General features: G+C 44.8%; 1 protein-coding gene across 3 annotated transcripts; it reads left to right on the top strand.

Annotated features, from left to right (window-relative positions):
* Positions 1-1,562: 1,562 nt before the first annotated feature.
* FOSL2 (FOS like 2, AP-1 transcription factor subunit) lies at positions 1,563-26,861 on the top strand. Of its 3 annotated transcripts, none has more exons than XM_033144612.1 (4): positions 1,563-1,689; positions 16,361-16,615; positions 21,960-22,067; positions 23,235-26,861. In XM_033144612.1, exons 2-4 carry the CDS (start codon positions 16,376-16,378, stop codon positions 23,742-23,744), a joined length of 858 nt encoding a protein of 285 aa, XP_033000503.1. In that variant the 5' UTR covers positions 1,563-1,689; positions 16,361-16,375; the 3' UTR covers positions 23,745-26,861. The 3 variants fall into 3 exon arrangements, with proteins under 3 accessions (XP_033000503.1, XP_033000501.1, XP_033000502.1); XM_033144610.1 differs by lacking the exon at positions 1,563-1,689 and adding an exon at positions 3,715-4,035; XM_033144611.1 differs by lacking the exon at positions 1,563-1,689 and adding an exon at positions 4,272-4,647.
* The last annotated feature ends 45,228 nt before the right edge of the window (positions 26,862-72,089 follow it).

Here is a 72,089-nt window from a genome sequence, read left to right on the forward strand (position 1 = left end):
AAAGAGCTGTAGAGTTGGAAGGGAACCCCGAGGGTCATCTAGTCCAACCCCCTGCAATGCAGGAATCTTAACTAAATCATGCATGACAGCTGACCAACCTCTGCTTAAAAGACCTCCAAGGAAGGAGAGTCCACCACCTTCCAAAGGAGTCCGTCCCACTATCAAACAGCTTTTACTGTCAGAATGTTACTCCTGATGTTTAGTTGGAATCTCCTTTCTTGCATCTTGAAGCCCTTGGTTCGAGTCCTACCCTCCAGAGCAGGAGAAAACAAGCTTGCTCCATCCACCATGTGACAGCCCTTCAGATATTAGGTGGCTATCAAATATCCTCTCAGTCTCTGCTTTCCCAAGCTAAACATACCCAACTCCTTCAACTGTTCCTCATAAGGTTAGCTTTCCAGACTTGAGTGCAATAGCACACTTTGCAACTGTAATTCCAGTAACTGGTATTCAGGAGAGTATTGACCCCCACAATGACGGCAAAATATAGCTACCCTGGCTAGTAGCCATTGATAGCCTTATGTCCCATAAATTTATCACAACACCCCCCCCCCTTTTTTAAGGACCACAATATTTTAATTTGTGTGTGTTTGCTGACAATGACCTACATACACTTCTGGAAGCAACTTTATATTATGATAGGCATTATTATTATTATTATTATTATTATTAAAATTGTAATTTCGACATTCATCTGGTCCTTGGCATCCTGCAAGCCCTAAAGCCTGAGGCTTTCTTTCTCAAGCGTTTCCTTCTAACTCTCCTGAAATGCTGGCCTTTGTTCGAGAAGGCTCTTTACCAAAGCAAATAATAATAATAATAATAATAATAATAATAATAATAATTAAAAAGCCAATTTCCAAACACACAAAACAAACAAACGCAGCGGGAACAGTTCGCGCCTCACTTCCTGGGGAGCCCTTGTTTCCCCCGCCCCCTCAAAAAATGGGGGGGGGGAGTAAAGGTTGGGGCAGACGTAATCTTCGGTGGGAAATTCCAGCGCCCATCCCCTCTTCCCCGCGCCTCCCGTCCAGGATTTGCCCCCGCTGCATTTCCCGCCCGCAGCCTCCCCTGCTTGCTCGCCCTTCCTCGCCGCGAACGCAAAGCCTTGCACGGTTGCATCAGCAGCGACCGTCCCAAATTCCATAGTAAAACTCCTTGATCTCTGGGGGTTAGCCAGCAGCCACGTAACTTTACTGGAAGACACCCGAGCCGAGCAGGCAACGCCGCCCGGCCGTGCGTGCGTGCAAAGCAGCAGCGGCAGCAGCAGCACAACTCAGCCGCGAAGCGCTCCTCCCACCGGGGAGGCATTCCTGGAAGGGGCGGGCCTGACGGAAGGGAAAGGGAACAGCGTGCGTCTCCCTCTCTCTCTCCCCAGCCAGGGGTGGCAGCGGCCTAGCAGCCGGTATGGGGACGCGACCAATTCCCCGTGTCGGCTCTTAGCAGGGGTCCCAGGAATACGGGAGGATTCCGAGCTGTTTACCCTTCTCAAACGGTTTACCCCGCTCTGGACATTTCTGGCGGCGGCTGCAGTTCCGCAGCTCCCCCCCCCCACTTTGGCAAAGCGCAGCGATCAGGCGTGGATCGTGTGAGCTCGCCTTCGCGAGCGCCTACGACACGTTTATCGTTCGGTCTGCGTTTCTTTTAAGTTTCTTTGGGCCCGATCCTGTGTGTGCTTACTACTCAGAGGTAAGCCCTCCAGAGTTCACCGGGGCTGCTTCTCAGGCAAGTGAACAGGGCTCTTGCAACCGAACGTACCGTATTTTTACCTGGAAGCGAGGCCCGCTGAGTCCGATGGGGCTTCTGTACAAGTCTAAACACGTCGATCCTGAAATAAGCTCCTCCCCGCCCGCGTTTCCACGGGACTTCATAGAGTTGCGCGATCTCATGTTATCCAAGTCCAGCATTTCCTTGTCGGTCTGTTGGCAAGTGAAGCTTGCAAATAAATAACCTCGGGATTATTTAGGTTTACCACGGGCAGTTCAGGGAAACGGGGCGCGTTCAGCAGGTTCAGGAAAATGCCTGGATGGCTATGGGGATCTTTCCTTTCTACAGGAGGCAGCGCTGCAATTATAATAGTTGAATGGAATTAGAAGCTCGCGACCCGGCAAAGCGGGGGAATGCATTATGAGATCGACAGAAGAGTAGGCTATTACTGCAAATTGCATTTGGGGCAAAGAATAACAAGAATAAGCGGGCAACAGGAGTACCAAGCGGGCGGGGCGGGGCAAATCGACTCGGTATGAAGCTTCCGTCAAGTTGCGCGGCACCAGCGATTCTTTTTATCTCCGCCGCGGCTTCTACTACTCCCCGACACGCTAAACCTGACATGCCACCCAAGATCGGTAGCACGTACTTGGGAGTGAGCAAACGCCCTTTTGCAAACAATGCGTCTTGATGCAAATCTTCCCCACCCTTTCCCTTGCTTTGGGTCGCGGTGCTAACCGGTCCATGTATTCTGCCACAATAGCGCAAGCCGCCTACACTCCAGTTTTGCACAAGCAGCATTTAAGAAAATCCGCCGGCGCCGTGAATAAAGTGTCGGCTTCTGTTCATCGTTCTGCGCCCCCCCCCCGTACCATCAGCTGCCCCAGTAGTAGTAGTATTATTATTACTACTATTAGCGTTTCGATCCTGTTCCCCTTTAAGCGGAGTTCGGTCTGTTGCAGACAACCAGGGAATCCCTCTCCGAGCGCGTCACTCTAACCAAGGAAACCCGCGCTCGCGTAGTACAACGCAAATGACCATCTTTGGCAACGGCGACCTGCGACAATGGAACAGACTAAGCCTACGCGCTGGGAGGGGACGGGGGACGTGACACGACGAGGCCGCGGCCGGGAAATCGAGCCCACCAGGCGAACTGGCCGGGCTGCGCCTCCGCAGGGACGGAAAACGGTGCGAGGAGAGCAGGGAGCCGCCTGGGCTGGGTTTGGCTCGGCGGGGCTGAAAGGACAGCGCGCTCTGGCCCTATTCTCCCTCCTCCGCCAAGTGGGAGGCTCCGCGTAGCGAGGCGGGGCGGGGCCAGAAGCCTGCGAGTTTGACGTTTGCGAATCCACATGGTACAGATCTTCAGAGGCAGGGAGATGGAATAATAAGACTGTGGATTTGAACTAATGCCATTGCACTGACTCATTCAGGGAGAGCAAAGGAGCTCCGAGAACAAGGATACTAGAAAGAGAGATATAGAGGAGAGGGAGGGGGGGGGAAAGGAGTGGGGGAGAAAGATCGCTTTTATGGCCGAGAAGGGCAGCATCAAGGGTTAAGGGATCAATAATTCGGGGGAGTATTTTTAAGCAGCAACAACTAACGATCAGGAGCCTCCGATCCCGGGCTGAGTCATCCATCCAGTCCAGTTGGAGCAGGAAGCTGGCACTTTTCTGAAGGGCTTAATTATACAGGAGGTTTAGATACTCCTGATTTAAAAACTACAGGGCGACCGAGGCTTTGAAAGCAGTAGGGTGATCTTCACAGGAAGTTGGAAGGAAGGCAAACGAGATACACCAAGCTTTCTCTTCTGTAGAAATAAAAGTCGCATTTGGAAAACTATTTTTTTATAAGTATATTGTTTTGATTCTCGCGTGAGAGGCAATGATTTGCCTCTAGAGCGCGTGCCTTTTTTTCCCTTATGCACTGTATGCGGAGGTGTTTTTTTTTGGATTTATTTTTTAATTCCCACAGTGCCGTCGCAAGAAACAAAAAAACCCCCCCAAAACCAGGAAAGGACTTATTTTTCATTGCTTAAAATAGAGAAAAGGGAGGGGGGGAGCAACACCCTGCCAGATCCACTTGAGTGCATTTTGAAAATCCTAAGGCAGTAAATAAAAGATCGGAAGCGAACAAGACAGGGAGGGACTGAGGGAGGAACAAAACAAACAAACAAACAGCGTGCACAGGTGTTTTTTTTAAGATTTCAAAGTTTATTTCTCACCTCGGACAATGTACCAGGATTTTCCAGGAAACTTTGATACCTCCTCCCGGGGCAGCAGCGGTTCTCCAGGCCACCCGGAAACTTACAACAGCATCACAGCTCAACAGGTAGGGGCGAAGGGGGCACTTTTTGTCCACGGAGTGGTCCCTCTCTATGCTTTTCCCTCTTAAATCTCGAAATGCCTCCGAGGGCATTTTACCTGGAAGAGGAGTTCAGGTGATCTCAGCAGGTTTCCTTTCGCTCTGCGTATACGGAGATGTGATTTCGCGCAATCCAGGTCCCTGATACTAGTTGTTCTTCTCCCCCCCCCCCCCCCGGTGTCCTATCCCCCTTCTCCCTGCGCTTTCCGGCGAGCGAGCGAGGGCCGCCGCCACCTCCCCGGCTCCTGGCTCCTTAACCAAACAGCAAAGTTCACTAACCACACCCCAGTCCACCTCCTGCGAGCGCGCTTCGACCTCTCCCTCAGTCGCAGATCAGGGCGAAGAAGGAGAGGCGGCGGCGCGTCGCCTTTGGCCTCCAGTCCAACAGCAGCCGAGGCACCTTAAAAGGAGGCGGAAGCGGCTGCTTGGCGGCGGCGCTGCTGCTGCTGTTGCGAGAGTTTGGGCGGGCGAGCGCAAAGCCGCGCCGGAGCTGGAAGTTTCGAGCTCGCCAGGGCCCCGGAGCCGAGAGGCAGTCTGGGCTGCGACGCGGAGCCGCCGAGGCGGCGATCGGGGCTACAAGTAAGCGCGGGTTTCTCTCGGGGGAAGAGATCGTAGCTGCTTCTGCAACCCGGGGATGCCTTTGCTTGAACTGTGCGCTTGGAAGGAAGAAACACCCCGGCGCGCGCGCAATCATTGCTGGACTGAATTGGGGACCGGTCCATACGTGCGGGGGAAACGGGGATGGGAGTGGGAGGACGGAACCCACGGCCGCTCTTAAGATCCCGGTGAGGGTCTTCTCTCTGAGTACTGGCTCTACCCTCTGGGTGTGCTTCTCCTTGGCCCAAAGGGGAGATGGCCTTTTGCCTAGTGGCAGTTCGGGGTAGCGCGCAGAGGTATCTGCCCGGGGTGTGTTTCCGAGCACGTCGGGAAGAGAGGTAATGGGGGGCGCAGGGCAACGGTGTGAGGAGTCGGAGTGCCCCAGACGTGCGCGTCTTCGCCAACAGTGCTCTACGTGCGCATTGGCAGGAGAGCAGCGGGGTGGGGTGGCCGCAATGTTTGGTCTCAGTAGGAAATTGGGGGGGGGGGGTGAATACACGCGGACAAAGGGGGAACCGTGAGTAGTTGCCGGAAGTGTGGGCCCGACGTATGCAGGCTGCAATCCTAGACCTCTTTACCTGGGAGGACACTCCTTTGAAGTCAATGGGGCTGACTTGGGCTTTGCTGTGCGTTTTTCATGTGGACTGAAACTCCTGGTGGAGTGTAAACAGTCTTAAAAGGGACACGTTGGTCTCAACATCGGTTGTGGCTCGTGTGGAAGAAAATCACATTGTCTGGGCATGCTGGGGAAATAAGTCGAGACACCCAACCAACCCCAGAATAAAAAAAGTTATGCTGCAATCCTCAAAACAACCTTCCTTTTCACATTGCTGGAAAGCTTGAAGAAGTGATCAGCTTGTGAACAGCAGTTTCTGCCTAGTTCAGGTTGACTTTGTTTGGTTTTACTTCTGCCCCAAGACCTCAAGATAAGTGGCACAATTCACTTTGTAACGACCTTTTCAAAGGTGGTGGCTTTGGATTCCGGGAAGCCTTGTCAGGGATACTGTATTTATCTGTAGCCTGCCCATTGGTTGATGCGGTTCAGATCCAGTAGGCTTGGGAAAATAGAAAAGCTTTTGGCTATTGGGGGTCTGTGTGTGTGTGTGTGTGTGTGTCCTGATCACTTGTTGAATATCACCTGAACACATGGAGTGCCTTGCCCATGACAGCTGAATGAACTAAATGGTTTGTAATGGATTTTTTGAGGAAGGCCAGAAGTGAGAACCCCAGTGGAGAAGGGGTACTACGCCTTAGTAATTGCTCTTTCTTTGGCTTTGGTTATACAAGCAGGGTGCTGGGATTATGTAAAGTGAGAGAAAGAGTGGCACGTCCAATAACTTTTTGGGTGGGTTTGCTTTTAACCTGTTGCTCTTTCACTTCCTCCAGTTCCTTATCTCCTTATTCGCAACACATACACATGTATAGGGATAGCAAATGGAACATTAAAGGAATCTCTCCAATGTTCCTTAGTCACAGTCCCGGATTTACATATTTATATGCATTCGTGAGAGACAAATGTATTGGAAAGCCAGCTGTTTGGACCCCACACCCTGAAATGGAGTTTTAATCATATTTTGCAGGCTTGGTGGCAGATAAGGGCATTAAATTAAGAGACATGTCTTCCGAAGATTGGGCTGCTTGAGAAATGCAAAGAAACAGGTCTAGCCACCAAGCCGGATTTAAATCCACTTTGATTCAGTCAAATGGGTTTGTGAATTAAGCTACAGTGTTTTTGAAAGACCCTCTATAGAAAACAAGAAAACAAATCTGTGTATTTTTCATTTTATCTCCCTTTCCTGGGAAGGGGTCTAGAACAGGGGTCAGCAACCTTTTTCAGCTGTGGGCTGGTCCACCGTCCCTCAGACCATGTGGTGGGCCGGACTGTATTTTGGGGGAAAATGAACGAATTCCTATGCCCCACAAATAACCCAGAGATGCCTTTTAAATAAAAGCACACATTCTACACATGTAAAAACACCAGGCAGGCCCCACAAATAACCCAGTGATGCATTTTAAATAAAAGGACACATTCTACTCATGTAAAAACACGCTGATTCCTGGACCGTCCGCGGGCCGGATTTAGAAGGTGATTGGGCTGCATCCGGCCCCCAGGCCTGGTCTAGAAAGATGTGGAAAATTGCTGAAGCTGGGATAGGCTATACAAATTAGATATATTTGTCTAAATGTGCTTTTATTTATTCATTTTTGTTTGCCAAATGAGGGGTAGTTTTTAATTATTTAAGCCGATTTCCCAGAAGGCATTGAAAAATGTGTGGGGCAGCAAGCAGGATTTTTGAGGAAGGTTCTGTTGGTCCACACCAAAAGGAACATGGTATTATCCCGCCACTCCCTCATGGTTCCTCAGTTCCTTCAGAAAGATTTGACCCTTCTCCCCCTTTCACAAATAACTCTTCAGTTTTCTGAGATGAGTAAATGAAACACTAAGCATGTTTTTCACCTTGACTAAAAGCATAGAGTTCTACTTTATTCTCATTGTGACTTCTTTCTCTCTCTCTTTTAATAGTAGCAACTTTTTAAAGAGCAAGATCTCTGGAGGCAAATACATTTTTCCTGGGTTCTGCCAGTGTCCTAAGCTGGCAAGGCTGCTGGATTACTTCCCCCCTCTGTTTTTCGAGGTCCTCTTCTCTCTCTCTCTCTCTCTCCCCACTCTCCCAATAATCTTCAGGATTACACATGTCAGCATGTTAAAACAAACAAACAAATCTTTTCAGGATTATGAAGAGGCATCAAGATTCTAGAGTAGAAAATACATAAACTACAGTTCTTACTACGCTAGTGTAGTCTCCACAAAATCAGTAGACCTTCTTCGAAGAAACAAGTTCAGGACAAAGATGCAGTTATCTACTGGATAACTTGAGTCCAGTAGAGTTTTCATTCACATAATACTTTACACACAATTCGATGGATTTCTGGATTGCAGCTGTGATAACACAGCTGCATAGATTTCTGGAAATCAGGTTGTATACTGGTAATACTGCTGTATTAGCAAAGGCCAATTTGTTGTTTCATTGTAAATACAGCTGTATGTTTTCTACAGTCTCAACTATAGAAGTGGCTTTCATGACCTTGGTAAGTTTGCCAGTTTGCTGAAATAGCTACACTTCTATTGGATTTGAAACTATCATATTAGAAATATACTCAAAATGGTGAAACTGCTATACATGGGTTAGAAGACTGTCCTTGACTGAGCACAACTTAACTATAGGTTAGTTTTGAGCACGCCACAATTAAAAGGATTGTGTTTGCAGTGAATAATAAAATGTTATGCCATGTAAATCGTGCTGTGTTGTCCAGAAATTGTGACTGCCATTAGTTTACAGCTGCCATGTAAAACCAGTGGAAACTGTGAGGTAAATGCTACTTTATAGAGACATAATCATTTACTGTTTGGAAGTAAAACAACAACAACAACAACCCCACCCTTCTTTTCTCTCTCCAGCTTTTGTTCTAGCTTGAATTTCCTTTTCCTTGTCTCAAATTAAATGCCATTTCATGAGCTGTGCCAGACTACAATTAATTCAGTGCTATGCTGCTGTCGAAGTGCTGGAACCAACTCCTGATACATACACAGTAGCCTTCTAATGCAGGCATTTCCATTCAATGTTTTTAATAGCGTCTGTTCGGGAAGGAGATGGAATGCATTTTCGTGTTGGCTCCATCTTCAAGCAAGCTAGGGAGTGATATTGTTGCTTTCCTTTGGTATTCAGACATTCCTTTGCTGCCTGAATGGACCTCACTGGTATTTACTGTGGAATGGTTTTTGACCTTCAGAATGCAAGTTCTTACAGGGTCCGCGCAATTTTGGCTACATTTTTGGGATAGCTCTTTTGGTACAGCGTCTAGCCTGAAATGATGCTGGAACTTGAAGAATGAGAAATATTTCCTGTTGAAACTGAAATCTGTAAAATCCAGAAGGATCGTTGCGCTCTCTCTATTTCCCTGTGGGTGCCCCTCCCTCTTTTCTCTCGATCGGTATTTTCTTAGGTCTTTTCGAAGATGTCTTATGTGCTATCCTAGGCTAAACCTACAGCTTCTCTGAGAGGTGTTGCACAATCTCATCAGTTACACAAACGTACGCTATTTCGTAACATGTTTACATTGGCTGGCCTTGCCTCTCTCCCCCCCCCCCCCCAGAATGCTTTTCTTACCACTTCTGTAATGTGTGTGAAACCTACTGGCAAAGTGAGGCGTAAGGCTTTTTTTCACATCAGCTAACTGTCGACCTTCTTTGTTTTTGGTTATGTGTGCTTTAAACTGTCCTATATAAAAGTTTGCAAGTGGTGCCAGTCGGTGACATTCCACACACATCAAAGCCCTTATTTATTTATTTACTTACGAGAAATGACACACTCTGTGTCCAGGTCGAAGCCAAAGATGCCTCTTGGGTGCCCTCTGTAGGCTGTTCCACATAGAAAGGTTTCCAGAGATGATACACAATGGAAAGAAATAATTTGCTGACTTACAGTAAATGTGGGGAATCTTGTTTGGGAAAATGGATAGAGTGAGTTTTCTTTTTAAGGCTTATCTGTATTTTGCTGCCCAAAAGATTGCTTTAATGAGACTGCTGATGAATGTGTGTTCATATTCTCAGTCTGCCACTTCCCAAGATTAATATTCCAAACTCTCCTTAAGTGTTTACCTCTCTCTGTGAAGCTGCATGTTGTTGTAAATTCTGCTCTTCAGAATCTGATGCTTCTTGCCTCGCTTCTAAGATGAAGATGACACTGGCCAATTGCTTGATCAGTTCAACTGGCTGTGTGCTTATGGTTTTATGTGCACTTAGAACACATTTCACTCTTTGTCCCGCTATCCTTTCATGGTTGTCAAGCCTAAAATATCTGATCAGGCAATTCATCAGCTTCTTTTGGTTTTTATTCATGTGCTCCATTGTGTTTCCCCACCCATATTCTGTTAGCTGTGGCTGTAGGTAGTACAGGAAAGAGCTGTTGCTTCAGTTCCCTTTGTGCGTCCGTCCTCACAACCACTCACACTGCCTACCTTCCTTCAGCTGCAGGGCCAGCAGCCTTACGTGCTGCTTAATTTTAGCTTTAAATTTAATCATCAACAGCAACAACAACTGAGGGGTCTTTGAATTCAAGCTTGGGTGGAAGTTACACCCTCCATGTCTGCTAGTGTTTGAGAGAACTCCTTGGTGAAGGAAGGTCACTAGGCATGTGCTCCAAGACATTCCTGCTTCCCATGCTTTGCCCTGTTCCAGACTGAACTCTCCATAACAATCAATAAAGAAAGAAAGACAAATAATTATGTCAGAATAGATTTCTGCATGGTTTCTGTCAGTGATCACACTGTTCAGCATCTGGAAGATTTCTACACCTTCCCTGCAATTAAGAGCAAATGGAAGTGTCACTTTCCAACCTAATAATAATGAATAATAATAAGTATTTATTTATACCTCACTTTTCCCCTGATGGGAACTATCCTCTTCTTCCTTACAAGATAAACACAATCAGGGCGAGGGGTGGGGTGTTATACTGGGATTGATGAGATTACTTGTTTTGCAAGATTAAGGCAAGGGGAATCGGAAGGGATTGGGCTATGTTAAGTTTTGTTGCTGGGGATAGCTCTGTTGGTTAGAATGTGGTGCTGATAGTGCCAAGGCTGCAGGTTCGATTCCCATATGAGACAGCTGCATATTCCTGCATTGCCGGGGGGGGGGGGGTTGGACTAGATGATCCTCAGGGTCCCTTCCAACTCTCTGATTCCAACTTTTTCTAGCCACTGTGACAAGTTCCTTGTAGAGCAAGAGCGAAGAACCTGTTGCGCTTCAGATGTTGCTCAACTAAAACTTCCATCGTTCCTTACAATTGGCCATGTTGCCTGGGGCTGGTGGGAATTGGAGCCCAAGAACCATGTGGAGGGCCACAGGCTGTATTAGATTAGATACCATTATAATATTTTGCTACAAATTAGTTATTTCTGTTTCGATTTGGAAAATGATGGGTAACATGGGATGTATTATGTGGGTTCGTTCTATTTCTGTTGGTGACAGAATGATCTTTTTAGTAAATAAATAAAAGCTTTCTAAAAGAGAGGCAGTTGTGATGCAATGAGGAGAGTGATTTGATTTTGAAGGCTCTGATTCATCCCGTGGTTAATAGGCTGGCCTTCAGATAACTAACCTCACAGTGTTGTCGTGATGGTAAATAAGGGCATGATGAAGCATTCTGTGTGCCGAAATGCTGCGCCAATTAATAACAAAATTTGTGAAACGAGGAACCATGAGAGTTTATCACTCCACGTAGATAGCCCTTATTTCCACACATTGCATTCTTGCAGAACACAGTAGACATTATTTGCTTTGGGTGCCATGGCTCCTTGGTGACCTTCATTTTTGCAGTCTTGGATCAGACTGCTTTAGATTGATTGTACTCCTCTGAGTGAAAAATATTTTGGAGATTGGCTGCTTGAGGTTTGGTCAAATTTCATGCATAAGGTTTTACTTTAACATGTTATCCATGCATCGAGGCAGCTTTACATATGACATTTTCCCTACAGAGGTACAGGAGAAAACAGGAACATCCAAGAATGCTGTCATAAAGATTGCATACATTTTTTTAAATCACTGTGATTGTGTGTGAAGGATTTATGTGCCGTAAAACAGATAAACACACAGGTGTAAGCTCTCTTCTTCCTACACACTTATAGGTAAAATGTCATGTACGTTAAAGGTAAATGTAGATGAAGCAGACTGGGGTACAATAAGCAGTCTTGAAAAAGGACCCGCCATGGAGGAGTGGGTAGAAGGTAACTCAGGATCTACTTCTAGATCTCTTGAGTGATTTGCAGAAGATCTGCATGGGGTTGTGACACTTAATTGTTTAACCTGTAGGAGCAACAAATATGCTATCTCTCACTAAATAGGCTGCTGAAATGAAGACAAGGCGTGATTTTGTAACTCAACTGTTCTGGTATTGAAAACATAATACCTAGGCTCAGAATGTGCTCAGAGGCACCCTCTTCTTTAATTATAATGAAACGTCTTTTTGCATTCGCTCCACTTAATAGATCTTGGCGTTCTAGTAAAAAACAAAGCTGGTCCAACAAGCCTAAGTCTGCCATTCCCTTCCACAATGCAGTCAAGTCTACTCTTACTAGTAGAGCTATGGTTGTAAGGGGCTGGTATATGCATAGTAGACGTGTAAGCAAAGTAGTCACTGCCAGTTGTACCCCTGCCTTTCCGTTGATACTTGAGCTGGCCTTCAATCCAGTGGCGCATGGTACCCATTGGGACTGGTGGGTTGGAAAGCGGGGAGGCCAACGGTGAGTGGAGTCAGAGCCCATAACTGACAGAACCAACTCCCATTTTAGTATTCCCATCCTTCTCCACCCTGTTGGGTTCTACAAAGACAACAATGAGACTGAGGATGAGTCCCAGAAAGCTGGCAGCGAGCGCCCACGCCCTAGAGTGGTTGTAAGTAAGAAATCAGGCAGGTAGGGTTTGGCTTGAGGGCAGATTGAGGTTGGTGGGGCAATGCCCCATTTCCCATAATAAACCAGCCTCCGCCGCTTCCAACTTCTAGTTGTTTGGGAGAGGTTTGTTTCTGGCTCCTGATCTAGGTGACTTGGAGGCCAATGTAATTTATTATGACCTGTCAAATATGGACTCCTCCTCTAATTAGTCACTAGATAATAGGAGGGATATCGCCAGAGAGGGAACATTGCTCCCGTTTGGATCCTTTAACTGTTACTCACCTTAAAGCATGCATGCGAGGGGTAGCTACACAGCTTGAAAGGAGATGGCAACTAAACATAGGGGAAAACTTTCTGACAGTAAGAGCTGTTTGACAGTGGAATGGTCTCCCTCAGGAGGTGGTGGACTTTCCTTCCTTGGAGGTTTTTAAGCAGAGGTTGGATGGCCATCTGTCATGGATGCTTTAGCCGAGTTTCCTGCATTGCAGGGGGTTGGACTAGATGGCCCTTGGGTCCCTTCCAACTCTACGATTCTTCACCTCAGTCACAATAGTGAGAAACTTGCATCCTCCCCAAAATCTGGCAAGATAGGTCTCTTTGGCAAAGACATCATGGTATGGCACTGAGCAGTCTGTCGGCATTTACCTTTTTTAAAGAGGTTCAGCTGGAAGATAACGAGCAATTTGTAAAATATCATTAACAGATTTCCCTCCCAATTTATTTTCAGGAAGGATGAGTCTGACACAAAAGCTGAGAACCAAGTGCTAGTTTTCTCACGGACACTGCCTTGCTGTGGCCAATAAATTTGAGTTCACTGGGCTTCCCATCAACCACATATGTTCTACATATCAATAATTTATATTGTTGTTGTCTCTCAACATAGCATGCCTATACTGTTGGAAGTGCAGAAATTTGAGTACAAAAACATTCTCAAAGAGGGTCAGTCTTTTGAGTATATATTAGTTGCAATAATCAGAAACACAACTTCCATGTTCAGTGGCTATGTGCTTTTGCTGGATGTGGTGGGGGGGGGACAAACAGCATGCGGATTGTTCCCACTTGTGCCTTGCTTGTGAACTATTTTCCCATGGATATCTTGCTACCTCTAATGGGCAGGTGAGAGTTGTGGTCCTGATGGACCTTGGGTCTGATCCTGCAAGGCAAGTCCTCATAATTAGTTTTTGTGGTGGTGGTTGCTCTCCTTGATGCTCTTACATTGCCCAAAGTGTGGATGATGTTCAAGGACTTCAAATGGTTCTTCGTTAATGGATCTAAAATCCCAAGTGGTGGGGACATGATAGGAGTGTAAAACTAATCCAACATTTTGTATGTTTCTTGAATGGCTCCCTTGTTAGACAAAAGCATTCCTTCTCTTAGATTTTCCCCTCCAGGGCTTGCCCATTGTTTTGTTTTGTTGCTTCCATTCCTCCACAGTTTTGGTGCCAGTAAACTATCCATATGGATTTACCTCAGTCTGGAAACAAGGTGTACAAGGCTTCTTTTTTATATATTTTATTTTGCAGGAGATCATTACCTAGTACCTTTTAAAAGCTTCTGTTTTGTTTTGTCTAGACAGAGCAAAGAGCTGCAGGGAATTTTTCTGATCTGAATCCCAAAACACATTTTATAAGGTATTATTAAAATATAGGCACGTAAATCTGCTGCAGCTGGAGGCATCTTTATATTCTACTCTTTTTTATTTTTTATTTTAAAAAAGAAACACTCCTTCCATGTGATCCCAGAATGGGTGTGTTGTACCAGCAGAAGGCACAGCTGTTTCTCAGCTCAAAACCCATGGTCATGTTGGTGAAACAAGCACCAGAAAACAGTCTCCACCTTTGTATTTAAACAGACATTTATTTATTTGCCGCGCCTCACCAACAAGTTTATAAGTTTATAAGGCAGCTTGCAACATAGAAAAACACACACCAACAATTAACCATTCAGACCACAACAAATAAATAATAGTACTATTTCATGGTTGGCTGTCTCTTTGCCTTCTAAGTAGCTGTGGCCATAGGTTTCTTGTGATGGGTCAGGGCGGGATAGTCCTTATCCCAGGCCAATGGGCCTTCTGAGGCTGGTGTAGTTCTGCAGCATCATGAGCCAACTCCTCATTCTGTCTTGCCGCATTGCATCCTGGGAATGGAAGAAAATTGACTGGGCTGTAGCCAGGCTGCCTGCTGAGAATTTGTGAGGGAGTGAATGGAAGATGCCCAAACAAGAATCTTGCCCATTTGTCTTGCCCAACCTGTGTGGGTTTTATTTCCTGATTATTCCCCCCCCTCCTTTACTTTCTTCTCATTTTATTGAATGCCGTGGTAGGTTGAGGTGGAACGCAACTGTGTAGGGTGGGGATTAAGATTTTTTAATGTTCCTCCACGTTAAAAGCCAGAAACAAATTAGTATTATTTATTCAGTTTATGAGTTGCTGGACCTGAAAGAAAGGCTCCAAGTGATGTTAGAAATGTTACAAAGGGCTACATTGGTGAGAAAAGAAACGCTTAATCTGGGTATACCTGTATATGATTACACTGTTAGTGGATTAGTTTGGTAAATGACTCAAAATGGATATGTATGCCATGCCCCCTTTGACTGCCTGATGCTCAGTGCCATCTCATTTTCAGGTTGAAATGTATTTCCTATAAATTGTCAGGTGGTTGATGTAATTTTTAAAACTCACAATTCCTAGTGGAATGAAGGAACCAAAGGCATGTTTTGTATTTCAGCTCTTGGAATAACCTTTCGATTTTTCAACTTGTAAAATGGGGGTCAAAAGTGTGAATAACTTTCTGTGTCTTGTCTTCTGTGCTGTGCAAATTGCCCTGCAAGTGATGATCCAGCTTGTTGGCCCTGCATGCACAAGGTTCTAGATTCAATCCTTTGCATCTCCAGGGGGTGTCCTCTGCCTGAAACCCTGGGGATTCAGAGTGGACAATGTGGAACTAGATCAGGGGTCCTCACAACTTTTTCAGCAGGGGACCGGTCCACTGTCCATCACGATGACTTGCCCATTTGTCTTGCCCGACCTGTGTGGGTTTATTTCCTGATTAGTGAAAGGGCTCCAGAGAGAGGCTGGCACCAACAAAGCTCAGCCCCTTTCCTCCTTTAGGCAGGGCGGGGAGAAGCCAGGAGTCGGGAGGGAGGAGGCACTGCTGCCGTGTGAGGGAGAGGGAAAGAACGTGCATGCTGGCAATCCACGTGGCGATTCCCAGACCATCCCCGGGCCAGATTTAGAAGGCAATTGGGCCTGATCCAGCCCACGGGCCTTAGTTTGCCGACCCATGAACTAGATGGACCAATGCTCTGACTTTTGAAATATAGCAGCTTTCTATGTAGAGTGAAATAGCATTGTTTTGCCACAACTCCGGACTGCTCAGGTGGGGTGGAATTGTATGAACGAACTGGCAGTAAATGTAAGGAGTTTGGAACAAGGGTGGGGAACCGGTGACCCTCCAAATGTTTTTGCACTTGTAACTTCTATCAACTTTGACAGTGATCATGCTGAGTGGAGCTGATGGGAGCTGGGATACAGAAACGTCTGGAGGGCTATAGGTTCTCCACTCCTTCTCTAGAGTTTTAGTACAGCCCACAGGCAGAGCACATGCAGCATATATTAAGGTGCTGGTTTTAATCTTCCAGCGTCTTCAGTTAAAAATAACTTGCATAGCAGAACTGAGAGAAACCTTGGCTTGAGCACCTGCAGAGCAAGCTACTGCCCGTCAGAATAGACACCTTGCCCTCCAGGTGTTGTTGCATTGCAGTTCCCATCATCCCTGGCCATTGGCTGCGCTCACTGGAGAGCCAGTGTGGTGTAGTGGTTAAGAGCAGTAGACTCATAATCTGGTGAACCGGGTTCGAGTCTCCACTCCTCCACATGCAGCTGCTGAGTGACCTTGGGCTAGTCACACTTCTCTGAAGTCTCTCAGCCCCACTCAACTCACAGAGTGTTTGTTGTGGGGGAGGAAGGGAAAGGAGAATGTTAGCTGCTTTGAGACTCCTTCGGGTAGTGAAAAGCGGGATATCAAATCCAAACTCTTCTCTTCTTCTTCAATCCCACAACATCTGGAGGAGATTCCCATCGGGTGTCCCAAGAACAGTCGGTGCTGCTGAGCTAGATGTTCACGAAGTCTTGCTTGGCAAAAGAGTATCTCCTGCTACTGTGCTGGTGTGCTACGCCTGCCACCTTGCTTAATGTTCCACTATTTCTGGTTCTACTGATTTTTCTCTCCCCTTCTTCTAGAAATTCCGGGTAGATATGCCAGGATCGAGCAACGCTTTTATTCCTACCCTGAACGCCATCACCACCAGCCAAGACTTGCAGTGGATGGTGCAGCCCACTGTGATCACCTCCATGCCAAGTGCCTACTCTCGCTCGCATCCCTACAGCCATGGCCTGCCAAATCTGTCCTCGGTTACCGGACACACAGCTCTTCAGAGACCGGGTGTCATTAAAACCATTGGGACCACGGTGGGCAGGAGGAGGAGAGATGAGCAGGTAGGTACACTGGTTGAAATGACTCTGTGCGATCCGCTAGCTGCATGTGCTTGGAAGTTCTCGGAGCTGAATGCAGAGCTTCCAAGGCAAATAACTTCATGTTCCAAGGGTTTTTGGTGACCCCATCCATGGGATACGCGAGGCTAACTTGGAGGGTGCTACATCGGGCAGATACTTCTATACAGGGAGTTCCAAAAAGCCATGGCAAGCAGCCGTCGTTACCATTAGAGCACATGCTTGCTTTATCCCTGGTCATTTCCAATGAAGGACTATTGGAACAAAGCTGGGAAATCTTGAGGACCTCTGAAAACTTGCCAGAAGTCGGGACTTCCAAGTTAAATCGTTGGGGTGACTTGATGTCTTTTCCTTAGGCTTCCATTTGTATAAAGGCTTTGGTGGCATCCCCCCCCCCCCGTGTCTGTCTTGCTGGAATGAGTAGGTTCTGATAGTTATCATTGGATAGTCTCCATTGTTTTCTGTGTTTCGTACTTGATACTTCACTTTTGATTCCAGCCCCGACCTGTACACACAGTTTATCAGAGCACAAAATGTCGTTGGGAAGATGGGCAGTATTGTTGTGTTAATAATAAGGTTCCCTGACCAGAACGTATATTTGGAAACCTAAAGCCAAGTTCTTGTGTTTGGCATACTTTAATAGGGAAAGTTACTGGAGCAGAGCTAGTTTTTAAACACCTTTCTATTTTGCTGGTCCTGGGGTGACTGAACTGAAGAACTGGGGAGGTGGTAACCCAACATGAGGTTACCGTTACACCCTAGTCTGTTCAGCCACAAACTTATTCCACCCTAAGAGCATAAGAAGTTGTTACTGGACCAAATACCTATCTAGTCTGACATCCTCATTCCCACACTGGCCAACCATGTGCCTCTGGGAAGCCCATAAGCAGGATATTAGGGCAATGGGCCTCTCTCTTGCAGTGGATCATGGTGTTCAGAGTGATTCTGGAGGTAGCACATAGCCATCATGACTAGTGTACACCGATAGACTTATTCTCCTTGAATTTGTCTGATCCCTCCTTTAAAGCTGTCTGAGCTGCTGCCTGTCACCAGATCTTGGGGCAAAGCGAATTCCATAATACATATTTAAAACAACGCTTCGTTTTTAAACGAATCAAAGAAGAGGAGACAAAGGCTGCTTCTCTTCTTCACTTATGCCCTTTTCTGCTCTCTCCAGTTTCATGCAGAACCTTCTGTTTTGAGATCAGTTTCTTCTTTAAAGCACACGCCTATCAAGAGATGATAATAAGAGTCTTTTTTTTCTGTGGAAAACAGCTTCAGGGTTAGGTGAGATTAGCTGCTGCTACCAGTTGAATGCTAAATCCTCTCCACCATCAACATCATGAGTGCCTTTGTAGTAATCTCAGGCAAGGATCTTGTCAGCTAAGCTCTTTTTGACTCCCTATTTGTTTGGCTGCATTTGCATGAAAAAGGTATTTGCGTGAGCCCAGGAGGTTTGCTTCACTTCAGTGACAGCGAATGAGGCCTTGTTATTGGAGATTCGTAGCCTGCTCTGGGTTTTGTAGGCGTCTGAGTGGGATTTGAGGCTGCTTTGCCTGATTTTGGGGGATTACTCCATCAGTGTTGTGGCCGTTTCCAGGGGAGTAGCACTTGTTGGCCTTTTGCAGCAAAGGCAACTAAAGAGTCTTGTGGAATCTTAAAAAATTAAGGGCTGTATCCCCCTGCCCCCAAGCCGCTCCTCAAATCTCTGGAACAGATTTTTGAAGGTGCCCCAGGAAACTGGAGAGAAGGGGAAGTTCTGTTTTGCAAGGGGAATGGCAGCATTGGGTACAACCCTCACAATTTTACAGTGCATGCCAGGGGTCAGCAAACTTTTTCAGCGGGGGCCATTCCACTGTCACTCATACCTTGTTGGGGGCCAGACTATGTTTTTTGGGGGGGCATGAATGCCCCACAAATAACACAGAGGTGCATTTTAAATAAAAGGACACATTCTACTCATGTAAAATTACACGCTGATTCCCAGACCGTCCACGGGCCGGATTTAGAAGGCGCCTGGGCCGGATCCGGCCCCCGGGCCTTAGTTTGTCTACCTAGTCTTTCATGAAGTAGAGTCCTCTTTGGGTTGCTGCCTCTGGTGCCCAAGCTTACAGAGGTTTCCAGGGCTACCATCATATTGATAACATGCAACAGGTTGGGTCAGTTAATGGGCCTCAGTTTCGTTTTCATATGTCCCCAATCATCAAAACATTTTATTCTGGAGTAGTCCTGCTTGAAGCGTCCTTTGCCAAACAGTGTTTTTTGACGCATGCAATCTGAGGTGCTTGTTTGAGATCACTGGTCATACATAGGCAAAGAAAGATCACCCTGATCCTATATACAGTGGTGCCTCGCAAGACGAAAATAATTCGTTCTGCGAGTGCTGTCATATAGCAAATTTTTCATCTTGCGAAGCATCAACGGGAGAATAGCGGTTTGACAGGGGGGGAAAATCGTCTTGCGAGGCAAGCCCATAGGAAAATTCGTCTTGCGAGACAGCCTTTCGCTAGCGAATGCCTTTCGTCTAGCGAGTTTTTCGTCTAGCAAGGCACCACTGTATTTGCTTTAACCTTCCAGGTTTTAATCTTTTTCAGTGCAACCCCCCCCAAAAAAAGAAACCCCACCCCACACCAGTTGAACTCAGTTCATTGCCCCCCAAACACCAGTGTCAAGATTTTTGCTTCTAATCCTATGTTCACTTCTATAGAATTGATAGGTAGGATCAGGCCCTTGCTTTGCTATATGAGCAGCTTTGTAGTTGGGAGTTTTGTCTCTTCCCATCAGAGCTATAGGTGGGAAGCTGTAGTGGTGTTGTGCTAGTTTTATTTTAAAGTTTACTTGCTTACTCATTGCATTTATACGCCCACCTTCCCTCCCAAGGAGCTCAAGGTGGTGTACATAGTTCTCCTCTCCCACGTTTTATCCTCACAACAAACCTGTGAGGTAGGCTAGGCCGAGAGATTATGATTTCCCCAATGTCACCCATGGAGCTTCAAGGCCAAGTGGGAATTTGAACCCTCCATCTCCTAGGTTCTAGTCCAACACTCTAACCACACCAGCTACCAGAGAGAACAATAAATGTTCCCTACCTTAATTGCATTCTGTTGTTCTGCCTTTAAACCAGAAGAAATTAAGATGGCGTACAGCTTAATAACTTGGCACAACCTATGAAAACACATTAAGCACCCATTAGAGTAAAAAGCAAAAACATCTTGTGGGTTCACCTTACTCCATGTGCCCACTTGACTGCTTTGATCTGCAAAACTGGTACTGTGCCACACAGCCCTCATTCCACACTTGGTAAGAAATCATTCTTTTTGTGTGGTGGCACCTAAAGTTTGGAACTCCCTGCCTATTGACATCAGGCAGGCACCTTCACTGCATTCTTCTTGGCACCTGCTTAAAACACTTTTTTGTTCAGGCCAGCCTATCCAGACACATAGATGTTTATGTGTTTTAATCTCCCTTAGTTTACTGCTGCTGATTCTAATGCTTTATATGAATGTTTTTCATTACTTGTTTTTAACTTTTTTCATTGATAATTTCAATGTTTCTTGTAAACCACTTGGAGATTTTGTTTAAATAAATACATAAGCCATATCAAAGGAACAGTAAAGCATTATAAATTATAATTGCTTTGGCCTCCACATGAGCTGCTGCCTCACAGCCGAATGTGCACTCGGAGGCCATCTTTGGTTCCTTTGTGACTTTTATCTTCTCTCTAGGGCTGGGCTGATTTGGAAAGCGTAATGTGTTAATGATGGAAAATCACAAGCGATGGGATGGGAGTGAAAAGTACTTCTTGATACCAAACAAAGCAGCCTATTTTTTGATTTGATATGGGCTTCTCCAATTTGTCCTGCCCTTGAGGACTTTGGCGCCTGACCTTCAAGTTAATAACTGTTTTTCAAGAGGGAAGAGGATATAGATTGTTTCAAGAAACAGAAGCTTGCAACATCTTCCTATGCTTTTACCTCACAAACCACCCTCGTTGTGAAACAACTTTGGGAGAGAATCGGCCGTGTGTTTGGCCTTGATTGCAGATTCACTGTCGTCTTGCCCAATCTTCCTCTTAAGTTTCTTCATGCTTTTGCTCCTCCTCAACCACCACCACCACCTTGCTCACTCTTCCTCTATGAAAAACACACACCAAGAACTCTGGCCAATATAAGTTTCAATAGTGGGAGTAGTCCCTACTCGCAAATCAATAGTAAATTATAACAAAAACTAATCCATTCAGACAGAGATTACAAACTCAAACAGAGATTACAAACTCAAACTCACAGGGATATGTACAACATAATAATCCGTTACAATACTGGAAATGAGAGTCTTTGAATAGAGACAAGTTCATGTTAGTCCATAGACAGGTTTGATGTGAAGATATTCGTTTCAATCATTGAGCAAAAGTCAGAAGTCAGTTATGGATCAGAAACCAGGACAGGGCCCTGTTTTGATGTATTCACCTTCATCAGCTAAGTTTTAAGGGGTCATATAAGTTTGAAGAAATCTTCCATAGTTCCAGTTACAGGTGGGTAGCTGTGTTGGTCTGCCATAGTCAAAACAAAATAAAAAAGTCTTTCCAGTAGCACCTTAGAGACCAACTAAGTTTGTTCTTGGTATGAGCTTTCGTGTGTATCTGAAGAAGTGTGCATGCACACGAAAGCTCATACCAAGAACAAACTAAGTTGTTCTCTAAGGTGCTACTGGAAAGAAATTTTTATTTTGTTTTGAAGAAATCATATAAGTATATCCTGTTATTTTCTACGTTTCTCAGAGATAACAACTAAGTGTGTGAAGATCGATGTGTATCTTGAGCTTTTCTGCTTCCTGAGTCAGTGTCTGGAACAGTGGTGGCTGTGGCGTGGCGAGCGCAGCCCAGACTGGCTGATCCATCTCCCATGTCTGAGCCTTGGCTCTCCCTGCCCAAGGCTGGGGCTGTGACACAAGTGGTTCTTCCTAGAGAATTTTCTTTGTAATACAGGGATAGTAAACCTAATACCCATCAGATGATGTTGCAGCAACATCAATGGTGAACTTGGTGACGTGCAGATGTTGTTGGATCCCCCCTGACCAGCTGAGTGGGGCTAATGGAAATTGTGGAATCCAACCTCATCTTTTGGGGTGGAGGTGGGCACATGTTCCCTTCCCCATATCTTATAACTAAAACATATGACTATGCCCAGTGAGTTCAATGAACATGCCGTGGAGTACACCAGACGTGGCTCCTTTCTCATTGTGGTTGATCATTTGGAAATGAGTTTTCTTCTTTTGCCACCTGTGATCTGATGGTGTGTTTTTTTCTCTCTCTTTGCTTGTTTGACCACAGTTGTCGCCTGAGGAAGAAGAGAAGAGAAGGATCAGGAGAGAGAGGAACAAACTAGCAGCTGCTAAATGCCGTAACAGGCGCCGAGAGCTGACTGAGAAACTTCAGGCAGTACGTATTCCCTCCTTAGAAGTCTCCTCCTTTTTCGAGAATGCTCACTTTCGGCCATCCAGAACGGATATGTTTTTGTAAAGTTTGCCTAATATACTGACCCTCTCCTTCAGCGGGCTTATCTTCTAGTAGAGGAATTTGGAGTGGCCTGACACAAGTTGATGTAGTGCAGGGATCACCAACATAGCCCTTGTGGCACACATGTGCTCTCAGAGGCGTGCCCCCAGGGTCTTTCTCCCCTTCTCTCCCTGATGAATTTAGGCTTGAAAGAAGTATTCTACTGTAGCCATTAAAATAGTTTGTGGGGTGTAGATGTTAGTTTGTGGTGCCCGCAACCATTCCTCCAGTTTGCAAATGAACCCCAAAAAGGTTGGCAATCCTTGATCTATGTGGCAGGTCTCCCAGTTCTTTCCTGCTGGGTTTACACATGATGACACAGCAAGCATTGAAGTGGTACCATGTTCCTCAGAGCATCAAATGCTTCTACTGTTCTCTACTGTCCTCTGTTCTGGCCCTGTCAGCTTTTAGACACCCAGGAGATGAGGGCTGTCTTCAGCATTCTTCACATGCAGAGCTGCTGGGATCAGAAATGCTGTAGTGGCTCCAGTTTGCATTGCATGCAGGATGTAGTTTCATCCACATGTTGAGTGTGAGAGGCAGCTAGCTCCTACCTTGTTCCCTAACCGATATGGTACCTATCTAAGCAGTGTGTGCATCAGTGTGGAAGACGTTCATTCACTGTTCCTGGTAGAGATCCACAGTAATGAATTACTAAGATGCAATATTTGGGGATACTGAGCCTTCTATATTTTGATTGAACATACCACTTTGCTGCAGCAACTCCCCCTTCCCCCCCCCCAAAATGTGAGGGTTAAGATACCTGAATATTGAAAACACCTGTTTCTTAAAAAGAAAGGGAGAGAGAAAGCATTAGTTAGCAGAGGTTTTCGTGCCACATTCTGAGTTGTTCAAACTTATTTTTGTTTCCAAATGTATATCCTGTCATTCAGTGGCTAGTCAGCATTCCTCAAACCAGTAACTTAGAAATATTTATATTTCCCCCCATCTATCTACTGGTGCTCACCTTGTTGTATTTTACTAGTTTGGGCTCTGTACAAGCCGCTGTTGTTGCTGCCGCTGATCATCTTGTTTCTCCTGGATCGGTAGGAAACCGAGGAGCTGGAGGAAGAGAAGTCTGTGTTGCAGAAGGAGATCGCCGAACTCGAGAAAGAGAAGGAGAAGCTGAGGTTCATGCTGATGGCTCACAGCCCGATGTGCAAGATCAGCCCTGAGGAACGCCGAACCCCGCCATCTCACAGCCTCCAGACCGTCCGGACTGGAGTGAGCAATGCTATAGTGGTGAAGCAGGAGCCCGTAGAAGAAGAGATCCCCTCCTCCTCCTCTGACCTCGAGAAAGGGCAGAGATCAGTCATTAAACCTATCAGCATCGTAGGGGGCTTTTACGGGGAAGAGCCGCTCAACACTCCCATTGTGGTGACCTCAACACCCGCCATCACCCCCGGAGCATCCAGCTTGGTCTTCACCTACCCCAGCGTGCTGGACCAGGAGTCTCCTCTCTCCCCCTCGGAGTCTTGCTCCAAAGCTCACCGGAGGAGCAGCAGCAGCGGCGACCAATCCTCGGATTCCTTGAACTCCCCGACTCTGCTGGCACTGTAACCCCTTTTCCCTTTTGCCCCCCACCACCCCACCCCACTCAGTTACTCTGGAGGGGGAAAACCCCGCCTTTGAGATCAAAAGACCAGCACAATGACTTTTTACTTTTTTTCCCCACCAAGCACAAGGGCGGCAAAAGCAAGAAGAGGAAAACTGTGTACGTAGCTCCAGAAACTTCCTGGGACGGGAAGAACCAGAACAAATGTAAAGCCATATAGGAGTGGGGTGGGGAAGCAGAAGTCGCATTACTGGGACCCAAGTGCTTAGACTACATGGTGTGTGCGTGTGTAGAGGTGGGTGGGAGAGCCAAGCTCCCCATCCAAAGCTTAGTGCGAACGGATGTGAGCTTCAGTAAATCGCTAGCCCGTTTCCCTGTCATGCTGATGAACGGACTGGCGAAACCAGGTTCTCTTCTGTGCTAAGTAGTACATTCCAGTTAGTTTGATCTCATTTGGGCCCTCACCTTTTTACTTTCTGTTGGATACCATGACATTTCGAAAACTCTAACAACAAAAAAAAGGCTTGTGGCAATTGTCATTAAACCGCTGCTGATGTTAGGATCTGCCTACGCAGGATTCATAACTGTTGTTGGGTGAGGGGGTGGGCTTTTTGGAATAGATGGTACAGAGCCGAGAGGGGAATAAAATAACAGGTCCAAACGGTTCTTTTCAACCACAACAAAAACACCCAACAACAACACTCCTAGCACCTTTGTTTTGGGGGAAGTGGGGTAGCATGGAAAGAAACAAGTGTTGGATATTCTGTTGACAAAAAAAAAAGAGTCTCCTCGAAAGAGTATGCAGATAAACACATTATTTCTTGGTGCGTTGCAAAGGCCATGACTACAGCGTGCCTCCACATCAGTGGACCAGGATTGGTGCCAAGGGAACTGGGGAGGTGCCAGAGTGAGTTTCCACTAAGCCTTTTTCTCTGGCATGGGTTGTTCTGTAATTGGCGTTTTGTCAAATCAGTGGCTGGACCCTACGTTGCCTTTCCCCTTGGCTGCCTGCCACCTTGAGTGTGATGCCTCCTCTCTCCCGGCACACCTGACTCTGACGCTGGGCTGATCTCAAACAAAAGCCACCGGCTCCCAGCTCTATGAACCGTTGCAGTGCAGCAGTGCTGCTATTCTTCTCTTGTGGCTGGTCCAGGAAAGGGATTCACTGAGGGCAAAAGTGCAGGAAGCAAGTTGGGTGCTCCCTTGGATAATCCTTCTCTCTCTCTCTCTCTCTCTCTGTGTGTGTGTGTGTGTTGCACTTCGCCCGTCAGTTCCTAGCCAAAGTTTGTGTGTGTTGCAATTGGATGACTTCAGGCCTTGTAGTTCTTTGGCTCCCTTTCTGGTCCTGGAGACATTAGCAGAAAAATAGTTTTCGTGCCTGGGTATGGTCCTCTGCCGCACTCTTGTCGCTGCACGTTCAGGTGGATATATGGCTGTTTGAAAACCTGTGCTCACTACTGAATGGGCAGCGGGCTTTGCTTTTTCTTGCATCTTCTGTGGTGCCCAGACAAAATCCTCTTGCACTTAAAACAGCGCAGCTGCTTGGGTTTGCCGAGATGAATTGGAGAGATGTTTGCTGGGTTTTCCCCTTGTTAGGTTAAGGCTTTATTTTGTATAGAGAACATCCCTTTTAGCCCAAGCTAACTAGGGTTCCAGTCGTGAGCATATTTATGTTTGCAGGTTTCCACTATCATTTTTGTTTTCATTTGACCTCAGGATTTATTAGGCAAGATGGCAGGTGGATACATGATTTCACTGTGCTCTTTGGAGACCAGCTTCCTCATCTGGGGGAATCTCTTCAAGCCATGTTAACTCCTTTGGTGAGCTTCGCTGCCTTCCTTGAGACTCTGCCTTAAAAGCTGGGGAATTTGCTTAAGTCTTTTGAGTGTTTCCAGTGAAGTCAGTGACTCAACTCCCATTGACTGGTTGTTGTTGTTGTTTTTAATGCATCTGGATATCAGCCATAGTGTTAGGTCAGCTGCTTGCATGTCATTGTGAAAGGCCAGAGGTTCTCAAACTGTGGTTCACAGGCTGCTGGCAGCCCACAAGCTCCATTCATGTTGCCCATCGAAAACACTGACCAGCAAGAATACATGACTTCACAGAACGTTGCTCAGAAAAACAGGTACATCCATCCAATTAGTAAAGCAAGACTGTGCTTTATTAAAATGCAAGGTATGTATTACTTTGCTTTGTAGAACAAAATAAGTTTATTAAGTGGTCTGGTGAGACCACCAGCAATTTTCAAGTCCATCTCCCTCAAAAAGTTTGAGAACCACTGTCCTAGGCTATTTGTGTGATTGGAGCTTCAGGCTAGTCAGAATAAACCAAAGCCATACTTAATAACAACTGCAATGAGAAGAAGCCAAATTCTGTAACCTGAATCAAGCATGCACATATTTGAGTATAATTTTGAAATTCACATTATTTATATTTCCTGTACTGGCCATGGGGAGGAGAAAAGAGCTATGCAAAGCGCTGAAAAAACTACCTCTGTCCACTGGCGGTTGCGCTTACAGCCCTTCTGTCCTCTTAAAGGTTTACCAGGCATTACCTACATATTTCCAAACTTCTCTTTGCAGAAAGGAAAGGTACAGTTTTGGGTTTTGGATGACAGCACAAACTGCATATCCATTTCGTGGATACGGCCTTTAATACTAAGCTGCACTTCCACCGCACAGTTGCTTAAACTCAGAGTAAATGAGCGTCGTGGTAGTAACTCTTCATATTTAAAAGCAAAACTATACTGGAAAGGCATTTTGTTCAAGATACTAAAATCCAGGCATTTTTCTTCTGACATTTCCCTTTTTAGACAGCGCCACTGGAAGAGACTCAGGCTTGTATTCAGGGCAAATGCTGTTCAGAGTAGACCTCTTGGAAATGAATGAACCTGGGCTAGCCAGGCCAATTAACGACAGTGAGCCTACTTTGAGGACTAGCGTTCTTGGTTCTAAGCATCATTTAAAAGAAAATATTCTAAGCATAACAGGGAGAGCAGAAAACGCCATCATCTGACTGTAGCATTTTTTTAAATAAAAAAATTAGCACAATATACCTTTCACTAAAATCACTGATGCAGTCTCTGAAATACTGCTTGTCTCAGCAGGCCAAGAACATTTTTTTTTTTTTAATCACAATGTTTCTAGCCCATTTAACTGCACTGGGTCAGATTGACCCAGGCTTCATGTCCATCTTAGAAATTCTTGGAAAAGAAAAGGTTTGAATGCGACGGAGGCATCTTCTCTGCCAGGCTTGTAACTATTAGCAGAAAAGAAAGAGCGTTCTCTGAAATTCCCAGTACTATCCAAGTGCACATGAAGGTGCCTTGGGCACATATGCAGGCTTATATGTGAGGCTGCCATTTGCCAGTTGGTTTCAGTGGTGGTGGTGCCGCAGCAGTTTGATAGATAACTCTGGGCAAAGGGCACAAAGCCTGTTAACAGAGAACCTGGAGATGACTAGAGAAAATACAAGGGTTTGGCAGGGCTTTTTGCTCCAGCTTGTTTTGTAAGTTGTAAAAAATAGGAGAGGCAGGACTTAGAACTTGTTGGTTTTGTGGCAAATAAGAAAGCTGGTAGGCAAGGTCATTTTTCTAAGTTTGCCTTGGGAAAGATCTGGGTTTATAGCTGGAAGCAATTAGAAAAGAGGTCTCTGAACTGCTTCCTGTTGTTGACCTCAGATCTGTCCTCAGGCAGCTTTAGTGTGTGGCCGTGTACATGCCATATACATTTAGAGCACATGACTCCTCCCCTCCAAAGACTCCTGGGAACTGTATTTTGTTAAGGGCACTGGAAATTGTAGCTGTTTGAGGCACAAAATACCATTGCCTGGCTTCTTTGGGAGAAGTATGGTGCTTTAAATGTATGGTGTGTACCCAGCCTAAGTGTTGCTTGTCTTATACCTATATGTTTATATATATATATACATCTCACATCACTTGAATAAGGTTCCCTGGTGAGCTGTGGCTCACCTTCAACTTTTCTGCTGGCCAGAAACGTGACTTGCCACCATTCTCCTCCACAAAGGAAATTACTAGGGTCATTTTGTGGCAGATGTTCCTTTGCATCTGAGTCTTACAGTTGATTCAGGCATGTTTGCTGTGTGAATCCTGTTTTAGCTCCAGATTCTGCTTTTCATCTTCACTTGTAAATTTGTACATCTGAAGGAGTTGTATCACACTTATTTCCTAAAGCTGCCCAGATGGAACTCCAGTTTAATCCTTGCAAGGCATGAGCAGTGGCTTTTTGGCCTCTTGGACGCTTCTTCTTGATTAATGCTTCCACTTCTTCTTGGTCCTACAGGATGATAGAGACAGATCTGGGTTTTAGTCTTGGCATGTCAGCCCCCAGATGACACCCCAGTGGGATTAATTTAGTCAGGAGCACTACAGAACTACATCCAGATGGATGGCATCTCAACTATGTCTTGGCATAATGGATTACACCCCAGCTGTAGACAATATGAAGCCCCATGTCCCAGTGATGGCTTTACTGGGGAAAAGGGTCTTGAGATGTTTTGTAGGTGAAGCCTGGAACAGATAGCCCTCTGATCTAGGAAACATTTCCCTACATGTTTTTTTGCATGCATCTTCATTATTACAGATGTCTTTACTCGTTAATTTGCCAAACTTTTGGGAAAACCTAGCACCTTTGTTCAAAAGGAAAATATATTTGTGCCCCAACACTAACTCTCTTTAAATTCCTGCTTCCTATCCATTCCAGCTTCTAATGTTTGAATTTTTCCTTTCCATTCAGTTTAGAGTGCAGTCCAGCAAGAATTATGGCTTTGGAGCTCTGTTCCATTTCAAAGTGTTTTGTCTTAGCCTGGGTGATGTAGATATAGGATGACCACAGTCTTTTAAGGGATTGTGCTCTTAAGTCAGCGATATGCTTGTGATAGAACAGAACCTGGCGCCATCATGTTGGTGTCAATAGATTTCCTCCACCACCTTTTTTTTAAAAAAATTAATTGATCTATTAAGTTCATTTGAACCTAGCAATGTGCTGCTTTTATATTCTGCTTGGCCTTAATCCTAAAAGCACTCATTGCTTTCACATTTATTTATTGGCAGGCAAACGCTTTTTGTGTCTGCTCCAGCAAATCTGCCCACCATTTAATTTAACATCCCTCAAACGTGTGTTCCTGTTTTTTAATGCCAAAATGAAATTCTGCAACATTTTTTTTAACACACACACACTCCCAGAAGTCATTAGAATGGGTCAAATATTTTAAGAGAGGGCACAAATGATCCCATGTTTGTTTTGTTATTTATATTTATATAAAAAATGTTTACATCTTTTTCTCTGCCTCAGATCTGTATTTTAAAAACACCTTTATCTCCCTTCCCTTGCTGACTTTTAAAAATGCTGTTTTGTTTTTTTTCTTTTATAAAGTAGATGACTTGGACTTACGATCCTGGGTTTATGGATTCCCCCTAATTCAGTGTGTTATTTTCTCTTGAGTTGGCTCTGCCCTGCTTTGTGCTGTGTCTTCTAAATTTACATGCAGGATTTTTGTCATTTTCAAAAATGGTGGTACCCAAGCATCTTACTTTCCTAGCTTGCTGTAGCTTTCATTTGCATGAATTCTTTCTTAAGTAAGCCATAGGTATCGAGTGGTGTGCATCAAAACACAGGCAAATCTTTGTTGCGTTTGTCTTTTAAGGGCAAAGGCTATAGTTCAGTGGAAGAGCGCTGCCACAACGATTGCAGAAATGAAGCCCTTAGATTATTCTTAGGGCATGTTAGCTCACTGATTTGTGAACTAACAAATTTGGACTTTTCTCATTAAGTACAAATCCTGTTGAGGTGATCGTATATATGATCACATAACTTAAGTAACAACTCCAGTTGCCTGCTTTTTAGTGCACATCGCTGCTTGTGTACTCTGCTTACTCGGTTGGGAAGAAAATCACATCAACCGAAGGGAAAGCTGCAAGAAGATCAAACCCCATGGGTTCTGGGACCTTTGCAAAATCAAAAGCCAGAAGAATAGAAGAAAGCAAATGCATTTGTGCCTCTCTGCAAGCGGGGCGAGAGAAATGGGAGCCACTAAATTGAGCAGGGCGGGAATCCTTTTTATTATTATTATTATTGTTTTGTATAAAGAAAACTTCTTTCTAAAGAAGCATAATCAATCCTCTGCAAATAGTAATAGGTGAGGCCAGACGAACTATTTCTAGGTACAAGAGATGAAACTTTTTTTTCTGTCCTATGAAACAACTCTCCTCCCTTTCCCATTTCGTACAATTAAAAGGTTGGTCCACTTTCTTGTTTGTGGCTATTTGTTGTGGGGAGGGGGGATATGAAATTATGTGTAGAAAATAGACAACAGGTTTGTATTTGCTCAGTGAGCGGATAAAGTGTTGTGTCTGTGTATATATAGATTCTACTGTGTAGTCCACAAAGTAACATTGGTAAGAGAAGAGTGTATCTTTATTCACAAGGTAGTTTAATAGCGTAAAATGGAAGAATGCTTTAAGATTCCTGAAGATAAAAGGGCCTGGATCTCTCTCTGTTTACATGACTCTGATCCTAAATGCACTCGCGTTAGATGTTTGTATCTATACTGATGATGACACTGGTAGAGGAAACGGTTCTCGGTGATCTTATTTGTGCAAATTCACAGAGATCAGTAAATTTTTGGGTGTGCCATTATATTTCTCTTCCACACAGAAAAGTAAGTTTTTTCCCTCCTTTGCTTAATTCGTGGAGTGGAATTTAAAATTACTGAATTGGAATCCCTTTTCTCTGATCTTGTGCATAGATCTTCCCATGGCAGAGAAGCTTGGCTGAACGGTCATCTTCTCGTTCCTTTCCTTGCTATATACAGGCCTACAATATTTGCACTAAAAAAAAAGATGTCAAAAATAATTATATGAAAGCTGGTTGGAAAAAGCTTGCTGCTACGAAAGAACGTATGAAAATAATGGCCATGCTTTTCAGTAGTACCATTTTGTAAAGTAAAAAAAAAAAATCAATCTAGAATGAAACGAATGAAGGTTTTATATATCTTGTCTTAAATATTACCGTTTTTACTTTCTCTCGCCCTTCCTTTCCCCCACCCCATCTTGATACCATTCCATGCCTGTCATTGCTCCTTTTTGTGATGATTGAATGTGTTCACTACCCCCCAACCTGCAAGTTCAAACACTTGTAAATTACGCTTTCATGGCACTGCGGACACCTTTTTTGTATAGTGAGAGCTAACTGGAGTTCTTCTCTCTCTTTGGTTGAAGTCATTAAAAGATATCCTTTGAAGTCATTAAAAGATTCTCTTTGTGATGACTTAATTAAAAGCTTGCATTCTCCTTCTGTGTAAACAAGCACTGATAACGCTGGCACCTCCAAGACGGTTGGTATATTTTTCTGGGAGGGATTCGAGCACATTCTGGGAAATTTAGGTTTGTGCCCAATTTAATCCACTTTAACTTAGCGCTCTTTAATTCTACTGTACTTTAAAACGCTCTTTAAAAAAAACTGAAGCAAACTTTTTTATCGGTCAGGAAAGGGATGGGGAAATGTATTAATGACTTTGAAATGAACAGATGGTTAACAAGAAGACGTGTAAACACCCTGCAAACAAATCAGGATGAATGCTCATGGTTTTTTTAAAAAAAAATAATGTCCCCGCTCTAAAAACAAGAACAGCAACAACACAGAACAAATGCTCCATAAGGAACGGACACAGTCTAACCCAGGGGCAGCAACCTTTTTCAGCCGTGGGCTGGTCCACTGTCCCTCAGACCATGTGTGCTGGACTATATTTTTTTGGGGGGGGGGAATGAACAAATGCCTATGCCCCACAAATAACCCAGAGATGCATTTTAAATAAAAGGACACATTCTACTCATGTAAAAACACGCTGATTCCTGGACCGTCCGCGGGCCGGATTTAGAAGGAGATTGGGCCGCATCCATCCCTGGGCCTTAGGTTGCCTACCCCTGGTCTAACCGCTACATAAGCTTTGCACAAGCAAATCATGCAGGTGTGGCAGGTCAGAAAGCATCTTCCATCTGATGAGATTCTGCTTGGAATGGCTTCTGAGAAGTGGGGATAAGTGGGGAATAGGGGAGAGGCTGAATAAAGGAACTTCCATAAAAGGGAATCCCTTCACCAAGAGTTGTTCTCAAAACTTTAAAAATGGGGGAAAGAGAGGGGGGATGTGTTATAAGAGAGCAGGAATGCATAATAATGTTCAGCTCCAGAAGGAAAGCACTTGCACTATGATTAAAGTGGTGTTCTAAATATGGTTGCACTGATGATTATGATGATAACATGAGTGCACTCTTATTATCCTCCAGTCTGTTTGCATAGTTGACATTCTTTCCTGGATAGACAACCCTGTGTGCTTAATGACTGCATGGCAGGGAGACACATCAGCACGTGCAGCTTTTCTTGCCGCTTGTTGTCTTATCTCTTTTAAAGGAACTGGAGTCTGTTTGCCAGCAAACGAGTGCTTTTAGGGCACCCCTGTTCTGTTTCTTTTTAATGCAAAATCTTGTCAGAAAGGTTTGAGAACATGAAGCGTTCCCTGAAAGGCTTGGATAGCTGAGAATTAAAATGGGAGAAGCAAGAACACTAGGCACTGGGCATGCTTTTAACTGCTGGGGGTGAGTTTCAGAAATCAATAGGTGAAGCTTTTTGCAGTGTAGAGGAAAAAACTGGTCACGGCCAAGGAAAGGAAAGTGGCAAACTGGAGGTGCTGCTGCATCATACATAAGTACCTAAACACATCTCCTGTGGCTTCCAGTCCCGACCTATGGATTCGCTGTCTCCCACAGCTACCACCCTGTGCTTTTGTGACAACATACTGTATTCCCATAAAGAATATGCATTTCCGCAAACCAATTTGCATAGTCTCTTATGCATGCAGCCTTCCTATTTGCCAAAGTGCAGCCTGTTGTGGGTGGCAGGGTCCATATTGCACAGAATGAACTTTCACCAGCGCATCTGGCATGACATGGGACCAATGACATCTATGTATCAGTTACACTAGAGCTGAGAAGTGGGGAGGTATTAGGGTTCCTCTTGCACTCACAGACTACATTTCTTAAAAGAGATGAGATGCATCACAGCACACGAGGCACTTAATTCTTTTAAGAAAATAATTTTGAAAACCCAGGGAATGGAAACGGCTGCCTTAAAATGGTGTCCACCCACCATACACCTGCTGGATTATGGCAAGTTAATGGTCTGTTCTGGCATGGTTCCCACTGAAGCAAAAGCAGTAGTAGTACATTTCTTGCCTAGTCTGTAAACCAGGCACAGACAACCGAGGGTGGTGTTGGTGTTTCAGGGCGGCTCTCCAGTCCTCTGTCTGGCTCTCAGCCCTCTCCGTAGCCCCACCCCCTCTTCTTAAGCCACACCTCTCAGAAGCCCTTCACACCCTGAGGCTTTTTGCCTGGCTGAAATGGTGTCTTTTACTCTTGATAATGCCTACTGCTTGTTGATGGAGAACGCAAAGGCAAGTGTGTAGAAGCAAGCCAACTATGCCAAGGTAAAATGTACAGTATATGATCCATTGCTCAGCCTACTTTTGCCTCTGGCTCCAGCGCACTCTGGCATGTTCCCTGAAAATAATGTGGCCCTTGCCCCCACCACTGCTGTAAAGAACATAGCTTGATGGGTGCAGGGTAATGACAAATAACAAAGAATGATTTGGGTGTCCAAGAAGCTGCCTTATCCTATGGTTATCGCCTCTGAATGGCAGCAGCTCTCTTCCAGAAGCTTGTGGAAGATCCCAGATACAAAGTCTAACCTGTGACATGCCTCCACCTGTGAGGTGTGGTTGCTTGCTCCTCTGGCACATCTGTTTGGAGATGACACTGCCCCCCCCCCCAGAATAAAGGTTTAAATGCACTGTTGTTAAAACAAAGTTCCCAGGATCTTTTAGGTCTATTGAAATGGCTGTTTCCACCAGGGCCATACCTACATAAAAAGAACTTGCCTCGTTATTTCTGGGATTCAATGTACGCCTCCTGCTGCACTTAGACCCTGTTTGTACACAATGTGCTTTTGCAAGAAACACGGTTCTTCTCCGGAGACTCCACGTTCCCTGAGCAATTCCTAAGCTGGATTGTCTTTCAGCCTCAACAAGCAGCCCACAGACACTGGAATCTGTGCGCAGCTACTATAATTTAGATCTGAAGGATGAAATTATATGGCAGCGCAAACCTCATGACTGCTTCAGTCCCCTTTCCGCGGGCAGCTAAGTTAAACCACACTTTGCCTTCCCACAGGAGTTCTGTTCTTTCGTTGCCTTCCTGTCTTCCTGTTTTTAACACCCCCAGGAAGCAAAAAGCTGATGGACAAAGCTTTTCTCACAGGAATTTGGGGTGTAATGGGTAAACTACAGTTCCCAGGGTTATTTGGGAAAAGAAAACGTGCTTTGAATGTATGCAGCCATACATTCCCAGTCAGCATATTTAGGTAGGATATCTCCTTTCAAGGATCAAATAATTCTATAGGTTTGAGATCAGCATTTTACACTGTTTCCTGGGAGGAAGCCCTGCTGAAATCAGTGGGGCTTACCTTTGAGTAGACATGCATAGTGTTGCAGTATTTCTTTTACCTTTCAGTATGGGGAGGGTTGTGGATTTGGAGAAAAGCAGTTGAACTGATTTCTTTTTTTTTTTTTTTTTACAAGTGTTCATAAAAGCTTTAGTTCTGTCAGGATGCATGACTTTGCAAGCTGAGTTAGAGAGAACCTGTTGTGATGAGACCGAAAAATATGTTTCTGTTGTTTTTAACAAACCACTGTTTACAAAACACTGTGCAATCTTTCAGGATACACAGAGTTCTTCCTCAGGGTAGATAGTAAAAAAAACAACCCACCAAATGCTTTAGACCAAGGTATTATGTTGAACCTTGTGTGAAGCAGCATTTTTGAGTCCTAGCAGGTCAGTGAAGGAAACCCATACAGATTTACAGCCTAATCTATACACGTTTACTCTGAAATAAGTTCCACTGTGCTCAATGGGTTCATAACATACTATGTATATGCTAACAGTTAGGGCCTCGGGTTATACTGAAGCATGCTGGACTGAACAAGCAATGCAGTTCCCATGGACAATATAAAAACCAGGAAATGGATAGCTACTAATAGCTTCATCTCCACAATGTTTCAGAGCTCCTAGACAGCACAGATTCACTAAATGACTATGAGATAGGGATGACTTTACAGCCTTCCCTTAATTTGTTTCATCCTCATTTAAAACCAGCCAAGTTGGTGGCCATTTCTGCATCTGGTGATGCAATCCCACATTTCCAATCAACATTTCGTGCAAAATTAAGAAACCAGAACCTATCAAGAAACTTTCTCAGGCCCTGGAGACAAACCTATGTACCCTGTGGTAGGGAGAGATGGGGAAAAAATGGCGGCTTCTGTACAGTATTCCGTCTCAAACAGCAGCAAAGAAATGAAAATAGATTTTGAGGGGAAGGGAAAGATTAACTGCTCGGGCGGCAGGGTGGAATCTTGCAGTACGTAGTGAGGATCAGAAATAGGCAACGATGAACCATGAAGACAAAGGGATGCAGGACACACACATGGTCATATTTTTTATTTATCACATCTATATACATTCATCTGAAGGTCACAGGGTGGTTTACAATAAGTAAGCCATATTGTAAAATTGTAAAAAACCAACAACAACCATACTGTAAAATTATGTAACATAATAGCATAAAGGCACTTTCCAGACACATTTTTATTTATTAAATATATTAGTTTACTGTTTTTTTAAAACAAACTGGTTTTCAACCTGCCCCTCCCCTTCCCCCCCCAAAAAACCATTGGTTTTTATGGCTCTATCAATACACTACAGACTTGTTTTGGTTTTATTTTTCCTAAATTAATTGCCATGGCTTCCCTAAAAGACTCCTGGGAATTGCAGGTGCTGAGAATTCCCAGATAAAGATCCGTTGCCTGCCCCCCCCCCCCGGGCCGTTCCTGTTCAGGGTGCAACTTACAGAGCTCTCTGTGAAGGGGAAATAAACCCGCTGAGCCCATGAGGATGCATATGGCCAACGGCTCGTTCCTTTCTGCTCCTTTCAACAACTGTATGGCTTACCCTACCATTTGATTGCAACCGAACTGCATGTTTGAAGTGCGGTTCTGAAAAGTGATTGTCGGAAAATAGCGCTCGTTACCAAATACCAAATCCTAGAATGCAGAACTGAAAGCAAAGGGTGTGGCTGTGCCCTGCTAGTTGCAGACGGAGAGAGAGAGAGAGAGAAAGAAAGAAAGAAAGAGAAGAAACTGCAGCCTTTTCTAAAGACGCTGTCTCTGAACTGTGCTTTTCAGGGTTGGAAATAGGGCATCGAATCCATGGAAAGGCGCCATGTCCATTTGGCCTAATTTCCTGTTTTGGAAGGTACCTGAGCCTCCTCCCTCCAAAATGGAGATGCAGAAAGGCTGTAATTGCCACCTTCCCTCCCACACAATCCTGTCATACCATGTCAGTCAGAGAAGATTAATGTTCCTATGTAATGTAACCTGGCCGCCTCTTTGTTCAGCCATGTGTATTTTACTTTTTATTCTCGGCTGACATTCAACACTCACGTTGGCCTTTAAAGAAAAGCTGCTCCTAAAATAAGTTACCTGAAGAGAGTTGCCACTCAGGGCTGGCGCCAGACTTTAGGGTTCTCTCAGCACAGAGCTGCTGAGGCCCACCCCACAAACACGTACGCACACAATGGGGGCGGCATGTTTTTTTCTTCAAGAACTACTGCTTCGGTGGCGGCGGCGCCCCATCCCACAAACCCTCCTCACCCTACCCCCTTCCCCCCTCTTTTCCTCCCAGCCCAATACTGCATGCAACACTAATGTCTCACAACAAATGAAACTGCTCTGTAGAAAACGCAACTTGAAAAAAAGAGACAATGCACGTATTTTTGTAGAAGAAGAAGAGTTTGGATTTGATATCCCGCTTTTCACTACCCCAGGGAGTCTCAAAGCGGCTAACATTCTCCTTTCCCTTCCTCCCCCACAACAAACACTCTGTGAGGTGAGTGGGGCTGAGAGACTTCAAAGAAGTGTGACTAGCCCAAGGTCACCCAGCAGCTGCATGTGGAGGAGTGGAGACACAAACCCGGTTCCCCAGATTACGAGTCTACCGCTCTCAACCACTACACCACACTGTAAACTAATAAATCTTAAATAAAAATTATTTAAGAAGGAAAGATCACCACTGACCAGATTCCTCACCAGGCCCCTGGGCTGCCTTTCAGCAGGTGGGCAGGTGGTGGTGCCATCCCTTGAATGGGAGCCAAGCTGGGTTCCCATCTGCAGTGACCACTTGCCATTTTAACTTATCCAAAACGCAATGCCCCAGCTGATAGATGGATGAAATCTACTACTTCTTCTTCTTTTTTTTTTGCTAAGCATTTATTTATAAACAGCTTATTCTTTTTAAAATCTCCAAGAGGTAGGCCTATACAATATATATCTATCTCCCAACATTGTTAAAAAAGCATTAAACAAAAATGTAACCTTGAGCCAATAAAACAGCAATATAAAAACATATGAAAGCATATAAAACTAAAGAAAAACCCAAAAGAATTCAAGAACATAAAAGAAGAGTCCAATTTTGTGGGCCAGGAAATGTCTAGGCAAAAAGATAAGCCTTTATAAGATATATGGGCAAGGGCATTATATTCTGAGTAAATTAAAATACCTTGCAGCCATTGCAGATGGGAACTAGGCTTGGTGCTTGTTGAAAAGCAGAACCACAGATAACATGGTAAAATGGACATCTCCTGGTCCAGCCTCCAGCATAGCCAGGCCAGGCCACTGAGAGACTTTTTGGGGCTGCTGACGAAGAAGAAGAAGAAGAAGAAGAAGAAGAAGAAGAAGAAGAAGAAGAAGAAGAAGAAGAAGAGGAGTTTGGATTTGATATCCTGCTTTATCACTACCTGAAGGAGTCTCAAAGCGGCTAACATTCTCCTTTCCCTTCCTCCCCCACAACAAACACTCTGTGAGATGAGTGGAGCTGAGAGACTTCAAAGAAGTGTGACTAGCCCAAGGTCACCCAGCACCTGCATGTGGAGGAGCGGAGATGCGAACCTGGTTCACCAGATTACAAGTCTACCGCTCTTAACCACTACACCACACTGGCTCTCTGGCTGAGACTTTGGTCAATGCAGAATCTGGTCAACACCACCCTTGGTTCAAGAGGACATTGGCTACTCTTTCGCTCTTCCTCTGCAGGAGCTGAGGAACAGTAGATAATATTCCAGGCAGATATATTTCAATCAAATTAAGTGTCAAAACACAGTCCAGCTCACAGTTTTTGCACTTGTGTAAGCTGCCTCAGCCATCACTGAAAAGTCGTGGGAGTTTGGGAAACATGTCTCCAAGATTTCAGGAGCTGCCGTGAACAATAAGAACTTTTAGGCAACAGCATCATTGCCTAAAAATTGGCAGTATAGAACAAAGTCTCTGACTTGGAAAAATATTATTTCCTTAGTACTCAAAGGAGGTAGAGAATCCTGAATGATGGGTGATCGTGTTTACAATTCTTTACTTATTACATTTAAATCAGGGGCATCTAACCCCCAGTTTGGGGACTTGGCCCATGCATCTTTTCCCCCTGAAACCCCCATGACCATCCACTGATTTTGGCAGCGACACAAAACAGAGGGAGGGAAATAAAGCAGATACAGGTGAATGCAGCCTTCGAGGCAAATAAAGGCTCAAGCCTTATTTAAATTATGCTTTTTCTCCAGGGAGGTTAGGATAGCACACATAGTTCCTCCTTCTGCCATTTTAGCCTCACGCAAAACCTGTGAAATAGGCTAGGTGAGAAAGAGTGACCGGCACGAGGTCACTCAGCAAGCTTCATAGCTCAATACAGATATTTAAACCTGGCCCTCTCCACTTGCAATCTCTTTGCAATCCACTTGCCTTCTCTTTGGTGGTACCCAAAATGTAGAGTACCCCCCTCTAACTGCTATACTACACTGGCTGAACCAGAGAATTCCCTTTTATAACCTATGTTTCATTCCTCAATTTCCACTGTTGGACAGATTTACGAACACCACTAGCTGCAAACCACAAGAGGGGAGAGTGCTGTTGTACACAGGTCTTGTTTGTGGGCTTCCTGTGGGCAACCGGTTGGCCACTGTGAAAACAAGAAGCTGGACTAGATGGGCCTTTGGCCTGAGCCAGCAGGCTTGTCCTATAGTCTTACAAGGAGAGAAAACACTTGCATGGGTGCCTGTTCAGTGATATTTAGCGACACAATAGTTTAATGGCCTTAGGTTGTTCCAGTGAAGTCTACAATTTGCTGTCTAATCTGATGCATAGCCTACAACACGCATACTTGGTATTCAGGTATCCAAGGAACACTTCTGCTTTTATTGGAGGAAAGCCTTGGAGAAATTCATGCCCGGGAGACACAAAATGGGAGTGGTGGCTGTGATAACCCCAGTGACATCAGCCCTAGGTCCCTAGCTTGTTCCTCAAGGAGGTTCCCAAAGAGTCTTTGAACAAAGGACGTCATGACTATCATCTTCCTGCTTCTGCCTAAATCTCTTGTATTGCTACAAGAATTTATCCCTGCTCTGATCACCTCAGCTGTCATGAGAGGAAGCCAAAAACAGTAAATGATAATAGTGTCCCAAAATGGCCCCAGGTAACGGTGCCCCAAAGCACTATTGTATCATCACCTTTGTGTCCTGTCATAATGGGCTGCTTCAGATGTAACATTAAACCATGGCTTGTGATAACTATAGTTTAGACACCCAACCAGGACATCATGTTTCAGACACACAAATTTAAAATATTACGTGGTTTATCGTTGCCTTAGAATAAAATAAATGCAGGCAAACCATGGCTTGCTCGGTTTCCCAAAGCTGGTGCAGTGTGGTGGCCAGGAGACTGAGCTAAGAATCGGGAAGTCTCTGAATGCAGAGGCTGTTGAAAACAATGAAGGATTAACATCAGAATGTATTAAGGGAATTATTGTAATATTTTGAAATGCAGTAGAAATATGAGATGATTAGGATTCCCTCCGATCTCGAAGCATGGGAAGTCAGCTAAATAATAATAATAATTTATAATTAGGCATAACATTGGGATTTGTTTGATTATTGGATAATTCGTATAATTTGGAATATATAATTTGGTTTGATTGGAAATTTTTAAATATTTTTTTTAAAAAAATTAAGAATAGAGAAGTCCTAGGTTCACTTTGAATGCTTGAAAGCACTATAGAAAGGTCTTGTTATTTTATTGTTGCTGCTATTATTAATGTATTATTTTACATTTATCTTCTGTCTGAATCCTAGCAGCGCCAGGAGGGACAGCCCACCCCACAAATCAGGATTCTTCTACCTTATTATGCTGCATGTGTAAGACTAGGCCTCAGGCACAATCTACCAAGCAGCTTATCAGCAAAGAAAGATGCAAAAACAATAAACTTCATTGTAATTCATTTAATACATTCTGCGTCTGTCCTGACTTCCAGCTAGGAATGAAGATGAGGCTGGGGGCTTAACTCTGTCATCTGCCCCTGCCGGGAAGGCTGGGAGTGGGGCACGTCTGGGTGAAACTGTCATTTTCAGTTCCTCCTTATTCCATCCTTAAATTCAATGGTCCACATTTCCCCAGCAGTTTGTAGTTGGCTGGGTTTTTGTTTTTTTAAGTCCTCTTGAAAATTCATCATAGAATATAACTACAATTTTCTCCTAATATACACAAATTTGTACAAAGCAATTTTCCATAATATAGTGCAATTTTGTATGTCATTTGCTCCAATGCAAGCATTTTTATGCATAAACACACCCTACTCTGTGCAACTTTGTACACGTTTGTTGGCATTGCAAGATTCAGAGATGTGCAAATTTCAAAGGGTGGTTCACGTATTATTTCAAAAAGTGCAAATTAGGCGTGAATTCTCCTGAGGCAGGGGTGAGCAAAACAGTTTTCAGGAGTTTCCCCACTCTTGCCCCTTCTGGTGCTACCATAAGTTTTGTATCTCTTTCGTAGGAAAGGTATACTTTTTTGTGCATTCCGCAATGTATATAGTAGGATGCATTTGTGCATAAAAATGCTTATACTAGTGAAAACAACGTATAAAATTGCACTATATTATGGAAGATTGCTTTGTGGAAATAGAGAAGTGTGTGCTGCCTGATCACATGTAGCACGCGTGCTTCCATTGCCACAAACACGCAATCTCACATTAGAAGAACATAAGAGCCCGTAAAAAACCAGAAGCTTTCTTTTTGGGTATAATAGGACAGGAACTACCAAAATAGCAGAATAAGTTGTTTATGTATGCTGCAATGGAGGCTCAGATTCTACTAGCCCCAAAATGGAAGGACGACAACATACCAACGAATGAAGAATGGCAAGTTAAGCTTATGGAATATGCAGAAATGTCGAAACTGACGGAAAGAATCAGAGACAATGATAATGAAGAATTTAAAAAAAAGACTGGGAACCTTTTATGTTGTATTTACAGAAATACTGTAAAGATATGGACTCACTAGCAGGGATTGATTAAACACTTACAAGTAAGAAAATAAGATAAAAGGACAACATGGAATGAAATGGACTGTAAGATGTAATCATCAAGGAAAATTTGGTATAAAACTGATAAGAAAATGACAGCATTAAGGTGTAAGATTATAAAAATAAGATAATAATTAAGCAGAAGTAAGGTAAAGGTAAAGGTACCCCTGACCATTAGGTCGTCGTGGACGACTCTGGGGTTGCAGCGCTCATCTCACTCTATAGGCCGAGGCAGCCTGCGTTTGTCTGCAGACAACTTCCGGGTCATGTGGCCAGCATGACTAAGCCGCTTCTGGTGAACCAGAGCAGCGCACGGTAACGCCGTTTACCTTCCCACTGGAGTGGTACCTATTTATCTACTTGCACTTTGATGTACTTTCGAACTGCTAGGTGGGCAGGAGCTGGGACCAAGCAATGGGAGCTCACCCCGTTGCAGGGATTCGAACCACCAACCTTCTGATCAGCAAGCCCTAGGCTCAGTGGGGGGAGTTGAGGGAAGTCATTTTCTTTTATATGACAAACTGTAAAAATCCAGTAAAATCTTTCTTTTTTTAAAAGAAAAACATAAGAGCCTTGCTACATCAGACCAATGGCCCATCTAGTCTAGCACCCTGTCCTCACAGTGGCCAAGTAGATGCTTATGGGAAGCCCAACAAGCAGAACTTGAACGCAATAGCAATCTCCCCGCCTGTCTTCCGCTGCACCTGTTGTCTCAAGGGAAGTGCTACTGGGAAATCTGCATAGGCAGATGGGCCGTGCTGCAGAACCAGCCCGTCATTTTTTTGGCAGAGAGGAAGGAATCAATTCAGCGATGACCTCATGTCACCACCCAGAGGAGATCCCCTTTTTTCCCCAATTTGCAATGACGTCTCAGCTGCTCTGCCTGTCTAGCAGGATCTAAGGAGTCACCAGAGCCCTTTTCAGGAATAACCTGCTGCCATTAGGAGCTGAGCCTGCATTGAGCTCAGGAAGAAAGGGAGGACCTCCGGTATGGGACTGGCGGTGACTAATGTCAATATTTATAGCTCTTCTTCTTTTCCTTCAGGAAGTTCTTATGGAGAAGTCAGCCTGAGAACTTGATCTGTGACGGCAAAAGATGGAGCCTTCATTCACGGCCAGGTTGACTTTGGCATAAGTTATCACCAACAGAAGATGAGATGATTAAAAACTGTGACTGGAATGCACCACTTCAGAATGGGGATAGGGAACTCACATGATGGAACAGTCTCCTGGGAGGAAACCTGTACACAGAAAACCAGTATGTCATGGAGAAGAATATGCACACCAGCCCTTCTCTCTGATGTCAGATTCATTATAAACTGGGATCTTGTTGTTTATTTATTGGGTGTGGAAGATCATCCAGTAATGTAAACCCTCACTGGCAGTTTATGAGGTACAGTCCAGGCAGAGGCTTACCACTTTATCTGATGTTTGTGGGAACTAGGACTAGAGAGAGAATTCTGCTGTTGTTGTTGTTGTTGCTGCTGCTGCTGCTGTTTTTAAGCAGAATAACCTTTGTTGGGTTGTTGAGAAAGGACTCAATTAACCAGCCGTCTCGAAGTGCCCTTGGTCCAGAATGGTGGCTTATGAAGATGTAGATAAACAACCAACCAACCAACAGGTTTTGGGGTCACACAAAGCTAAAATGTCTCCTTCTGTCTCAGGCATGCTGAAACTTTTCACTGATAATGATGAGGATTAATGGGCCCATTTCCCCCAGAAGGCAATAGAACTTCCTTGGAGATTCACACCCATCCTGAAGAGTTGGGAACTGACAGCATTTGCATGATGTGACTGGGAACCAGGAAAAGGGATTGCCAAGAAGCAGATGGGGAATAGAGTAGAGGGTAAGGTAGGAGGGAACTTGGATCTTCCTGTTCTTGCTGGGTTTTCACAAACCTGGAGTGATGTTGCTTGGGATTTAGCACTGACTGTCCTTATTGCCCAAACCCTGTGATACCTGTTCAACCCGTACCTTTGCAAACCAAGAGATTACAAGTTTGGAAGCAAAGCTGATTCTCCTGCGCATTTGTCTGATGTACAATTTCATTTAACATACACGAAGCATGTCTGTATAACCCTGGTAAGTGCTCTGACATCGTTTTCATTCTCAGAGCACAACATTTCAAATTCAGAAATAGGAAGCGGGTTAACACTGGTTCCATAAGCCTTCTGCGCGTTCTCTGTCCTTGTGGAAATTGATTCTCTGTAAAGGCTGTCCTGGATTTCCCATCATCCAGGAAGAGAAAAATAATATTCTTTGGAAATTAGATGCCCATAAATGTGGGTGCTGACTCATGCCTGCCTGGAGGTTGCATCCTCTGAACTGAAAGCCCTTCCTTTGGATAGTGGGGAATGGGGTGTGGCTACCCAGTGGCAAGGGAAATGCAATCAACATGTGCTCAGAGGGAGTGGGTGGCACTCAACTAAGTGCTATGCAGAGTAGGCCCCTTGAAATCAGCCTTGCTCATTAATTTCATTTCGGCTACTCTGCGCATAACGAACTCCAATACCATAGTTCCAGTTACAGGTGGGTAGCCGTGTTGGTCTGCCATAGTCGAAACAAAATAGGAAATTCTTTCCAGTAGCACCTTAGAGACCAACTGAGTTTGTTCTGCTCATACCAAGAACAAACTCAGTTGGTCTCTAAGGTGCTACTGGAAAGAATTTCCTATTTTGTTTCCAATACCATACATTGTCTCCTTTGCAATTCAATATGGCTGTGCCAACCCTGGAACCGGGGTGCTGTGGCTAAATCCTAGCTCATGTGTTATAAATGTTATAGCAGCAAAGAATCCAATGTTATGTCATAAGTTTTCATAAGGCTGTGCACACGCTAATCCACTTGTAGTGCTCAAATGCAGTGCCCCCCCGCCCCATCTAGAATCATTCATGCTGATCCTCAACACACTGATTCATTCTGGATCCTGCCACCCACAAGATGGGGTGTGGGTACTTGATAGGCTTTTGAAAATCCTCCCCTTGATTAGGTTTTCCACATCCTTTCCTCTCAGCACATGCCCCAGGCAAACAAAGGTAGGTAGCTGTGTTGGTCTGCCATAGTCAAAACAAAATAAAAAATAAAAAAATTCCTTCCAGTAGCACCTTAGAGACCAACTAAGTTTGTTCTTGGTATGAACTTACGTGTGCATGCATACTTCTTCAGATACTAAGTGGTGCTTGTATTCATGGTCTAGGTAGGTAAAGGTAAAGGACCCCTGGACGGTTAAGTCTAGTCAAAGGTGACTATGGGGTTGCAGCGCTCATCTCGCTTTCAGAGTGAGGGAGTCGGCATTTGTCCACAGACAGCTTTCTGGGTCATGTGGCCAGCATGACTAAACCACTTCTGACGCAATGGAACACCATGATGGAAACCAGAGCGCACAGAAACACCATTTACCTTCCCGCCACAGCAGTATCTACTTGCACTGGTGTGCTTTTGAACTGCTAGGTTGGCAGGAGCTGGGACAGAGCGATGGGTGCTCACCCCATCGCGGGGATTCAAACTGCCAACCTTCTGATCAGCAAGCCCAAGAGGCTCAGTGGTTTAGACCACAGCGCCACCCGTGTCCCGCATTCATGGTCTATACCCACCTACTCACCATGTCACTGGGCACTAAAATCATGGAAGTGTAGATCAGCCCTTATAAATATTATAAAAGCAAAGAATCTGATGGCACCTTAAAAACAACAACAGGTGTTTATCATGGGATGGGGGGCTCTTCATGCATGCATATTTCTTTTGCGGCATCCGTGTTGTCGTTGGCAACAAATGCCAGCCCTCTGTAAGTTCTTTCCATGTTAGGTGATCACAGGACTTAAGATTGAGTTGCAGAAAATGTTTTGCAGCTGCGACTAGCCCTTTGTGCAAGGGGAAAGCCCCCTCTCCCTGCAGACTCCTACAAGCATATCTGCGCAGAAGTTGATGTTGGCACAATATGTAAGAGGGTGTCCTGTGTTGTCAATATAAATGCATGTGAATCATGTGCTTCCTCACATTTGATATCAAACAATGAAAAATATGTGTCCCAAATCTCTCTCGATGGCTTGTTTACTTGAGTTCTTAGACGTGCCTCAACACACAGCTTCCAGATCCGTAAGGAAATCCTTCAGTGTGAAACCTAAACAAAAACACCGTGCCCAACAACTGCTGCCTTTGCGGCTACCTGATAGTGAGCCTGTTGCAGCTCAGCACATTGCGGTCGGTACTAAGGAAAGAAACATGTTCCTGAATGCAGGCAAGTTCCCTTCTGTTAAGGCCTGTATTGCACAAACAACAGGCTGTGTTTAAACTTTACATGGGACAAAACTAGGGGGGATAGAAATGTAATAAAAGCAGCCCTGGAACAGCAGGAAGTGTTGCAATTCGGGACTAAACACAATGAATTGGCTGCCCTATGTGATGCGGGGAGAAGGCGAGGCTGGTACAGCAGCTGGTGTTGCAATTTGGGGCTGAGGTTTATTGATTCAGTTGTTGCATCCTTTAACAATTATGCAGACACACCACTTGGCTGCAGCCATGCCTTTGCTCTTTGCAAGAAGCAGGAGCTCAATTACCTGCATCCTTAGCACCTGCTTACATCGGTGCAACACCCATGAACAGGTGCTGAGCTTTAACTGCTGAGTACTGGATTTTATGCATTGATTTTTGTGATTTTGTAGTTTAGGTTATATTGGAACTCACCCCCGAGATAATATTATACAGTATAGGGTTGCCATATTTCAAGAAGTGATTTTTTTTTTTTTTGGCAAATTGCAAAAAGGGATGTCTTTGAGCTATTTCCCCAGACATTTTGCTGATTTCCACTGCTTCCGGCTGCAGTATTCTGGATATGGTAACCCTATCTTATATTCGTAATAATAATAATAATAATAATAATAATAATGCAGTCATAGTACTATAGCAGCTGTAGAGAAATAACGAACAGAGGGTATCTATCCTACCAAGGTTTTGCCCTTTCCAGAATTAGGATGCAAAGCAAGAAAACTTTCTGGCTGAGCCAGTTTTTCCTGTCCCTGCGCATGCACAGCTGTCGGACTGTCCTAGAGCATGCAAGCACATTAAGGCATCTTGCTGCATTTTTATACACATCCTTGTTTACTGTTAGCTTGACCCATCATCTATCCTGCCTCCTCATCTCAGTATGAAACTTTCTAGGTCCAAGTCCTAGACTCTAGGAAGCCTGGGATTTCCAGAGGGAAACTGCAGGGTTTGTTTAGTTGGTGAGAGTTAAAGAACCTCGCTGTCACTTGGAAGATGCCTTTGCATACTGGTTGCTGCTGGAAACTGCTGGAGGGGAGGGCACTGTTGCTCTCAGGTCCCACGGGCATCTGGTTGGCTGCTGCGAGAGTGCAGGATGCTGGACTAGAGTCGACCTATGGTCTGATCCAGCAGAGCTGCTCAGGTCCGCAGCAGCTCTTTCCTTTTGCTTGATGGATGGTGTGCATGACTGCCCTGCTCACGGGGGCTGCTTATTTTCTGAGCCCGTGGCAGCCACCTGTTTGTGGTGAGTGGGTCGCCTGACTCATCCGCCATAAGCAGAAGCTTAATTCTGCATCCTGCCACAAGATTCCTTAATGTGGGCTGAGAGATGGCTTGCAAAATATCAGCTTCTGCTCACGGCAAATGCCTTAGACAACTACGTTGTTGAAGCTGCCACATACACACACACAGGCTGGGGGTGGAGGGAAAGCAGCTGCTATGAGCAGTGTGGCAACCTCGCGAAAAGCCTCGGGGGATGTTTGGGAAAGGGCCATAGCTCAGAGGGAGAGCATCTGCCTTCCATGCCAAAGGTCTCGGGTTCACTGCAAGGGAGTGCTTTCTCATTGTCAGCATTTGCACTGATGTGCATGCCTGTACATGTTTTTTAAAAAATACTTTTTTTATACATGCAGTTCTTTTAACTGTTTTTATATATGTAACTGGTTGTTGTTTTTTTTAATTGTATTGTAAATCACTTCAGGATGCCTCCTGGGAAGCAATTCATAAATGAATGAAATAAGTAAATAATAAACGCAGGGGAGGCAGAGCCACTTAGATCGCTTGATCACCTTTGATGGAAAGGTGGGGGGTGCTGCAAGAAACGAAATAAATGGAATGGAAATGTTTGAAGGCACAAGTCTGCCGATGTCACCCTCCTGTTCCTTTTGCAATCACTGCCACCTAAATTCCTTTGAAGTTAAAAAAAACAACAAGGCAGCAAGGGCTAATTTTGAGAACCTTCTCTACTGACAAAATACTTAAAAGTCTTGAGATGGTTGCCTCCTCACCCCTTCTCTCCCCAAAGCACTTTTTTTTTAGCACCTCTGGGAGACGAACAGAAAGAGCAGATACACCACCTGAGGGATTATTAAGGGACAGGAAAAGCTTTACAGCACAGTTCTAATTAGACATGTTTTTACTAGTGAGTAAGCTCCATTGAACTCAGCAAGACTTACTTCTACTAGAGTCTACTGTACAGGGCTGCGGCCTGCCTTAGGCTGTTTTCAGAAGTGACACACACACACACACACACACACACACACACACACACACACACACACACTATTTTTCTGGCATTTCCCGTAGCTGTAATTCAACTGTTAAATCTACATTGACAAGAATGTTACGTTCGGTTTTGAAATAAGCCTCTCCCAGGTATCATCCAGGTGGCTATGCAAGTCTTGCAGCATTTGCATCATGCATTAATCCATGTCCACAGGTAAGCCATTGCTGGTGAAAAGACAAATGAACAGCCCAATAATAATACACGTCTACTGATTCACTGTGTTCTGTGGTCCTTACTCCCAGGGAGGCATGCTTAGGATTGCCATCTAAGGCTGCTTCCACAATGCGGAATGATCAGTAGTGCAGTGGGGGAGGGGAAGGAGGATGTGTGTAGTTATCTTCCACACTATGGGCCAAATGAAAATCACCCCCCCCCCCATCAACACTTGGAGGAGTGGGAAAGTGGGCTGCCTACATGGCTATAGAGTATTAAGAACAGAGTTTCTTTTCCACTTACAGCAGAACAGCAATTATTGGCTACTAAACGGTTCACATTTCAAAGCAACCGAAATGTCACTTGTGAAAATGCCCTTCGTTTATTTTCACATGAGTCATTACTGGTTTCAAGCAGCAGCTTGGAGAAGAGAGATTTTCATTGGGGGGGGGGAGGAATAGAATGACAAAATGGATTAACTCCTTCATATACACAGACACGTCCCAGATCAGGGTGCTGCGGCTGCTGTTAGCTTTTAAGAAAAGAAAGAGAAGGAGAATTTTAAATACGGGATTCAAAGACGCATTTAACACTGTATCTTGTACACGTGGGCTGGTCCACCCATGAGGCAAGATGAGGCGACCACCGCAGGTGGCAGAATCCACATGGGCAGCAAATCTGACCTCCAAGGAAAACATTGCCCATTGCTGCCTGGAAGCCAGATCTGCCGCCACAATGCCACTTCTACAGTTGACTCTTGGCAAATAGGAGGTGCTACTGGTCTCCTCCTACCCCTAGGGAGGAAATGGCAGGGACTGCCCTCTGGGGTCTCCTGGGCTATGCACCCACCTGGCATGATGGTGGGCCTCTTCCTGCCCCCCAACACCCTTTGATTCCCACTTCAACCATCAGGTAGGGTTGATTCGATTCTTCCCCTCTGTTCCTGGTGTAGATCTTCACTCACCTCTTCTTCCCTGGCTTGTGTGTGCCATTTTGAGGTTCACCTCAGGTACCAAAATGTCTTTGCCCAGCCCTGATCTAGTATGATCTTTATTTTAAAAAGACCATTATTTTATTTTATTTTATTTTATTTTATTTTATTTTATTTTATTTTATTTTATTAGCCTCCTTTGTACTATCTGTGTCACATTCAAACGTCTGCAGAAGAGAAAGCAAATGTACCCTGTGGTCAATGCAAGGACTGGTTCTTACCCATATGGCAGCACGAAGAAGCAAACCACAGGTTTACACGCCCTCCCATGCCACGCAAGTAACAAGTCATACATGTGGCTGGGGAATTAAAGTTTGCTCCTCTGCCTCGTGGTGTGGGTTGCATAGGTAAAACTGCCCTAGGTTACAACTTCACAATATCTAGGCCAATTTAAGGAAAAGCCAGTGTGACTAAATAATAAAAACCCACAGCAAGATCTGCCATGGACTTGACATGGAGCAACAGAGAGTCAATGAGGGTTAGCTGCTAGGCTGGAGCTCTGCAGCACAACTTCATTCACCAGCTTGTAATTGTCCCAATTGTTCTCAAATTCAAGGAAACACATCTCTGTCCTTTAAGTTCCTGTTCAGTGAGGAGATAAATCAGGGCGGGTGCCCTCATTCTGAAAACAGCAACACACCTAGGGGAGTAGCTAGAAACTAGCTTGACGATGGAGTATAATTATTAACTACAGGACACAGAGTGCCCCAGCGTTGCACAAGCAACTTTGGCCCCATTGCGACGTCACACATTTCTTTTAGGTTCTGAAATACAACCACAAGGCATGTTTGGAAATACATCCATTAAGATTGCTCCCACAGAAGCCGTTGAAAACTTCGCCAGCTGAGTAGTCTCCTGATTATTTTGGACTACAACTACTATCAGCCCCAGACAGCATTGGCAAAGGCCGATTTAGTGTATGGGGCCATTTGGAAAGCTAGTGTTTCCTGAGGTCTTCACCCCAGCAGCTTCTCTTGTCTTCTGGCCAGAGGAGCCAAGGCGTTTACTTAGTTCCAGAAAGGTAGCTATGTCAGTCTGCTGCAGCACAAACAAACAAAAAAATCTCTTGTGGCACCTTAAAGACCAACACATTTTATTTTGCCACAAGATGGACTTTTTAAATGGGGTCCACTTTGCCAGCCGCATCTGATGAAGTGGAGTTTACACCACAAAAGTGTATTCCACAAGAAAGTTTGTTCGTTTTTATGGTGCCACATATTACTTATCATTATTCATATTCCGCTATTCCCACCAGAAGCTCAATATGGTGTGTATGGTTCTTCCCTCCCTTTATCCCCACAACTGTTGGGGGGGGGGGGTTTCCTAGTGAGGTTCATGGATGACTGCGGAGTGGAATCTGGGTCACCTCAGTCTTTGTCCCTCACTCTTCCCACCACACCTTATGGGTATTGCACAGGAGTGGTGTAGGAGTTGGTTGACCAGAGTCAAACACCTTTCTCTTCACCTGATCTAGAAGTGAGGAGGCTGGGTAGGAATCTTTATAGGTCATACCTGGAACCCAGTGATGTCTGGTGCCCATTAGAACCAGTAGGGTGGAAGGCAGGGAGCCAAACAGTAGTTGGTGCTGGAGCCACTGACAGGCAGAGCTAACTACTTCTCCCTGCTGAGTTCTACAAGGGCAAAATGAAGATTAAGGTGGAAAAAGTAAGTGGGAGGCTGGTTGAGGGCAGACAGGGTTGGTGAGGCAGTGCCCCATTCACCTCAAGGGTTGTCATATCTCTCCCGGTCTGGAAATGGTATTAACACTCACAGCCATCTGTAATGGTGGCCTTGCAAAACAGCAGAGATCAAATCTGCATTTCCCTTCAGCTGCAACAGCAACCACAACAACACAATATATTACAAAAGCTACCCCGGCCCTTCCCTTCCTTCTGTTTGTAATTTTTCACCACGCCTAATTGGGTAATGTATATTTAGACTAATAGAATTGTAGATTTGGAAGGGACCATGAGGATCGTTTAGTTCAACCCCCTGCAATGCAGCAATCTTTCACCCAACGTGGGGCTCGAACCCATGACCCTGAGATTAAGAGTCTCTACCCACTGAGCTATCCCTCATGAATATTCAAATGCAAACGAGTGAGGGGAGGGCCGTCCCTTACTATGTAATTCTAGATGCTCTGCTGGGGTAAGCAAACACAGTACTGTAATTGGGCCAGTGGTGGCTGTTTCCTGTTTGTTTGAAGGTGGAAGTAGGATGCTCCTGAGGCCTCTAAAGAGGCCCTTGGGTGCTATTAAGAAGACACATTTTATGATACTTTTTCAGCCATATTGCCATTACTATAACACAGCTAAAAGAAGGTTAGGAGAGGGTGCTAAGAGCCTATGGAAGGCAAAATCATGAATGCGTCACTCAGTGTGCGCTTGGAGTATACAAAGCATGCTTTCATTCACAAGGGCTTTTTCATTTCAAAGACAAAGTGAAACCAAGTAAGTTATGGTTGAATGGTCTGAGCACGATATGCACAATCTGTTCTGGTGTTTGATGCTGAGTTTCATTGTTGGTTAACACTGCCTGGCTGGTAAAAGCACCTTGGCTAAACTTCAAGGATTTAGCCCAGGCATAGGCAAACTCTGGCCCTCCAGATGTTTGGGACTACAATTCCCATCATCCCTAGCTAACAGGACCAGTGGTCAGGGGTGGTGGGAATTGTAATTCCAAACATCTGGAGGGCTGGATTTTGCCTATGCCTGTTTTAGCCATATGATCAATTGAAGTATTTCCCACCTTTGCATCACTCATTCTGCTATTCCCACATAAGCATTCTGTACCAATAGTAGCCTGGTTCAAATGACCACCAAAACCATGGCTTGAGTGGTCAGGATTGAGTCTCTGCAAGATAAGCTTTTAAAAAATACAAATATAGTCCTACTTGGCATACGTCTGGGTTTTCCTGGGCATTTTGCAGATTCAGCAAAAATCCTCCCAGATGCCATTTTGCAGACCAATTCCTGGACGTTGTATGGCAGCCCTATACATGAGAGGGTGAAAACTTTGTCTTTTCTTTACAACAAACCACAGTTCTGTATTACAGTAAAATCCAGGAAACTCAGGTTTCTTCTAACTAAACTTAAGTTTAAACAAAACAGGATCTGAAACTGTGATTTGTAAGCTAACTTTGCTTAGAACAAATCAAATGTAAAGTTTGAATGTAAAGTAAAACTGGTTTGTTTTAAAGAATACATGGAAGCCTTCACTCTCCTCATGCATGAAGGAAGAGGCACATGCACAACCCAGAGACTAACTATAGCCATATTGCCATAGCAATATAGTAGCACAACTTTACAGCACTATGGCACCATAATAACATTATACCAGTATGGTATCAGAGAACTGTACAGTACTTATCTTTCATTAACACACACATACACACTCCTATTTACATAGGAATGTGTTTTGGCAAAAATAAACAAGGCTCATAAAATGGCACCCGCCACAAAGGCTATAATGAATCTGTGCTAAATTTTAATTGGCCCCACCCACACCTGCTTGTTGAGTGGTTACAGTTTAAGGTTCATTACAGAGTCGGACATGACTGAACGACTGAACAACAACAACTGTTCCACAGAAATGTGTATCTCTTTAAAAGAAAGAAGGAAATGAACTGACCTAGTTTTGCAGCTGTGGGGCAGTACAGCAGGTGATGTTAAGTTTGTATTGATTTAAGGCGTATCAGCAATCGGATACAGTATATAAAGAGGTCTGCGTACCTCTCTCAGCACCCTAGGTGGTGGGTCATGTTTCTGTAACGTTCTTGTAGTTAATGTAACTTCTGTTATTTTTCTTTAATTAAAACAACTCCTAATTATACTTTGCAGTCTCCTCAGAATGCCTTTTGTTGCGCAGTTACTCAGTTTAAATATGCCAACACTGCTATGTCACATGTCATGCCCATTGGGGTGGAGACAACATAGCAGATGTACACACAGAAAGAAAGCACAATGCTCCCAACACTGTAGAAAGCCAATTGCAACGGAAGAGCAATGACTGATTATTGCTATGAATCATCAGGAAGCCACCTGAGAACCCTTGTGGTGTAATGGTTAGAGTGTTGGGCTATGCCCTGGGAGACCAGGGTTTGAATCCCCACTCAGCCATGAAGCTCAATGGGTGACAGACAATCTCTTAGCCTAACCTACCCCACGGGGTTGTTGTGTGGAGGAGGAGAACCACGTACAGCACCTTGAGATCCTTGGAAAAGAAAGGTGGTATATAAATGTAATAAATAAAACAATTAAGTAACCTCTAGTGATTGCACCCGTGTAATATAAGGGTAATAAGCGAGTTATTTCCTCTAGAAGTGACGCTGAGCCTTGATGCCTTCTTTTTCCTCTAACACAGACCATGAAATGTGCTCTCAAATGCCCAAGTTGTTGCAGGGTTGCATCATCACTCCCGAATGATGAGGCCACCGAGAAGCACATCCAAGCAACACGTCAGCAGTTAAATGCTTGAGCACATAACATGCAAATCTGAATAAAATACCACTGTGGTTGCATTAGGAAGCCTGGAAAGGGCAGCAGAAGGGAAATGAGTTGCTGTGGTGTCTGAAAATGCACATTACATCCTAAACGACAAACCCAGAAGCAAATCAAAGCGATGCCTGGGAAATAAAGAGTGTCAGAGTGCTTGAATGCCAAGCTATTCAAGCCCACAAACTTGTGTCAAATATGGGAATCTCAGATGGATGGAGGATTCGGAGAGCACACCAACTTCTGAGCAACTTTTAAAGGTTTTTATTTTATTTTTTAGTGGTCTGGTGTGCAGACTATCTGTTTGAGCAAGTAATGGAATGTCATTAAGCCTGGGGTGGGGGTGGGGGGATTGCTGCATGCTTCTACGTCGTGAATGGCGTCGCTGACCATAACATAACCCAAAGATACCAATAATATTTATGCAACTGTGATCCACGTTGCCACGACAAAGACTAAGATCGCATGATCTGCACATTTCTTTCCTATCCACGACATGCCTTCAGTGGTTTGGAAAATACAAATTCTCTAGCAAAATGCATGCAGGCTCTGCACTCAGAAAACTGGATGGCAGTAATCTGCCAGCTGGGGTAACAGTGACGGTGGAGAAGGTGTGCCTGAAGTAAGCCAACCCATGCGGGAAGGTAATCTGCGTGCTGATTTATTGAGAGGATCCATCCATTGATGTAGCATGGCACACTGGACAGCACTTCTTGCTGGTGCCACTTGCTGTGAGCTCTGCGATGCCGCTCCCATTATTCCATGTAGGCCTACATGTGCCTCCCCACCCCACCTCTCTGCCCTGCAAAATATATTCATTCATGGTCCGAATGCAGGTCTTGCTCCCACAGTAAGGCTCCAGCTCTCCTTAGGGAGCGTCTGGGTTCTTCAATCAGGCCTCCTACCCACAGCACCATGGATGGCGGCTTGTGGGTGGGAAGGTGCTATGGCCTCTTTCTGGCTGCCTGGTCACGAGGGCAGCTAGGCAACAATAGATTCTGGACTTGAATGTCTTATGAAAGCTCCCTGCTTTAAACTGGAGATGGGCACTCTCAGGCCCCAGGGCCAAATGAGCCCTATCTGTCTGGCCTGAGGGACTCTCCTCATGCCACAGTCTCTCCCCAGCCACACACCCCTCTTCCCAGACTTTGCCCCCCACTTGAGTGTTTCTGCCTGGATAGAATGTTTCGTTGTTGTTTTTTTGAACTTTGATAATCCTTCTAGTTTGCCTGGATGGAGGGTTGGGAGGGCTGTGTGTAGCCTCCTTTACACAAGTAAAATTCACATATGTTGTTCTTCCCTCCTGTGCCTTTGGGGCCGCCCGCCAATAGCTTGTGGCCCTTGGAAGGTTGTCAAGGAGGGAATGTGGTCCTCAGGCTCAAAAAGTTTCCCTGTTGCACAGAGGAGCAACCTCATGACCATTCTGCTGAGTAGGCCCAAGCCAAGGGCCTACCTGGATGACACCACCACGACTGGTGTCCTTAGGTGTGGAAGGCATGGGCATACTGGGTTGGGTGGCATCATGAGACATTTCAGCTGTCACCCTGTGTCGACTGATTATTTCTAAGCGCATACAACTAAGGTGGGGAGGTGTTGGTGGGTGACATAGTAATACATGCCATGGATTACTTCCCTGGAGTTTCCAGGGAAGCTGTGGGAGCAGCTGACAATGTTTGCTGCTCTGGTGCTTGTTTCTACATTTACTTTGTCCTTGGCTTCGAAAGGAAAGCGGCTATATTTCGCCAGCATTAGCTTTGCTGAAGCGGAGCCATAGGGTTGATGTGCTAATGTACCTGCACCTCAGTTTCTCATTTTATGAACTGGAGGAAGTGCTCCCCAATGACAGAGGCTTAAGTCACATGCTCGGCAGAAGCCTCAAGTGCTACCTTTGCAGATGTGGGGATGGGGAGAGAATATTATCCTGTACAGCTCAGACGAAAGAATGTAAGGAATTTTGGAGCAATGATCGGAATGGAGACAGACGTAACACTTCCCCTTCTTGGGTTCTCAAACACACAGGCCCACCCTCTCTATGAACCTTGATCTGTGGACAGATGAACTCATGCACCCCGCCTTGCAGCAGACTGCCGATGACGTACAAAAGGCATGACTCACTCGCTCGACATTACTCGTCTTTCCAGAAGTATGAGCAACAAGGGAAGAGAAATTCCACCAAAAAAGGGAAGTGTGTTCAGAAGGCAAGTTGGGATGTGCAGAGACCTCATTATTGCTGCTGATATTGCAATGCAGGGCTATGTATGATGGCACACAGGGAAGTCGCTGGTCTGTACGTGCTCAGGGGCAGGGAAGAGCTCTGCAGAATATTCTCAAAGAAGTCCAGCGCAGGATTTTGTGGTGCAAAAATGTTCGTAAGTAAGGCCCCATCTGCATTAGACATTTAAAGCAGTAGCCCCCCAAGAATTAAATCTCCTTTATTGGCATAAAGAAAGTGTGTCATATACATGGATGAGAACATAACGCACGTCCCCCAAAGAATTCTGGGAACTGTAGTCTGTTAAGGCTGCTGAGAGTTGTTAGGAGACACCTGCTGTGCTCATGTAACTACAGTTCCCAGAGTTCCCTAGGAAGAGGGATTGACTGTTAAGCCATTCTGATAATTGCATCTCTGACAGAGGAGCAGGGGTCTCCTAAGAACTCCCAGCATTCTTAACAAACTACAGTTCCCAGGATTCTTTAGGGGGAATCCATGGCTGCTTAAAGTGATACAATGCTCCTTTAAATGTATAGTGCAGATGGGCATTCTTCATTTCACAAAAGACAGCTGCAGGGTACAGACATCACATAACCTAATGTTGATTTGTAAAACTGAATGGAAATGCTGACCTCTCTCATACACATACACACTCACACCCATCCCTACAACTAGACCTACTCATAGTTCTCTCTCACTCACAGCTTAGGGGCATGATTTGATGTGACATGAGAGATACAGACACAGTTTGGGTGGGGAAAATGAATTTTAATTAGAAAACATGGTGTGTAAGGGGAGTTAAACCACCCCTCTCTCATCACCAAGTGCTGCGGTCCCAATCCTATTTGGACACTCACGTGGCTACCATTTTACTTATAGATGATATCACAATGGCCTGCTAGCTCCTCCCACATCTGTTGCCATTTCTGTTACCTTTGGACTTCCAGAAGGTGAACTGCAGCACCTCTCTGTATCCACAGAGCATCCTGATTTCCAGTACTTCAGTTTGTCAATCAGTTCCTCCCTGTTGGTGAGGACCAGGTCCAAGAGAGATGACCCCCACTTCTTGCTTCTTCCACTTTCTGGAAATGCAATTGTCAAGGAGGAAATGGGGGGATTTGTTGGACCTTACATTCTTGGCAGAGTTCCAACAGATATCGGGGTAGTTGAAGTCTCCCATGACTAGTATATCTCTCCTTTTTAAAAAAAATGTTTGCTAATCTGCTCTAGATCATGCTGCCACCCCCACCCCCTTGTGTTTTTTTTAATGCCTCAGTCCTTATCAGAATACCCAGCAATCCATGTGCCCTGGTTTATCAGTGACAATTCTAGACCAGGAGGCAGATCTGGATCTTCTGATAGATCTTTGTGTGCAAATTGTCAAGAATTTACGACTCCCAATTGTTTGACAACAGCAGCAACACAATGACTCACCCTAAATTATAGTGCTGAGATGAAGTTAGCTTGGGGTAATCAGCAACGGATTTTTGCATGTGGAAGTAACATGAGATCAGTTCAGTGATGATACTAAAAACGAATCTCTGGGATAAGAATTACTTAATCCTAAATTAATGTATTTTGCATCAGGCTCCAGGTGATGGATCTCAGGGTACTAATAAAAACACAAAGCAAAATAAATCCCGCAAGTCTGAAGTCTGCTCTCTCTCCCTTATTCTAAACTGTACTTAGGTGAGCTGTGTTTTGTTTTACTTTGTACTTTGTTTAATTTCTCTCTGTGTCGTCTTATTCATTGAAATAAAACTTGATTTGGAATTTGGAATACTGCAGCTTGGCTGATTACTTCAGACCACACTTCACTTTAACTCTCCTAAACTGGGCTGCTTTGGTAACATGCTCCAATATTGAGGGAAACAGGAGACGAAAGAACTGCCAGACTCTTCCTCCCAGAAGCTCCTTTTAAGGATCTGCTGCCTGTTTCGTATTTCACAGGAAAGAACCCAAGGGCTCCAGCCAATGAGTTTATATGCAGGGTGCTGACACAACTACCAAAGAGTAGGGAAGTGTGAATCTGTCAGTTTCCAGTTCTCTCAGCTTCTAATTTCCTCAGACTTAAATTCATTTTTCCATGTCAGTTTGGGAGGGTTTTTTTTTTTACCTCATGAAAATTAGTGCACATTATTGCATATATTAGTGCAAATTTCTTCCAATAATCACTCTTTTGCAAAACAATTTCCCCAATATACACATTTTGTTTTGCAAATCGTGTTTCCCTTAATGTTTGTCCCCATCATATACTTCCCCTGACAGTTGTCCCCAACTTGATATCAAGAAGAACGCTAAGCTAGACCAACTGCATGTGTGCAGGGGGTGTTTTCTATGGAGGTAATTTGATCCTATAAGCTTCCATCTTCAGCCTGAAATGATACAAGATGGAAGTTTCAGCATTCTGTCTTTTGAGCCTGGAAAGCCTTGGAGACCACCAGGAAAGGGTGAGGACTTGGAGGATCCCACTGAACCCCACAGCTTCAATGCACAAGCCCAAGAAACTGACCTAGGCAGACTGATCCAATGCACCATTACTTAGAAATAATGGTCATTGTACTCAATGAGCCTTACTTCCAAGTTAAAAGACTGCACAGGGGTGCAGTGTTAGGCTAGCCTGTCCTTTAGCCCCTTCTGCTCTGAATGGAACATGGCGGAACCAAGATACGGGGATGAGGGACTATGATATCGATAGTGTGGGAAAGGCAACTGCAATTCCACTTGTAGCTTACAGCAGAAGATCAAGGAGCATATGCAAAGTCCTGCAAATTTGTGACACGGCCCTTTAGGTACCTATTAATGCCCTCGCTTTCAGAGTACTGCTTTGATTGTTGTGACTGGCTGTACTAAGTACCCCAGCACACAATGGACTTTGAGAGGTTTTGCTGGATGGAGGAAACCAGGATGAGGAAACCAGCACCGACCGGCTAGCTGAACCTGCTTGAGAGAGTTTCTTACTAATGCTGGAAAAGGGATAGCACATGGGTAGGCAAACTAAGGCCCAGGGGCCGGATCTGGCCCAATCGCCTTCTAAATCCGGCCTGTGGATGGTCCAGGAATCAGCGTGTTCTTACATGAGTAGAATGTGTCCTTTTATTTAAAAGGCATCTCTGGGTTATTTGTGGGGCATAGGAATTCATTCATTCCCCTCCCCCCAAAAACATATATTCCGGCCCCCCACAAGGTCTGAGGGACAGTGGACCGGCCCCCTGATGAAAAAGTTTGCTGACCCCTGGGATAGCATGTGTCTGTTCCTGTGTGTGTAAGAAAACTGGTTTACTTCACCCTTATTTTTAAACAAATCTCTCTATCAATGGACTCCAAAAACAAACTCCATAACTGCCCATTTCATGCATATGATTAAAATCTTGATTTAGTGGTAAACATTTTCTCAGAAACAAACAAACAAACAAACAAATAATTTCCCTATTACTGTTCCATTATCTGAATGTCTGCTATAGATGATTTGTGGTTACCGGTAGTTAAACTGATTGTGGACTTTGCATGCACCATACTTGCTTGTGCACGCACCGCTGCAGGCCCATGTGACTGTAAACAGGATTCCCATTGGTCCAAACTTCTGAGTATCCCAATGTTCCCCAAGGCTGTTTGACAAAAGTGAACTTATACCAAGCACATTTAAATTTAGACACACGCTCACGTCCAATTGATTTCAGCAGGGCCAATGCCCCGTGCTGAGATGCGCAGACTAAAGGGCTTTGCTAGGATGCTGAGCCCTGGCTGAAATGTTTTGCTGAATGAGGCCCCACACAAATGTCAGGCAACTTGCAAGCTTAACACCCCTAGGGGACGAGGGCCTTCCCATCTTTTTATAGATCAAACAAGGGGAGAAGCAGATGTGCCACCCGCCATCCTCATTCCTGACTGCAGATCGAAGTTTGAATGCGGACCGCCACAGTCAACGATCCATTGCTACCTTGTGGAAGATTAATCATTCTCGGCAATGTAGTTCAAGCAGGGAAAAGTGTGTGTGTGTGTGTGTGTTCCTGTGTGCCATGCATGATGTTACATCTGGTTGACCATCCGTGACCTGACAGCACAGTGTCAAGCTGTCATTGTGAGTCATGTCAGATTAGCAACAGGCTCTCAACAATTATCCAGCCATGTGAGGGATTCCAGCCCAACTCCCATCACTACAGAAATGTGAATGTTACACTAAGATGAGATCAAATGCCAAGCCAACACTGATTTTAATGTCCCACACTAGTTATAACTAGAACAAGACCGGGATGGGGGGCGGGAGGTATCACCGAGGGTGTTTCCAGGGCAGAAGGAAAGGGCATACTGCTTTTATTGAGCCCATCAGGGGAGGACTTCAGGAAAAGCCCAGGGCCCCACTCAGCAGAATGAGCACGAAGGTCCTCACAATGAACATTTACTCTTTTCGAAGTAAATGAAGTAACACACATTGCTGTCCCAAGAACCTCCGCCCTGTAAGAACATTACGACCAGAGTCTAAGATTATCTAAGTGCACCACTGCATATATATGATCTATGATAGCTCACCAGGCTAGGTTGCAACCTCAGACCACAAAGCCGCTGGTTGAAAATCATAATTCTCTGACTGAAGAGACACAAGGGGAAAAAAACCCAAAGAGACTGAACTCCATAGAAACAATATAAACACAGGGCAAGATTTGCCCTCATTTGTTGGGGTGGGGCAGGGCTTTCCTCATGGCTACAAGCTTATGTACTAGGCAGAGGGGAATGAATCAACCCTGATTAGTATTATTATTTCCCTTTCTCTTTGATACCTCATATTTGTTTCTCCCCTCCCATCCTACCAGCAAACACCATCCCTTGCAAACCAGCCTACCAAGGGTCTCGCCACATAAATTTAGTGCAGGGTGTACCACAAGCAGACAGGAAGGTGGAATGAAGGTCCAGCTCAACAGGAGATACCTGCGGAGCTGATCATCTCTGGGCGGCTCAGCAAGAAAGGCAAGCTCCGGGCGGAAGGCAAAGATCCTCAAAGAGGTACATTCAGTCTGCCTTGTCAGGAATCACTCATGAGGTGGAGCCACTTTTGTGACAAAGGAATGGCCAACCTAACTCCCAAAAGACTGTTGACAGGAGGTAGAGCGCAATGGCTGCCCTGTGGCACGTTCACCAAGGCACAATCACTCAATGCTTCTCTCTGGAACCAAGCCCACAAAATGAAGGGCAAAATAGTGCCTCCAACCTCATATGCACAGAGCTGGCCCAGGAAAACACCTCTGACAGATTCAGAGCTGGCGCCAGATGGTTCAGCTGGAATGGGACCAGGCTGTGTCATCTTTGTTGTCCGCCTCTCTTGATTTTCTGAGATCCTTCCTAGAAGGACAATGCATAGCTAAATGATGGGATTCGGTGTGGGGGTGGCCAACAACTTGGGTGGCTTTATAAAGGAAGATTAGACAAATTCCTGGAGGATAAGACTATCAGTGGCTTCTCCACCATAGTAGGCAATAGACCTCTGAATGGCAGTGGCTGGGAATCACAGGAGGGAGGAATGCTCTCTGTAAGAACAGGATGCTGCACTAGATGGGCTCTTCTCAGGCTCTTAGGTTAACCCTGAATATATCTAGTTGTAGGGATGAGATGCTTTTGAATTATGGTGCTGGAGGAGACTCTTGAGAGTCCCATGGACTGCAAGAAGATCAAACCTATCCATTCTTAAAGAAATCAGCCCTGAGTGCTCACTAGAAGGACAGATCCTGAAGTTGAGGCTCCAGTACTTTGGCCACCTCATGAGAAGAGAAGACTCCCTAGAAAAGACCCTGATGTTGGGAAAGATGGAGGGCACAAGGAGAAGGGGATGACAGAGGATGAGATGGTTGGACAGTGTTCTTGAAGCTACTGACATGAGTCTGGCCAAACTGCGAGAGGCAGTGAAGGATGGGCATGCCTGGCGTGCTCTGGTCCATGGGGTCACGAAGAGTCGGACACGACTGAACGACTGAACAACAACAACAACAAGGGATGAGAGACACCAACCTTCATGTTATTTATATATATATATACCGCATAGCAGGGTTGGAGGTTAAGTCAAGTTGAACAGAAGGCAACTTGTACATAAATGTGCATGTATAGAAACAAACAAACAAATACAGATTTTTGTGGCTTGTTAATGTACTCTGTTAGTGGCGGTTTTAAACATATGAAGTTGATGGCTTTTTAAAAAACTGAAGGTGAATTTTGGGGGAAGTGGTATGAAAATGATTTCATGGAAGAATTAATAAGCTACTGTTTTTCCTATAAAGTTTGGAGTCTGCAAATCCCAGCACTCAGCTGATTGTTGGCACTTGCAAAGCGTTGAGCAGAGAGGGGGCTTTGCAGATGCCCACAATCAGCTGATTGGTGGTTCCTACAATCCCTCTTTCAGCCCACTCACGTCTTTACCTGCCCCAGCCATTGGTGTCAGACATATTACCCCAGGTGTAGGGCAGGTGGGCCTGGCTTGGCTGAAATGGTATTGTGGTCCAAATGCAGAGGCCTGGCCACCCATAGATTAGGCCCATGGGTCAGAGATTTCCCAGTGCTGGTGTAGACCCACCTTCAGGCAAAGGGGAGGAAAAGGGCTGGGCAGTGATTGCCAGGCAGACTTGGGTTGGCATAAATTTGAGGAGCCTTTGGCCTTTGCCTGGGCAAGAGAGCAGTGCATGCTGTTGATTACTTGGATTCCAGGTTTCAGCTTAGACCAGGGGTCCCCAAACTAAGGTCCGCGGGCTGAATAAGGCCCGAGGGACTTGTTTATCCAGCCCGCAGTGACCCCCACCGCCCGTTGCCGCTGCCCACTCTTACCGGCACTGTGCTGTGTGCCTGCCCACTTCCAGGTCGGAGGAGCACCAGAAATAGCTTGCGCGCATGCGCAAGCATTATTTCCGGTGCACATCCGGGTCAGAGGAGGCCCATGCAAATGCGCACAAGCTATTTCTGGTGCTCCTCCGGCATGGAGGTGCGCCGGAAATATCGTGTGCGCACACGTATGGGCGCACGCTCCCCTGCCCTCCAGCCCGCCATGCGATCGGCGCTGGAGACACTGGCCCGAGGCACGGTAAGTTTGCTGACTCCTGGCTTAGACCATCAACATCAGGTACCTAAGCTTAGCGGTGAGCTGGAAGATGAAGCCTAAATTGGGGGGTGCCTTAAAGATCTGGATTTGGGGCTGTTGCTGTCCACTGTCCTAGACCAACACTGATTATTTCCACACAAGCATCATGCAGTCAGGGGGGATCTTAAAAAAAAAAAGTGACCATGAATGATAAATGAGGCCCCACCTAAAAAACCAAACCAAACCATGGCTGTGTAAGAACACTTATTCTGTTTTGAGAAAACTAAATAAAAAAAAATCCTTCCAGTAGCACCTTAGAGACCAACGAAGTTTGTTCTTGGTATGAGCTTTCGTGTGCATGCACACTTCTTCAGATACACTCGACTTCCATTTCATGCGGCTCAATGTGGTGCCTTCCATAGTTCCAGTTATAGGTAGGTAGCCGTGCTGGTCTGCCATAGTCAAAACAAAATATAAAATCAAAAAATTCTTCCAGTAGCACCTTAGAGACCAACTAAGTTTGTTCTTGGTATGAGCTTTTGTGTGCACTTTAGAAGTGTTTTGAGAGTTGCTTTTTGACCTCAGTAGGGAACATGGTTTGGAAATCAAACACAGCAATGCAGCAATTATCTGGTGACCTCTAGTGGAAACAAGTTGTCTTTCAAAGATTCAAAAGTAGTTAGAAACTCTGCAGGCCTTTTCAAGAAAACAACCAATTAGGGGTAGTTCCACTATTTTGTGAGAGGAATTCTGGTGCATACCAGAAATTTAGGTTTGTGCAGTTAAAGAGCTCTGTCACCCTAGTAGAGCACATAAAGTGGATTAAATATCTAAGCTGTGTACAGCAAATATAAAATTGCACTAAAGAAAAATAGAAAATCAGAAATGTCACAAAGAATTGGCCAATCACAGAAAATGCATCTAACCAAAAAGGGCTGTCAACACAATGAATAACAATAAGAATAATACACCAGACAGCACCATTACAACCAGCACCATAACATCACCATCATCGTTATTATGCCTTGCACACAAGTGAGCTGCAACTTTGAGGTTACGTAATTTTGCTCCTTCTTGTCAGAGAGAAAACAGTAGCTGATTTCCTAAGCAACCCTGCACAAGATTTCTCCCATGTAAGTATACTCCTATCTACATGTTTATGCCAAAACAAGAGTGTGCCCAGGATTTCATCTATGGTTGCTTTTGCTTAAGTGATACCTCAAGGAGCACAACACACATCCCTGCCTCCCTCAAAAACAGGTTGGTTTAGATTACTGGGATTAAGTCCCATTGAAATAAGAATAATTTATTTCATTTATGAATTGCTTCCTATGAGGCACCCCGAGGCAATTTACAGTTAAACTGATGGGGGGAATTGGTTGAGAATCAACCCATCCAAGTGTTCTCTGGATCAGAGTCACTTGCTAGGAGCTGGCTCACAATGATTTCTATTTAATTGCAGAGGCGGAAGTATATTAAGGGCTTGTCCACACAAGCAGTTTATTCAACATTCACCCTTCTTTTCTTTTTTTCTTTTATTAAGAAGAAGAAGAAGAGTTTGGATTTGATATCCCGCTTTTCACTACCCGAAGGAGTCTCAAAGTGGCTAACATTCTCCTTTCCCTTCCTCCCCCACAACAAACACTCTGTGAGGTGAGTGGGGCTGAGAGATTTCAAAGAAGTGTGACTGGCCCAAGGTCACCCAGCAGCTGCATGTGGAGGAGCGGAGACGCGAACCCGGTTCCCCAGATTACGAGTCTACCGCTCTTAACCACTACACCACACGAATGCAAATATAAAAAGTAATAAGGGTACAGAACCATGAGTAATATGGGTCATGATACAAAGGATCCAAGGAAAACTGGGCAAGGACAGGATTATTCATGGATGTTATAATAGCATACAGCTCGTATATGAAATCTGAAACACATAAATTGAACTCAATAGGACGGGGAAATCATAAATAAGCAGGGTGATAAGTTACATGTGATTCCAAACAACATCCAGCTGCTTCAGTACATAGGTTGTTGGGGTGGTTTTCTTTGGATCATGAGACATATAAGTAATAAATGGCCACCAAATAGCTGCAGAGTCTTCCGGATTGGCCACGCCTCATTGTACTTTCAAATTAATTCAACGTTCATCCTGATTTGCTTGCACAAAGTGCATGTGTTGGTAAATCTATGCCTGGTCTTTATTGAGCATTCATTCTGATTGTGTGTTGCTGCTTCCCTCACACCCTCCAACATTTCTCCGATGAAAATAGGGACGTCCCATTCCGTAATGAACATTTTACTATTTATACCCCACACACCTTACTGGGTTTCCCCAGCCACTCTAGGCATCTTCCAACATATATTAAACCATAATTAAACATAAAAAACCCTCCCCATACAGGGCTGCCTTTAGATGGCCCGGGAGTCGGATAACTCCGTACCGTTCAACATTTCTCCAATAAAAACAGGGACTTCCTACCATACCCTACAACATTTATCTGATGAAAATAGGGACATTCTTTTACTCTGCAAGCTTGGAAAATCTTTACCATTGGTTTGCCTCCCACTCCACCCAGCACTCCACTCCAGAAAACATAGGTGTTTGCAATCAGATAGATGCAAAGTGTGACATTCAACTTGGTGTGCATAGTCCCCGAGATGAATAATACGAAATATTATTTGGAGGTGCATAGAATTCTGTCATTGTGTCCAGCAGATGGCAGGAAAGTTCTTGTGATCTCACTTCTGGTCGGTTACTGGAGGATATTTTCCTTTGCAGTTAAAATAAAAATAAGCCCGATAGAAATTAGTTTCTAGAGTGAACATATTTAGGACGGAGCTACCATTTTTACATTTTGCTGCCACAGGTCCACGGGGGAGAAAACGGTGCTGGACTAAATCGGCCTTTGGCGTGATCCAGCAAGGCTCCTCTTCTATTGCCAGCCAGGACAAGGGCCTGTCTGTGTTTTTATTTTCCAGTTGTTTTTCGTTTCCACGGGAGCTCTGCTTGAGCCAAGAGTGAGGTGGTGCAAAAAATAAATCCAAAATAAATAACTTGAGCCATGGAGATGCAAACAGGGCCTCGACTTGACCTATCTACCATGACAACCTATGCTTAGCAAAGCAGGCAGAGCCTTCCAGATCTGCTTCCTTTTATGTGTCCTGAATTGTTGTTGTTAAAAAATTTATACCACCCTTCATCCGAAGATCACAGGGCCGTTTACAATATAAAAGCACAAAGATACATACCATAATAACAAACAAAACAATACAAACGCAGTTTAAAAGGCTATGGGTTGTTTAATTAGCCAAAGGCCAAAGAGAAAAGGAATGTTTTTGCCTGGCGCAATTCAGCTTCATTGGAGTTCTGGTGTTATAAGAAGGAGGGAGGAAAAAAAAACTTTTCTCTTTCCATGCCATGAATAATTCTATAAACTTCTGTCATGTCACTTCTTACATTTCCTCTAAACCGCGAAGTCCCAAATGGTGCAACTTTTCCGCATTGGGGAGAGTTGCTTCATCACCTTGACCACACACTTTTGTTGTTGTTGTTCAGTCGTTCAGTCGTGTCTGACTCTTCATGACCCCATGGACCAGAGCACGCCAGGCACGCCTATCCTTCACTGCCTCTCGCAGTTTGGCCAAACTCATGTTAGTAGCTTCGAGAACACTGTCCAACCATCTCATCCTCTGTCGTCCCCTTCTCCTTGTGCCCTCCATCTTTTCCAACATCAGGGTCTTTTCCAGGGAGTCTTCTCTTCTCATGAGGTGGCCAAAGTACTGGAGCCTCAACTTCAGGATCTGTCCTTCTAGTGAGCACTCAGGGCTGATTTCTTTTTGCAGTCCATGGGACTCTCAAGAGTCTCCTCCAGCACCATAATACAAAAGCATCAATTCTTCGGCGATCAGCCTTCTTTATGGTCCTTTTAAGTTGAACAAAAACCACTGCAGAGGTGGAAAGATGGAAATGGGGAGAGGTTGTGATGTGGAATGAACCACAAACAATATTCCTGCATGGTGGGGAACTAAGAGATGTATAGCAAAAGTGGGGAAGGGCCATAAGCTCAGAGGGCTGGGAGAGAACACTGTCTGTAAAACCCTGGAGAACAGCTGCCAGTCAGGGTAGAAAAAATATTGCGCTCATAGATTCATAGAATTCTAGAGTTGGAAGAGACCCTGAGGATCATCTAGTCCAACCCCCTGCAATGCAGGAATATGTAGCTGTCCCATATGGGGATTGAACCTGCAACCTTGGTGTTATCAGTGCCACACTCTAACCAGCGGAGCTATCAAGTTGGACCCAATAGTCTGAGTCAGTATAAGGCAGTTTCCTAGGTTCCTATGGATCCTGTGAGCCCTTATAGCGGCTCTCAGATTTACACATCAAGGCTGGAAGAATATAATCACTCAGGCATCTCAAGATTTCCCTGTCCTTTCCGCATCTTATAAGCAACTATCTTGTTTGAATACCTATTTGGATGGCTTATATGTGTTTAAATTAGGATTGTTGGATTTTTCTTATTTTTAATGGGAGCTCAAGTTGTTGTTTTTCCTCTCCCTCCTCTCACTTTCTTGTTTCATATTTGCAATTTTCAAAAGAGGTTGTGGTGTGAGGCTTTTTGGCTGTTTAATCCCTTCTCGTACCTGCCATGCTGTTGTACTGTTGTTAAGGGAAAGGAAACTCATATATATATTTCATGCCACAAGATTGAATTAAGGCAGGGGTGGCCAACTTCCAAGAGACTGTGATCTACTCACAGAGTTAAAAACTGGCAGTGATCTACCCCCTTTTGGGGGGTTCACGTAAAAGTTGTTGAGCTTCTTTAGGGAAGAGAAAAGCGATGTTGAGCTTTTTTTAGGAAGGAAAGTCCTGTTTTTGGTGGTTCATGTCATTTTAGGGGTGCAGGGCAAAGATGCTGAGCTTTTTTTTAGGGGAGCCAAAGTTTTTTAGCTTCTTTGGAGGGAGCCACTGATCTGCCGGTGATCTACCACAGACGTCCAGTGATCTACCGGTAGATCACGATATACCTGTTGGACATGCCTGAATTAAGGGATCAAAAGCTTCTAACGTTCACTGGTTTGTAGAATCCCATCTGAGTTTATTATATTTAAGTCCCTGAGTGTGTATACACTGCCTTGATATTTGGTCCCCGGAATTCTTATTTTACAGTAGACCTTTGGCTTTGAAATACTGCTCTGCCACCTAAATTGCGCTGTCTTCTTATTTTCTTGTAGTAGTCGTGGGAAAGGAAATGACAGAACAGTTATTGGGCCATATCCACCATGTTGCTAAAGCCCTTGCCATTTCCTCTCGGCTTCATTTGCCCTCGCCTGCTGCATGCTGGGAAGGATACGGATCTCAGGTGGGTGCTGTGAGGAACCTGCTGTTCTTACAGATTGACTGGGAAGGAAATGTTTCCAACTGGTGGCATAGTCTGTGGGCTGCCTCAGGCATCGCCTGTCAAGGAAGCAAAGACCTGCCAATGGGAGAAGGTGCTCCTTTAACATGCACAGAGAGAACACCAGGCAACACTTTGGTGTTCCTTCAGGAAGATCTGGAGCCTAGCTGCCCAGTGGGGTTGAGAAGCAGGCATTTTCAAGGGATCAGAAATATACGAGCTGAAAATGAAACCCAAAGTAAGGAGGGGAGTAGGCAAGGCAGATCTAGAGCTAGATTTAGGGAAGACTGGCACGGCCATTGGACAGAGTGCTTCTTCTCCCCCTTTTTTAAGCTTAAAATTGCATTTTTACTTTGCTTATATAAGGCAACTAGGCAGGCCACAAAATATGGTGCTGGTGAGACTATATTGAGACTGTTGGCTATATGTCTTTCTTTTTTTCCTTTTCCCTCACTGGAGCACTTAAGACCCAAGATTGTATGATGTGCCTATAGAAAACAAATCTGTGTTGTGGATTGTCCTAAGGCACTTCATTTTAAATCCATTTACTCCCTAGCCTGCATTAAAAGCTTTTACTAGCTCCGGAGCAGCACACTGCATGGACAGATAGACTTTATTACCACAGAGGGGGGTGGGGAGAGGTGGGTGGGTTGGGGCGGTGGGATGACCCTCCAGCTTTCCCCTGAGATGTTCTGTATAATCTCCACGTCTGCTGAGCGTGTTGGCCCTCCCAATGTCCATCAAGGCAAAGCAGACTTGAATTTTCCCATGATGACCAAAAAAGCAATGGTACGAGAAGACAAAGAAGCTGGGTAAATGACATGGCTCCAGTTTCCTATGCTACACAGCTGAGGCAGTGCATTTCATCACATCTTTGGGAGAAGAGTTCAGAAGACCGCGAATGACCCATTGGATGGAAATGCTGAAATGTAAGTACCACTCCACTTCCTCCACCTTCCAGCCACAAGGCTGGCCCCACCATTAGGCAGAGTGTGGAAGCTTAGGTGGGGGAGACATGTCCCCCATCAGTCATTCCCATTCTCCTAGCAGCAGTGATGCTTGCTTGTTGCTAGCCTGGGCAGGCCCGCTGCCTGTGTTACCCAGTTATTGTCTTCTAGTACAGTATTCTTCAATGCTGGGTCTTCAGATGTTGATGGACTACAGCTCCCATCATCCATGCCACTGGCGGAGCTGGAAGCTACCTTGAGTCCCATCAGGGCAGAAGGAGGGGTATCATCTTCATCTTCATCAGCTGGTGAGGGATGATGGGAGTTGTAGTCCAATAACATGTCGGCACCCAAGGATGAAGAATACTGCCTACTACATTGTAGACAGCACTGTTGGGAAAGTAAGTGGACATGCATCTCAGAAGGAATTCTGGGTGTACATTAGGGATGGGGGAGAAATTAAATCAAGTTCACTTTTAAAGGTAAGTGCACCTAATTTGCGCTTACTGGAACAATACAAGAAACAAAACAGTCGTTCTTCAAAATTCACAGTTCTCTGAATTTTTCAGTGCTGTTTTAATGTGTACAGAAATGCATCGACTGGGGTAAAGTATGCCTAGAAATGAATATATATTAGTGAAAATGACATGCACAAATGCATATTCTAGAGAAAATTGCTTTGCAAATATATGTAGCGTTGAGAGTTAGGAATGGGGTTAGGTTGTATGCCTGAGTCCTTTCTAATTCCTGGATCCAGCGAGGGCTAAAATCAAATGGAGGATTCAATTGCTAGAATCGCCAGGCCAGCTTCTTGGTAATGGCTCCCTAAGCACGGGCCATCGAGGTAACAAAGGAAGTGGCTCTGTGCCAGAGGAAAAATGAGTGTGGGGGGCCCCTCTCTCCGGTGTCTGGACTTTTCTTATAAAATTTGCAAACGGATGTGGAAATATGGAGAACGGAAGTTAAGACTGGGAAAATGAAAAACTGAGGGAAAGTGAAGCTGATAAAGTCGCCCACCCCTAGTGCATCTGCGACACTTTTCTCTTACAATGCACTCTGCTGCTGCTGCATGGAGCATTTGTTCAAGTGCGCAGCAATCAGGCACTGAGCATTCAGCTCTGGTGAGGTATTGGAGGATGGAACGATTTGTGTGTCCTGCCCTGTGCCCCCTAAGATGAGCTGCTGTGCTCAGTGCAGGGATGTTGTCTGGTTGTCAGTGCTGAAGTAAGATTCGACTGCCAGTTGTTTTGGCTTCTGCGCATTGAATTGGATGGGGGTGTGGGCACACACACACACTCTATTGTCCTTTTCCGCAGGTGTCAAATGCTCTGAGCTAGTCCCTTCTTTGTAGATGATCTCAGGGAATATTTTCTGGCAATACAGCTGTGCCACAAACTCCTCTGGCTTCTCTGCATTGAGCTAATGTTTTAAAACCTTAACCTAGTGGTTAACTCAGCAGTAGAACCTACTTAGGTTATGCTTGTGGATTAAGAACTCTTGAAACAACCCGACCAACGAAGAAATAATTTTGCAGTTGTGAAGCATTCCTGTAACCTTTTTTTTCCAATTGGCTTGCTAGCACATTTTTATTGTTAACATTTATTCTTAATGTCATACTTTTAGTATATTGAATACATATAAGTGTTCACTCTAACCACTGTATGCTTCTGGGTTATATTAAGACAAGGCAGGCATTGCTGCATCTGAGCCAGTATGCAGTCTTAATTAGAATAGGGACGTGGGTAGAACTGTAGTCTAAACCACAGAGCCTCTTGGGTCGGCAGTTCGAATCCCCATGACTGGGTGAGCTCCCTTTGCTCTGTCCCAGCTCCTGCCAACCTAGCAGTTTGAAAGCACACCAGTCCCAGTAGATAAATAGATACCAGTAGATAAATAGATATCACTGCGACGGGAAGGTAAACAGCGTTTCTGTGCACTCTGGTTTCTTTCACAGTGTTTCATTGCACCAGAAGCAGTTTAGTCATGCTGGCCACATGACCCAGAAAGCTGTCTGTGGACAAACACCAGCTTCCCTTGGCCTGAAAGGGAGATGAGTGCCACATCCCCATAGTCGCCTTTGACTGACATTTATTAGAGTGTCAGACTAGGACTTGGGAGATTTGGGTTCTAATCCCTGCTCAGCCATAATCATAATAATGAAAAATTTTAAATTTATACCCCGCCCATTTGGCTCGGTTTCCCCAGCCACTCTGGGTGACTTACAACACATAAAAAATGGTAAAACATTAGACATAAAAAAATTCCTGATGTAGGGTGGCCTTCAGATGTCTTCTAAAAGTCAGATAGTTGTTGATTTCCTTGACATCTGATGTGAGGGTGTTCCACAGGGCAGGAACCACTACTGAGAAGGCCATGAAGCTCACTGGGTGATCTGGGTCAGTTATTGTGTCTCATGCTCACCTACCTTGAAGGGTTGTTGTGAAGACACACTGGGGAGTCGGAGAGCCATTTGCAATATACCGAGTTCCTTGGTGGAAGGGTGGGATAAATAAAAACGATGAATAAAATTGAGTAAATCATTCTCGTGGCAGAACTGTTACTGGTGCTCCTTTGGCAAGCACAGCGCTGTTGTTGCTGATAAAACAGACCCTCCCTTCTGCTTAAGTGCAGTTAAACCCCACAGGACTGGCATGCAAAGGAGACTTCCTTGCAAGAGCTCACTTCCTTTACCTCATTAAGATAAGCAAGGCAGACTTTTCAAGAGTTCCCTTTTAAATCTGTGCCTGGGGATTTACAAATCCTGTCTAGGGTTTATCTTTCTTTTAACATCTGATGAGATATGCAAATGCAGCTTGGCATCAAGCAACTTGGTACCATTATGAAGAAGTTTTCAAATACAGGTGAGCAGAGGAGTGTAATGGATGCAGCGTGTGTGGATATATTGGATGGGCATATTACGGGATACTGACACACAGAAAAAGGGAACTTGCAAAGCAGTTCCTGCCTGCATCTGAAGGGCAAATTAGTCAGTCTCTCTCTCTCTCTCTCTCTTCTTCTTCTTCTCCTAGGATGT

The sequence above is a fragment of the Lacerta agilis genome, chromosome 3 (genome assembly GCF_009819535.1).
Source record: "Lacerta agilis isolate rLacAgi1 chromosome 3, rLacAgi1.pri, whole genome shotgun sequence".
NCBI lineage: Eukaryota > Metazoa > Chordata > Lepidosauria > Squamata > Lacertidae > Lacerta > Lacerta agilis.

Coding starts and splice junctions, on each gene's coding strand:
- FOSL2 (XM_033144610.1), top strand. CDS start 3,937: ATGTACCAGGATTTTCCAGGAAACTTTGATACCTCCTCCCGGGGCAGC. Junction 16,616..21,959: donor GGAGGAGGAGAGATGAGCAG/GTAGGTACACTG, acceptor GTTTGACCACAG/TTGTCGCCTGAGGAAGAAGA. Junction 22,068..23,234: donor TGACTGAGAAACTTCAGGCA/GTACGTATTCCC, acceptor CTGGATCGGTAG/GAAACCGAGGAGCTGGAGGA.